General features: G+C 37.5%; 2 protein-coding genes across 4 annotated transcripts; one reads left to right on the forward strand and one right to left on the reverse strand.

The window, feature by feature from the left end:
• Window positions 1-45,157: 45,157 nt before the first annotated feature.
• On the reverse strand, window positions 45,158-56,569 carry steap2 (STEAP family member 2, metalloreductase). Of its 2 annotated transcripts, none has more exons than XM_048175176.1 (5): window positions 56,441-56,569; window positions 53,205-53,743; window positions 47,933-48,460; window positions 46,165-46,329; window positions 45,158-46,074 (listed from the first exon to the last, which is right to left on the reverse strand). In XM_048175176.1, exons 2-5 carry the CDS (start codon window positions 53,703-53,705, stop codon window positions 45,790-45,792), a joined length of 1,479 nt encoding a protein of 492 aa, XP_048031133.1. In that variant the 5' UTR covers window positions 53,706-53,743; window positions 56,441-56,569; the 3' UTR covers window positions 45,158-45,789. The 2 variants fall into 2 exon arrangements, with proteins under 2 accessions (XP_048031133.1, XP_048031132.1); XM_048175175.1 differs by lacking the exon at window positions 56,441-56,569 and adding an exon at window positions 54,447-54,753.
• Window positions 56,570-57,215: 646 nt separating this feature from the next.
• On the forward strand, window positions 57,216-59,667 carry LOC125258280. 2 transcript variants are annotated; one of them, XM_048175178.1, is made up of 5 exons: window positions 57,216-57,679; window positions 58,895-59,003; window positions 59,106-59,219; window positions 59,310-59,388; window positions 59,484-59,667. In XM_048175178.1, the coding sequence occupies exons 1-5, from the start codon at window positions 57,582-57,584 to the stop codon at window positions 59,573-59,575; spliced, it is 492 nt and encodes a 163-aa protein (XP_048031135.1). In that variant the 5' UTR covers window positions 57,216-57,581; the 3' UTR covers window positions 59,576-59,667. The 2 variants fall into 2 exon arrangements, with proteins under 2 accessions (XP_048031135.1, XP_048031134.1); XM_048175177.1 differs by having other exon boundaries at window positions 57,440-57,679; window positions 59,100-59,219.
• The last annotated feature ends 1,281 nt before the right edge of the window (window positions 59,668-60,948 follow it).

A 60,948-nucleotide genomic window follows, 5' to 3' on the forward strand; every position in this document is an offset into this window, starting at 1 on the left:
TATGTGTGAAGAAACCAGGCACTGCTCATCACCTGTACAATACAGTCCCAACAGTGAAGCATGGTGGTGGCAGCATCATGCTGTGGGGGTGTTTTTCAGCTGCAGGGACAGGACGACTGGTTGCAGTCGAGGGAAAGATGAATGCGGCCAAGTACAGGGATATCCTGGACGAAAACCTTCTCCAGAGTGCTCAGGACCTCAGACTGGGCCGAAGGTTTACCTTCCAACAAGACAATGACCCTAAGCACACAGCTAAAATAACGAAGGAGTGGCTTCACAACAACTCCGTGACTGTTCTTGAATGGCCCAGCCAGAGCCCTGACTTAAACCCAATTGAGCGTCTCTGGAGAGACCTAAAAATGGCTGTCCACCAACGTTTACCATCCAACCTGACAGAACTGGAGAGGATCTGCAAGGAGGAATGGCAGAGGATCCCCAAATCCAGGTGTAAAAAACTTGTTGCATCTTTCCCCAAAAAGACTCATGGCTGTATTAGATCACAAGGGTGCTTCTACTAAATACTGAGCAAAGGGTCTGAATACTTAGGACCATGTGATATTTCAGTTTTTCTTTTTTAATAAATCTGCAAAAATGTCAATAATTCTGTGTTTTTCTGTCAATATGGGGTGCTGTGTGTACATTAATGAGGAAAAAAATGAACTTAACTGATTTTAGCAAATGGCTGCAATATAACAAAGAGTGAAAAATTTAAGGGGGTCTGAATACTTTCCGTACCCACTGTATCTTGCAATTCTGCCTTTTTTTCTTCGCAATTGCAATTTTTTATCCCGCAATTCTGACTTTATAACTCGCAATTGCAAGTTTATATCTGCAATTCTGACTTCATTACTCGTAATTGCGAGATTATATCTCGCAATTCTGAGAAAAAATTCAGAGTTTTGAGATGTGAACACAATTGTTTAATTCCGTGACAGAAACAAGCTTCCACACACACTGCGGATACATAATTATGTTCAAAAACAATATAAAAGTGAATTTTGCATAACAGGTCCCCTTTAATTAGAATCACTTTATTCTGGCCCAAAAACAATGAGAGTTTTAAATGAACAGACAATCTCAATTAGGGTGACAGCAGCAATCTTGAATACACCCTAACTGAGCCAAAAACTGATCTACTAGAATGAATCAAAGCAATGACAAATAGGCGCACAAGGACCATTTAGAATTGAATCTTGTTTAGAACGAGACAGTGTTTGTTCATGTTACTCTGCTACTCATTTTTGGAAAAAGTAGGTTGTTTGCAGAAAAGTTAAAGTACTTTCAAGATTATTTACTCCCACACTACTGATAAATATAGAGAAGTTAGTAGAATTGCTACTTTTAGTTATTTCCCAACACTGTTTATAGATTATAAGAGACAGATTGCAATGAGGCGTCACTCCTGCATTCGCTGTCAGTTTGGTCAACAGAAGAAACAACCAGTGGAACAGAGAGAGAGAGAGAGTTATGAGCTCAGAGTTAAAGTCGAAATGCTCACGCAGTGCCTTCCATCTGGTCTGCTTGGTCAGTACCGGTTTGATGCCCAATGGAGGTGAGAAAACATAGTCTGTGTCTTTCCAAAGAGTCAGCAAACATGCATTCACGCACACAAACACACTTGCATCTGAGGCAAGATTCTCCAGGTAATACTTCAAACAAGATGTCTAAAACTCAAACCTAATACTGATTCCAGTGACCTTTGAAACGGAGCCTCTCTGGAGCATCTGACTTACAAATCCGGTTCATCAGCCTGAGGCCGCTAGGATGTGTAAGTGCCAAGCGGCGGTGAATAAAACCTCAGCTCAGACTCTTGGTTTGGCACTGCATGTCCTCTGTTTTGGATGTCACTTGGACCAAAAAATAAATAATAATAATAATTTTGTACAGATGAATAATCAGTGTTGGGCAGCAAATAACTATAGTAGTGATTCTACCAATTTACAAAACAGTGAATTTCTAAATTTTCTAACAGATGGCAGCATAGCATAACAAAATGCTACGTCATTGTCTTATATGTCACATTGAATTGCACAAACAACTTTATAGCCAAACAAATTAAATAATCAAATGCGCTCTCCTAAAATTCCCTCGATTCTCATATGTTGCATTGGGCCCAGTTCATTTTGCTGAATTAGTTTGTCCTATACTGACTTTTTTACATATCTACTGTTGGAATTCCATGTTTATTTTGTTGAATGAGCTTGTTCGGATGGTTAATGATTCACTGATTCATTTAGGTCTTTTTTTATACTACTGTACTACTGTTCACATACTACTGTAAACATACACTACAGTTAAAAAATTTGAGGTCGGTAAGTCAGGCTGAATTTATTTGATCAAAAATACAGTAAAAACTGTAATATTGTGAAATATTATGACTATTTAAAATAACTGTTTTCTATTTGAATATATTTTAAAATGTAATTTATTTCTGTGATGCAAAGCTCAGCATCATTACTCCAGTCTTCAGTGTCACATGATCCTTCAGTGTTGAAAATCAGTTGTGCTGCTTAATATTTTTGTGGCAACCCTAATGTATTTTTTAATATTGACATTATAACTAAAATACAAATGATACATAATAGAACAATTGTTTTTTATAATCCACAAGTATACTTATTTAAGACTTAAAACAGAACAGAACAAGCTACAGGCATGACTGGAGGCACAAATCTGGAGATGAAGCAGTTTGGGTTTTTAAAAATGTGTGTGAGAGAGCGGTTTGTATTTTCCATTGATTTTGCTTAAGACTCTACTGACCCATTTTATATCAAATTTAGCATCAAACTATATATGGAGTCTTACATAAGCGTATAATCTTAGAGGTAAAAAGGGTCTAACGGTGCTGTGGGACTGAGAGCAGCTTTAGAGACATTCCAGCAACCTTCTATTGTATTTATGTAGAGTGTGATAATACACAGGCACCGAGACCAAAGCTTTCATGGGCAGAAAATTAACAGAAAATGTATGCAAATCAACCTTTAATTCATTCTCAGCTGCTAAAAGGCCAGAGCTGGAGACATAAATCAAAACTGAAACCAACAAAACAGCCTTAAACACATGCATGGACACAAAAGCAGTAAATTACCCAGAATGCTCACTGGGAATGATGTAGTGCCCAGTGTGTCACTCGATCACTCATCTAGAATAATGCCAGACTCGCCTTCTAACCCAGCGCTCACTCTTTGTATCTGTCTCTGTCTTTCCCTGCAGTGCTCTTGTTTTGGCTGTACTGAAATCATTATAGCGTTACAGAAAAAAATACAAGAATTAATCTAGACACTTTAAATAAACTCCAAGGGATCAATTCATAAAACAGTGGTGTAACTTTTGCACTCGCTATGAGTGTAATTTGTAATGCTTGTGTGTGTGTGTGTGTGTTGTTTTGTAAGACTGCTAATAAAGGGATAAAGGATCAGAAAATATATCGGTAAAGAATAATCTAGTCATACTCAAGCAAGCACAGCATTCCTTCAACATCTCTCAGTGTTGTTTTTGTTGCAGCAGACATTTGTTTTAAAAATATTCTAAAAACCAGATAAAACAAACTGTATTTATGAACTTTTTTTTCTTAGTCTGAAGACTATTTTAATAAACTTTTTCCACTATAAAGAAGCTTTTATGCAATGGAAATGTTCCATAGATGTTGAAGGTTCTTCATGGAACCATCAATGCCAATCAAGAATCTTTATTTTTAAAGGGGACCTATTATGCCCCTTTTCACAAGATGTAATATAAGTCTCTGGTGTCCCCAGAATGTGTCTGTGAAGTTTCAGCTCAAAATACCCCACAGATCATTTATTATAACTTGTCAAATTTGCCCCTATTTGGGTGTGAGCAAAAACACGCCGTTTTTGTGTGTGTCCCTTTAAATGCAAAAGAGCTGCTGCTCCCGGACGCTTTCCAAAAGAGGGCGGAGCTTTAACAGCTTGCGCTTCGGTTGCTCAACAACAACAAAGCTGGAGAATCTCACACACCTGAAATGAGGATTGTCAGTAGTGGTGTTCAGCCTTACATTCTTCAAAACGCAGTCGGACACTGACGGAGAGACTCAGGAAGAAGTTACTGGACGTTTCTTAATGGTTAGCGGATAACTTTATGTAGTTGCTTTGGAGTACGAGACTGTAAAGAAGGCGCCGTTAGTGTTCTGTGCTGGTCAGTGCAGCCAACGAACAGTTAGCATGCTTTGCTCGAACTTTTGCCATGGTCTTGGAACTGGTACAGCGTTTTCGATTGCGAAAATAAAATGCCAGCACCGTGGGTGGAAACGTGCTGATTAAGGGGCGGTAATATTATAATAAGATCCCCTTCCTACGTCACAAGGGGAGCGAATTCTGAGCAGGTCGTTTTTTTCACATGCTTGCAGAGAAAGGCTTGCCAAAACAAAGTTGCTGGGTTGTCCTTTTTCACGTTTTCTGGTGCACCGGGAACCCGTTTATAGCACTTAAACATGGAAAAAGTCAGATTTTCATGATATGTCCCCTTTAAGAGAGTGGTATAGCTTCATATCTTTAGTAGAATGTAAGTAAGAAAACCCCTCTCTAGTCTTTAAAAAGGACTGTCACAATATCTGGAAAGGGACAGCTGTAAGAATATATAGTTTTTGACAGGAAAGCAATGACAGTAAAACCACTTCCTTATTCAGTTTTAATCAGCGAACAGAGGTCAGAGAAATAAGATTGCTGCAGATGAAAAATCATGTTGTCGCGTCTGCCTTTGCAAATATATAAGAAATCAGTTCTTGCACAGAGGCCTGTCTCACTCACGTACTGTCCAGACAAAGTGAGATTCTGTTGAAGTGCGTGTGCATGTCTGAGACGCAGAAAGAAAAAAGTTTGAGAGTCTGCGTGTGTATCTTTATCACCTGCACTTTGCAAATGAAGTTGGCTCGGTTGCATGGCTTCAGGCTTGAATCTAATTTATGAGCTCTGCAGCAACACTTGCATTAAGAATATCAGACTCACCATTTGCTGACACTCATCACAATGGCCACTGGGCAAAGGAGACAGTTGGAGAAGTGTGTCTGGGATGCTATTGACGTAGTTAAAAGTGTGTATATGGCTGTGTTCAGAATGTAATGTGCATACTGCTTACTGTGCAGTAAAAACTGTATAATGCCTACCATTTATGTGAAATAGTATGCAATATAAAATGATAAACAATTTTTTTAAAATTCAGATTGCAGTATGCAAAATTGTAGTATGCTTATTGAAATAATACAGTAAGTCCAGTTGTCATAATAAAAATAAATATGGTTATTTTACACTTTTTAATCCAGTTTGTGTAAAAGAAAATTGTCAAGCGCATTGTAATGTGGGATATAGTTCATATACATAATGGAATACTAACATACTGCTTACTATGCACTTTATACTGCTTACAACTGTATACTTAAATCAGGTAAAAATTTCTCTTTTAAAAACTGTGATATACTGACGGCAAAAAAAAAAAAATGTGTAAAAGTGTGTGTGTGTGTATAATATATAGAATAATATATAGAATATATTCTATATATATAATATAAATATATTCCAGAAGACGATCATCAAGACTCTCTACAATGAGGGTAAGCCACAGAGGGTCATTGCTGAAAGAGCTGTTCGCAGAGTGCTGTGCCAAAGCATATTCATGGAAAGTTGACTGGAAGGAAAAAGTGTGGTAGGAAAAGGTGTACAAGTGAAAGGAATGACCGCAGGCTTGAGAAGGTTGTCAGGCGAAGCCGATTTAAAAAACAATGTTGTGTGATTTTAGTATGCATTATTTCAAATAAATTTTAAAGATGCAGTAAGCAATTTCCCACTTGTAGCCAATCAGCAGTAGGGGGCGTGTCCACTCATGATGGGAGAGGAGAGAGAGTGAGCAAGAGGGAGATTTGAAGAAAGAATGTAGAAAGAGAGATGGCTGAAAGACATTACAACAGAAAAAAGTTCAGAGGAATATCACTGGAAAATGAAGGGTTATGATCAGGCAAGAGCTTTAGGACCCGCGTTAATATTAGAAAAGCTTTCCAGCACTGGAGAGACCTAAGTGGGAAAACCTGAAAACTGATGCCGAGGTTGCGTTGTTTCTGCTCCATACATTAGTAACTTTGGTTTACTTTGGTTTTCACTTGCGTTGGGTGTTTATGCGTTTTGGGGGCGGAGCAATGAAAGGAAGAGTGTGTTGGTTTGTGTTGGTTTCAAATATCAAAAGTGTTTCTCAGAAATTGCTTACTGCACCTTTAAATGCAAAATGTTATCAGTTATTTTACATTTTTAACTTAAGTTTGTGTAAAAAATGGCATACTGCTTACTTCCCAATATAAATGGTATACAGCCTCTAAGGGGACACCTTAGACTTATATTACATCTTGTAAAAAAACGTTCGATGGCACCTTTAAGTTGTATGATTTAATTCAGCAAGTGGAATCGAGTTTTTATTTGAAAGAAATAGGTTATTTTACTGTTTTAATCCAATGATGTGTAAAGCTTTACACAGTTTTTGGTTAGTTGATAGTCGACGTAAAAATTCTATTAACTATAAGTAACTTTGCAACTGCATGTCAGCTAACTCACATTAGAGTATTAGTAGACTGTTAGGTTAGGATTAGTAGAATAAGTTGACGTACTTGCAAAGTGATTTCTAGTCAGTAGAGTGTCTGTTGGGGAGCATCGAAATAAAGTGTTAGAAGATATTAAAATAATCGGACAATCTACTAATAAAGTGTACTGACTGTTAGTTGCCATGCAGTTGCAAAGTTACTTATAGTAAGTAGAATGTCTAAAGTAACCACAAACGAAAGCATTAACTTTGAGATGTCTCCATTTATGATATGGCGAATGCATTTGGTGAGATTTCAGTAACTGTTTTAGACAGTGTGCTTTGATAAACCTCTTTGAGGGGCGCCGCTTGCCTGATTTCCCAGATTAGGTGCTGATTGTGTGGCATGGAATAATCTCCCTCTCTGAGCTGTCAAAACAATGCTGTTGTCGACTGCTGATGAAAATGAGCCCACCATCTGTGAGAGGAATTATTCTTGCAAAAAATTCACTCCAGATTCTGGGAATAAGCATCTCCAGCCAGGCAGCACATTCTGGGCCAAGATAGTCCATCTAGCTTCTGCCTAACCTCCATTTAGTCCACAAAGGGCACGGCATGATTGCCTCTGAGAAATTGAATGTAAACAGTTGATAGGTGGCGGGAAACATGATCAAGGAGAAGCGAAATAGGTGAGAGATGGAAAAGAGAAGGATGAAAGAGAGGTGGCCAGTGGGACGGATGGTAAAGTAATGGCTCTCAGAATGTGATGTTCCATTAGCAAAAGCAGTAGTGACACTCTTAATATAGCTATCAGTCAAAAGCAACGCCACATTATGAGGTCAGAATCTCCTCTGCTTTTAGCATAACAGAGATGAACGGAGCAGCACATCATCGTTTGAGTCTCGACTGCTCTTATGGCACATCTCAAAAAACATAAAAAAGTCAAGTAGTGAAGACCAAAGAAAAAAATATGAAAATTCTGTCATTAATTACTAAAGACCTTCGTTCATCTTCAGAACACAAATTGAGATATTTTTGATGAAATCTGTTGGCTCAGTGAGACCTCCATTGATAGCAAGATAATAAACACTTTCAGATGCCCAAGAAGGTTACAGAAGAGGATTAGGGCCAAGCAATAATAAAAAAATAAAACCATCTCGAGATTAAAGTTGTTAAATTTTGAGAAAAAACTTGTTAAATTTTGAGAAAAAAGTCGAGATAAAATGTTGAGAATAAAGTCATTAAATTACGAGAAAAAAGTCGTTAAATTACGAGAACAAATTCGTTAAATTATGAGAAAAATGTCGTTAAATTTCGAGAAAAAAGTCGAGATAAAATGTTGAGAATAAAGTCATTAAATTAACGAATTTATTCTCGTAATTTAACAAATTTGTTCTCGTAATTTAACGACCTTTTTCTCGTAATTTAATGACTTTATTCTCGTAATTTACTGACTTTATTCTCAACATTTTATCTCGACTTTTTTCTCGAAATTTAATGAGTTTATTCTCAACATTTTATCTCAACTTTTTTCTTGAAATTTAATGATTTTTTTCTCATAATTTAATGAGTTTATTCTCAACAAGTCTAAATAAAATGTTGAGAATAAAGTCATTAAATTACGAGAAAAAAGTCGTTAAATTACGAGAATAAATTAGTTAAATTACGAGAATAAATTCTCGTAATTAATTTTTAGTTTATTATCAATATTTTATCTCAACTTTTTTCTCGAAATTTAACGACATTTTTCTCATAATTTAACGAATTTGTTCTCGTAATTTAATGACTTTTTTCTCGTAATTTAATGACTTTATTCTCAACATTTTATCTCAACTTTTTTCTCAAAATTTAATGAGTTTTTTCTCGAAATTTAACAACTTTAATCTCAAGATGGTTTTATTTTTTTATTATTGCTTTGCCCTAATCCTCTTTCGTAAAAGCTACTAAAGACATATTAAAACAGTTCATGTGACTACAGTGGTTCAACCTTAATGTAATGAAGTGACAAGAATACTTTTTGTGCGCCAAAAAAACAAAATAGTGACTTTATTCAACAATATCTAGTGATGGGCGATTTCAAAACACTGCTTCATGAAGCTTTGAAGCTTTACGAATCTTTTGTTTCGAATCAGTGGTTCGGAGCGTGTATCAAACTGCCAAAATCATGTGATTTCAGTAAACGAGGCTTCGATACGTCATAAGTGTTTCGAAACTTATGAAATTTTAATTTTTTGTTATTATATAATTATTATTCATTGGATTAGAACGTTCAGTGCAGTGCATCGCGTGATCAACTGCCAAATTCAAATGTGCGTGTACGCTTTGGCTGGCGCTAAACCAGAGATGGACACGCGCAGCACTTTTCATATCACAAATATGCAGTGTTTTCAACCACATAATGTTTATTTTAGGTTTCAGATGTTTAAATACATATAAGATGTTGTGAATCCAACAGAACCTGCGGCACAAACTAACATGACGACGCCCATAACGTGTATAGCCAAAGTCCCTTTAAGTGTTATTAGTCTTTGGTATAGCTCAACTAACGCAATCATTATAAAGTTGTTTAAACAGCAAAACACATCCACTTTCACATATTTGGCAATCGGAATATCAGATATTTCATGTTATAGTTAACAAATTAGTGAATATTTTGAATAAAAAAGGAAAACTGAAATAAAAGCAGATCATCAGTCATAGAGCGCTGCGGTGTGTGACATGACAAGCAATGACGCGTCACCATGGAAACCATAAAGTGATACGTTCTAAATAATGGTCGCCTTGAAAAACTCACGCTGGGGGGTCAGCCAGAATGTTTTAAACTTACGTGCGAAAGGGTTATTTTATTTCCCAACTAATGACTCATCCGGGCTTTCCAATAGGTTGCATGTGAGGGGAATAAAAGGGGCGGAGCGGGGCGGGGGCGTGGCATCACGATGGTGTCTCTCCATCGTGATGTCGGTCAGCCATCACGATGGACGATGATATCGTTCATCGGCACAACCCTAGTCTCAGGACCAATGATTGCATTCAGTCCAAATGTCTTACCTGCCTTTCATCCTGTATTTCCATACCACATCACACGTCATCAGCACATGAGACTCAGACTTGAAATTATGCATTTCTATGGCAACACTATCAACGCCGAAATTAATCTGCAGCAGTCAGGTGGTACAAGTCAGAGCTCTAAGCTGTTTATGTTCATTACTATTATAATGTTATGTGCTTTGAGAGATGAGGTAATTTAACGCCGACTCTCGTGACGCTTTGCAGACTCTGCTCTGGCTGTGGACATGTGTTTTGAAGGAGGCGTGTCTTTGGAAAGCGCTCTGAAGGGAGGGTCAGATCTTATATTTTCAAAGCTAGCTTGCTATTGCTAGCCACTCTGAAGTTGCCTACCGTACCTTTAATGAAGAGTACTGTTCCCCATGCTTCTTATTGGTTTGTTCAGTCATCATAAATAAGTCACTGGGCAGGAAATTTAAAGCATGGGGACTGATTCAACAGTGGAAACTGAAGAATTCCCATAATGTTTTGCTTGAATACCAACAGCCTTAGAGTCTGCCACCGTCTGTGCCATGCTCATGTTATTATCTTCATGTGCTGCGGGTTTTCAGGATTGAGTCTGGAAGATGTCACCAATTTGTAGCCACACTCTGAGTTGTTCATTTTGTTCATTTTCCATGGAATCTCCTTTAATGCATTCCTCCTTGTAGTCTCAGACTTTAGTAAAAGCAAAGGAAACATCTGCGCTTATTAGCTGGGGATCAGAGAAGCAGACCTGACATCAGGTCTGATAATCCGATGATCCAAGACATTGTGCATCTGTATCTGGATGAGGTCACTTCTGGGACCTGCTGTCAAGCATAAGCTAGGATGAAATATCATAATACCTGTGATTCTTTGTCCTGAAAAAAGCATGAACTAAGCCTTAAGGCATAACAAAGTGTGATCTGTCCATGCTATATCGTCAGCCGACTCTGACCTTTACTGCATCAATATTACTAAATATCAGCATGGCTATTGTTGCTACGGAGATGGCACAAGACTGACCCGCCTCCATCTGCCTTAATGAGGCACCGGAAATTTCACAGCTAGAATAAATCAGCCTGCCTCAATGACACGCATAACTAACACACAGCACAGATGAATCTCATGTCATGAGACCTGTCGAGAACATTTCCATGTCCCATTTCAGCCCAAAATCAAAAGAAAGAATGCCTGTCTTTTAAGACTTTTAATTTTTTTTTTGGGGGGGGGGGGGGGGGGGTTTGCATTTCCACATTATTTCTATGACAATGAATGTTATTTATTTTTTTTCATTGCTACATTATTTTGATGATATTTATTTATTTATTTATTTATTTTACTGCCTCTATGCCAATTTACACTAATAGTTTTTTTATAATATAAAATTTTTATAATAGTCGTTATTAGGGATGCACCGATAATGAAATACTGGTAAATACAGACCATTGGTATTTTTTCAGTATTGCTTCATTTAATTTCCATCCATCCATCCATCCATCCATCCGTATTAGTCACTATTAGGGATGCACCAATATTGTAATTCTGGCAAATACAGACAATTGGTATTTTTTTTCCTGTTATTGCTTCATTTCCATCCATCCATCCATCCATCCATTCATTCATCCATTCCATCCATCCATCCATTCATCCATTCCATATTAGTCACTATTAGGGATGCACCAATATTGAAATTCTGGCATATACAGACAATTGGTATTTTTTTCCCCGGTATTGCTTCATTTCCATCCACCCATCCACCCATCCATCCATCCATCCATCCATCCATCCATCCATCCATCCATCCATCCATCCATCCATCCATCCATTCCATCCATATTAGTCACTATTAGGGATGCACCAATATTGAAATTCTGGCATATACAGACAATTGGTATTTTTTTCCCCGGTATTGCTTCATTTCCATCCATCCATCCATCCATCCATCCATCCATCCATCCATCCATCCATTCCATCCATATTAGTCACTATTAGGGATGCACCAATATTGAAATTCTGGCATATACAGACAATTGGTATTTTTTTCCCCGGTATTGCTTCATTTCCATCCATCCATCCATCCACCCATCCATCCATCCATCCATCCATCCATCCATCCATCCATCCATCCATCCATCCATCCAGTCACTATTAGGGATGCACACCAATATTGAAATTCTGGCATATACAGACAATTGGTATTTTTTTCCCCGGTATTGCTTCATTTCCATCCATCCATCCATCCACCCATCCATCCATCCATCCATCCATCCATCCATCCATCCACCCATCCATCCAGGATGCACAATATTCTGGCCAATGCTGATAACCAATAAATGGCCAGTATTAAAATTGTATACTATTTTCTCTAAAATAGAAAATAAAATTATTTATTGTAATTTTTAAAATTAAGTGCTACAAGTAAATGTAACCATCTCAACATTATAATGCACAGAATGAAAATGAATATATATTTTGAGATTTTCTAAACATTTTCTAATCAGTGTTAAACTATTCTGAGTGTTAAATGACAGCAAAGGTTAAAAAAAAATAGGGGAAATGTAAAATATTGTAAATCCCTAATCATTGTATTACAGTAATTTTCACGTCTTTTCAGCAGGATATCGTTACCGTACCCATCGAGATCATTCATCTGTGGCCTTTTCCATAAACAGACATACTAGTTTACCAACAAATGTTCACATAGCTGAAATTTTCTTGCAATTGACCTTAATTTCCAAGCATAAATCCCCCAGCATGCACTAGATTTACATCTACGAGGCTCCTTTATCATATCTCCTGACAGAGATGGAAACAGTTCAATTTGTTTCTCAATGTCACTCACGCAATCAATCTCAATTGTCAATCAAACTGTAGAAAGCTGTGACAAATGTTTATGTTTTTATGCAGTAACAGAAATAGAGATGAGGTCAAATTGCTCAGCCAGTGATTGACAGCTTCCTCCCTCACCTCAGCACCTCTAACAGTGCCGCCTCCCATGTGTTAGAGCAACGGCAGCTGATTCATCTCACTGACACTGCACCTCAGAGCTGATGTGATCAGCGTTGCAGGGAACTGTGGTATGACTCATGGGGCTAAAGGTCTGTTATCCAGAATCCCCTGCTGATTGCCTGGAACCAAAGCCATCGCTAAATGACGCAAATCATCAAACATAAACACTGAGAAGGCAATAAGACTCAAATATCTGCATGCTTCATTCATTCTGCTCATCAGAAATAACAGCACTCAAATAAAATCCACCAGACGACCATGAGATAGTAAATCACCTCATGCAGAGAAACAGGAGTGGTACATTGCCATTAAAAATTCAAAATTAATTTTGGTTGAGTTAGTGATCATTAATCGACCTTTGAAGCAGAAATGGTGCCAGTGATATATTACATTAAATTAGGCAAGCTGATCAGATGAATAAATATTGAAAGTTAATGATGATAGATTTTTGACAGCTGTGTAAGATATTATAGTTTAATTTTCTTTCTAGCTCTTGCGCAAATTAACTCTGGCTTATTTTTGTCAGGCGCTGTGTAGGCTGTAGTAAGAACACAATCACAAAGGAAAACAAAAGGATCTTTAAAAGTAAATTCTTCTAGGAACATCAGCTTAGGAAATAACCACACTTAACATAAACAATACCAGACCATGAAAAAAAGGAAACCGAGGGCTTAAATACAAGGGAGAATAATCAACTGAACAGAAACAGGTGCATAGAACCAATTAACAACCAAGGAAACTAACTAGGGAACACAGGAAAACCAGAACAGGGAAAACAGAACCAAAACACAATTAAACTAAACCAAAACATACATGTTATAATTATATGGTCCTCTGGGATACTTGATTCTGATTGTTCAGTCATCTCCAACCATCTCCCCAAACTTGTAACGAGAAGTGCTTATAAACCTACTGTTGTTGACAAATGAGAAGCTTTTAGGACTCCCTGCCATTTTGTTTTCTGCCTAAATTAATGCATTATGGTTTAACGTTTGAAAGTGAAAAAAGTAAGATTGCATAGCAACACCAAACAACCACCTAGAACACCTCAGCAACAACATAGCAACACCCTGACAACCTCCTAGAATATCTTACCTCAGCAACCGCATAGCAACATCCTGACAACCAACCAAAACAACTTAGCAACTTCATAGCAACACCCTGACATCCACCTAGAACACCTGAGCAACCACATAGCAACACCCTGACAACCACCTAGAACACCTCAGCAGCCGCATAGCAACACCCCAACAACCACCTAGAACACCTCAGTAACTGTATAGCAACACTCTAACAACCACCTAGAACACCTCAGCAACCGCATAGCAATACCCTGACAACCAGCCAAATCAACTAAGCAACTTCATAGCAACACCCAGACAACCACCTATAGAACACTTTAGCAACCACATAGGCAAATTCATTGCCTAGTAACCTTAGTACGTGTATAGCAGCAACCTGACCATCACCTGCAACATCCTAACATAGTGGTAGTGGGTTTTGCACAGACAAGCTTTGCTTACTTTTTCTTGTAAAAATGTAGAGATAGCTGTTTGTGACAACGTATAGTAGACTCTGTTGCCCTTGTTCAGTATCTCCATTTTCCAGGTGAGCAACTGTTGAGATGTGAAACTAAGAGACAGAGGTAGAGAGTAGCAGGGAGTCAGGATTACGTAACACAAAGCCTTGTAAAGATGGCTTGCACATTGACCTTTTCCTTTTTTCACATGGTTATGAGTGAATGTGGGTAGGACCATGTAGAGAGAGGCATTTCTAAATGTGACTGTGCTCCACGATGTGGGGATGCCTCCCACACGATCATTGGGGAATACAGAAGGTTCCATCTCCACGCAAGTGGGTGGGTGTACTGTAGTTGGTAGGACAGAGGACCAGAGGATGCCTGTATCCAGGGACTGTACTATACCAATAGCCTGTAAAACACACACTGAGGAGACCGCCAATGCCTGTTTACACAGTCAAACAAACACATGCACCACGCACCTCTCAAATTAGCAGGGACAGAACAAAGTTAGCAGAGCAGATTTGGCAAAAAGACAGGAAAGGGCCACAGGTAACTTTCTTTCCTTTATTTTTTCTGCTCAGTTGAAGACTTTAGGGATGCTGCATTGTACATGCTTAGAAGTGTGATTTATTCATAAAGTAAACATTTAGAGGTTTAGAGAGACATACTGTAAACTAGTAACCTGTCTCACGGCTTACATAGGCAGCATCCTGACTGATTTGAAATGCTCTACATCAGGCAACAGTTGCACTCTGCTTAGGGAGACTGAATTCATATGTTGCCACTATAATGCGCTAATAAGCATACACACCAATATTAGGTGAAATAATAAATTTCTAACTACAATATTATTTTTTATATGAATATTTTCCAGTATTGAATGCAATGCAGTATTTATAATTTATAAAAGAATTTATAAAAAAATATACATTTTAATATAAATAACACCCTAACAACCACCTAAAACACCCCAGCAACTGCATAGCAACACCCTAACAACCTAGAACACTTTCGCAACTGCATAGCAATACCCTGACAACCACCCAGAACAACTTAGCAACTTTATAGCAACACCCTGACAACTACCTATAGAACACCTTAGCAACCACATAGCAACACCCTGACAACTGACCAGAACACCTTAATAAGCGCAAATCAACACCCTAACAATCACCCTCCTAGTAAGCTGTATGTTTTGACTTGGGCCAGTAAGCAACCACCCAGAATACTTTAGCAACCACAAAGCAACTCCCTGACATTCACCCAGAGCAACTTAGCAACTGCATAGCAGCAACCTAACATCCACCTAAAACATCTCAGCAACTGCATAGCAACCCCCTAACAACCACCTAGAACACTTCAGCAACCGCATAGACCTGACAACCACAGAGAACACCTTCACAACTGCATAGCAACACCCTGACAACAAGCCAGAATAGCTTAGCAACTTCATAGCAACACCCGGACAACCACCTATACAACACCTTAGCAACCACATAGCAACACCCTGACAACTGACCTGTTGTATGATGCGCTAATAAGCATACACACAAATATTGGGTAAAATAATCAATTTCTAACTACAATACTATTTTTTATATGAATATTTTCCAGTATTGAATGCAATACAATTTATCACTTAATTATTAATCATATATAGATGCAAATCAAATCATGTACAGTTAAATTATAAATTATGTTTCCTTCAATACTAAAAGGAATTTCTAAAAAAAAAAATACATTTTACATTTTAATATAAATCAATTATAATAAATACATTTAAATAAATGTAATTTTCCTACAATAAATATATATATATATATATATATATATATATATAGATTAGATTAAAGATTAGATTAAAACTATAAAAATACATTTCACATTATAAAATAAGATGGCATTACATGTCAGTCAAGCAATTTGTTGCCAGAATAAGCTGCAAACAGAACCAGACTTTCAGCCAATATAAAAAGCCAGACTATATGAGAGACATTCATGTTGCATCACTGTCTGGATTCTCTGCTCTCTGCACTTTCAAACCAGACTGAACTCACACCATTAAATTATCAATAATAGAGTACAACGGAAAAGGATTCTTGTCGTGATATATTCGGATATAAAGATAGTAAAGAGCAGAGTAGGAGAGAGTGATTTATCCTGAAATAAAGAGAGGGAGTGATGTATCCTGGAATAAAAAGGACTGAGGGAGTGAAATGTCTTAAAATAAAGAAAGAGAAGGAAGCAATATATCTCAAACTAAACAACCAAGTCATTTGCACTATAAAAATGTTGCTCATTAAGCTTTGCCAGGTAATTTGATGAGGATGGTTTTCTAAACTCAGCTTTTCTCTCAGACAGACAGAAAGCGAGGAAGGAGAAGATCAACTGCGAGCGATGGAAGTTGCCTGTGTGTCTGTTGTGATTGTGCTGTGTGAGTGTGTATAAAGGGAATTCTGTTGAACCGCTAATGGAGAGCATACTGAACTGGCCTGAGGATTGACAAGTTTTGTTTTCTAGTGTTTGTAAAAACACTAGATAAAAATAACACATTCATACATAAACTGGAGACTAGACATTTGGCTTGCAGGCTAGATTGTCTGGGTTGTACCTTACATCAAAGTCCAGCCAATTGTTTGTGTGTGTGCCCTTACAAAAAGAGATTTATTAGTATACTTCTTTTAAACTACAAAATAAGAAAGTATACTTTAGTTTCAGTCTACTTTTTATGTGCTTCTCAGAAATATACTTAAAATTACACTTAAGTATACTGGCAGAAAAGTCTAAGTATATTTGGCATATACATGTACTCAATCTTTTGATCAAGATATGCTTAAAGTAGTTATTTACTCTTTAGATTAGAGTGACCTTTAGAGTGGCCCACTGAGTAGCCTATTAAATATTTTTTCTGAGTATGTGAATTTTTGTGTAGTCCACTGGTGTACATAGGAATTTACTTCAAATCTACTTAAAGTATAGTTAAAGGTATAAAAATTAACACCTAAATAGGAACATAGTAGTATACTTAAAGTGCAAATATAATATATAAATAGAAAACTATAAGTATGGTGTTAAGTTCACTTAAAGGATTAGTCCACTTTCAAATAAAATTTTCCTGATAATTTACTCACCCCCATGTCATCCAAGATGTTCATGTCTTTCTCTCTTCAGTCGAAAAGAAATTAATGTTTTTGATGAAAACATTCCAGGATTATTCTCCTTATAGTGGACTTCAATGGCCTCCAAATGGTTGAAGGTCAAAATTACAGTTTCAGTGCAGCTTCAAAGGGCTTTAAATGATACCAGACGAGGAATAAGGGTTTTATCTAGTGAAATGATCGGTCATTTTCTAAAAACAATACAACTGTATATGCTTTATAAACACAAATGATTGCCTTGTACGTGCTTCCGGTTTCCGTATTCTTCAAAAAGCTTACGCCGTATGTCCTACGCCTTCCCTATTCAATTTACGGAACGAACGCAGCGCCAGTTTCATTTTTTTCTGTAAGTAGAAAAGGGATCACGTCTGGTATCATTTAAAGCCCTTTGAAGCTGCACTGAAACTGTAATTTTGACCTTCAACCATCTGAAGTCCATTGAAGTCCACTATATGGAGAAATCCTGGAATGTTTTCATCAAAAACCTTAATTTCTTTTCGAGTCAAGAAAGAAAGACATGAACATCTTGGATGACATGGGGTGAGTAAATTATCAGGAAATTTTTATTTGAAAGTGGACTAATCCTTTAAAGAAAACTTACAAGTATACTTGCAATAAAAAAACTACTTTAGTATAGAGTATACTTGTACTTATCAGTATAAGTTCACTTGTATTATAGTTTATGTACAAACGAAGAACGTATTGTGTACTGATGTTTACTACTGTTACACTTAACAGTAGGCCAACTGTGGGCCAATTTAGTCCCAAATAGTATTGAAATAGTACACTTACAAGTATACTACAGTACATTGATATTAGTATACTTACTGCATAAAGTATGCTTAAAAATATACTTAACTTTACTTAAGTATACTCAATAAAATGAACTTGAAGTATACTTATTTTTTGTAAGGGTGTGTGTATTTGTAAGCGTGTACTGGAATGAAATGTGTATATACACACACACTAAAAATATATCTAAAACGTAAAAGTTACTGTTTTACTTTGATTACACAGTCCAAAACCTCTTTCCCAAGCATCAACACAAACCCAATTGAGAATAAGAAATTCAGGCAGAGAACTGACAGGAAAGTACACTAGAAATCTTTATGATGTTATTTGTGCAGAATTGAGATACTCTTGCTTTGAAAACTGCCCTAAAATCATATCAAAATAATCACGTTTATGAGCACCATCATGATCACCTTCATAATATTGTAATATTCTTTGAGCCTCTACTAAAGTATGGTGGAAGCGTTATTGGTTAGACTAATTGTAGTTGATTGTACTTGAGTTTGTACACATGTGCTGTGCCCTAAAATACAACTCATTAAAGGTGCCCTAGAATTAAAAATTGAATTTATCTTGGCATAGTTAAATAACAAGAGTTCAGTACATGGAAATGACATACAGTGAGTCTCAAACTCCATTGTTTCCTCCTTCTTATGTAAATCTCATTTGTTTAAAAGACCTCCGAAGTTACGTAACAGTCAGGGTGTACGCCCCCAATATTTGCATATGCCAGCCCATGTTCAAGGCATTAGACAAGGGCAGCCAGTATTAACATCTGGATCTGTGCACAGCTGAATCATCAGACTAAGCAAGCAAGCAACGACAACAGCGAAAAATGGCAGATGGAGCAATAATAACTGATATGATCCATGATATCATGTTATTTTTAGTGATATTTGTAAATTGTCTTTCTAAATGTTTCGTTAGCATGTTGCTAATGTACTGTTAAATGTGGTTAAAGTTACCATTGTTTCTTACTGTATTCACGGAGACAAGAGAGCCGTCGCTATTTTCATTTTTAAACACTTGCAGTCTGTATAATTCATAAACACAACTTCATTCTTTATAAATCTCTCCAACAGTGTGTAATGTTAGCTTTAGCCACGGAGCACTATCAAACTCATTCAGAATCAAATGTAAACATCCAAATAAATACCATACTTGCGCGATTAGACATGTTGCATGACGAACACTTTGTAAAGATCCATTTTGAGGGTTATATTAGCTGTGTGAACTTTGTTTATGCTGTTTAAGGCAAGTGCGAGCTCTGTGGGCGGGGAGCGTGAGGAATTAAAGGGGCCGCAGCCTGAATCGGTGCATAGTTAATGATGCCCCAAAATAGGCAGTTAAAAAAATTAATTAAAAAAAAAAAAATCTATGGGGTATTTTGAGCTGAAACTTCACAGACACATTCAGGGGACACCTTAGACTTATATTACATCTTTTAAAAAAACGTTCGATGGCACCTTTAAGTTAGTTAATGTGGCAACACTATGATTTCTAACATGATTTCCCATCATGCACTGTGGTTTATGTAAAATTCCTTCTGTCTTTTTTGTGAATTGAATACGAATATGAAATTATGACCAAAATAATTTTGCATTTAATTTTATTTTCATTTTCAAATTGGAAGATTTTTCAGGAAACATTTTGACCGGTAAAGCTGTTGTAATTGCTAAGCATCATTGGTTGTTCGCTGTGTCTTTTGAACCTTCCTTTGCACAAGTCCATGCGGTCTCAATTCATCATCATTTCTGGCAGTTTGAGGACGCACTGATGTCTGAACATTTGGCCTTTCTTGTGCTGTTCAAAAGTATGTCATACAGAACTGTGAATGATTCACATTGAAAACACAGATGGTGCTTGCTGGGTCTTTTTTTTCTGCTTCCCAACAACATACAGTCCAAGTCTCCTTATATGACTGTGATATTTTTCGTCAGTGCCAGCAAAAGAACCAAACAACACATTTCTAGTGCCAGTTTTGACCGGTTTTGGGATGATGCGCCCAGTGTACGGGCCAGAAAGGAACTGCTATTTCAGAGCTGCACCGAATATATGAGAGGAAGCTGCAAGATAAATCAAGACAGAACTGCATCCTCTTTCCCAGTGAAAATCCCCTTTCTACTGCCAGAGATACATGTGTAAGAGATACATGGGTAACTAAAAAATATTAATTGTATTTCTTTAGTGTATATATGTATATATGTGTGTGTGTGTGTGTGTGTGTGTGCACTGTAATTCACTGCATTTTCTCCAAATGTTGACATGTATTTCTTCTGGTCTCATTTGAAGTTTACATTGTTCTGTGCTTTCACTCTTGTTCTTGGTTGAGCTGTGTTTAGATCTGCTGCTGGTCCTGCTGGGTCTTGTTTCAGTGTTCAATATTGCTGTATGTTTTGTGAATTAATTTGCCCTGATTCTGTGCTCTACTGAACTGTGTTGTGCTGCCATATGCTACAAACATGCATACGCATGAAAACACACTCACATTGCAGATCTCTTCCAAAGCCTAGTGAGCTGCCTTGCTGTCTACTACTGACATAGGCAGAAGATTCTGTCATTCAACAAAGTGAATGATCTGGAACGTTCTACAAACACAGCAACACAAATAGTTCTCCTCACGGAAGACTTGATTCACAGTTGATTCTTGTAATAAAAGGGACCTATAATGCCCCTTTTACAAGATGTAATATAAGTCTCTGGTGTCCCCAGAATGTGTCTGAGAAATTTCAGCTCAAAATACCCCACAGATCATTTATTACAGCTTGTCAAATTTGCCCCTATTTTGGTGTGAGCAAAAACACAGTTTTTGTCCCTTTAAATGCAAATGAGCTGCTGCTCCCAGATGCTTTCCAGAAGAGGGCGGAGCTTTAACAGCTCGTGCCTCGGTTGCTCAACAACAAAATTGTTTAAAACGGAGTCGGACACTGATGGCAAGACTCAGGAAGAAGTTACAACTTTTAAGGCCTTTGCACACTGAGTCCGAAATTTTCGCATGCATTTTTTCGTATTCACGATCCTAAAAATTTGTCACGCACAGAGACCTTGCACACTGAGTCCGATACGTATTAATGAATGCGTTGCAAAAAAAAAAAAAAAAAAAAAAAATCGCAAAACAATACAAAATGAAGTCTTCAAGCAGTGAGCACGATTTAGTTGTCCTCTCTCTTCTTAAAAAGGGAAAAAGAAAGTTCATCCAATCCCAAGATCTGTCTCTTTGTATTCCGCATGTTGTTTGTAATACAGTGCTACTGCTTTTTGCTGTAGACGACGTGGATCAACTTGTCAGATGGCATTCGGGATTTTGGCGTTCGCGTACGGTGGCTCTGAATTGTCAAAACGTCACGGATGTGAAAAAAACGCAGAAAATCAAACCTGATCTGAATTTTTTTATGACGGACGAAAGGTTCGGAGGCAGTGTGCAAACGTGATTGACGCATCGTGCGGCCGAATTTATTTTTTAACGTGCGAACATTTCTCATGTGAATTTTGGACTCGTTGTGCAAAGGCCTTTAGAATGCATCTGGACGTTTCTGAATGGTTAGTGGATAAATTTATGTAGTTACTGTGGAGTTGATTCAAATCATCGACTAGCATGTGGCGTCATGTTTATCTTTTGTGCAAATCCAGCATTGAATTGTACGGAAGAGGATTAGGGCCAAGCAATAATAAAAAAATAAAACCATCTCGAGATTAAAGTTGTTAAATTTCAAGAAAAAACTTGAAATAAAATGTTGAGAATAAACTCATAAAATTCTGAGATAAAACTTGTTAAATTTCAGGAAAAAAGTCGAGATAAAATGTTAAGAATAAACTCGTTAAATTATGAGAAAACACTCGTTAAATTTCAAGAAAAAAGTCGAGATAAAATGTTGAGAATAAACTCGTTAAATTATGAGAAAAAACTCGTTAAATTTCAAGAAAAAAGTCGAGATAAAATGTTGAGAATAAACTCGTTGTTACGTGTGTTGGTAGAGAGATGAGGCGGATACGGATTTCCACAGTAACGTAGTACACTTTAATCAACAAAGGCAGGGAACACCAAACATACACGTAAACACAACAGAGAACGGACAAGGAGTGAAGGGAGTGAGTGCCATATAAAGGGAGTGATGATGAGTCCAGGTGCAGGTGATGAGTGATGATGAGGAGCTGACGAGGGAAGTGAGTGCAGGTGACGAAACAGGAGGATCATGGGAAATAGAGTCCAGGGGAACAAGGGATCTGTAACAGTACCTCCCCCTCCCGGTAGGCGCGTCCTCGCGCCGTAGATGGAACAACCGGGAGGAGGGTGGGCGCCCTGGAGACCTCAAGCCGGTGCAGGGGGAGGAGCAGACTGGAGTGGAGGTCTCCAGGGCGGGTTCAAAAGCCATGGCGGGTCAGGGGCCGTGGGCGGCCGTGGCGGGTCAGGTGCAGCGGGCTGCCATGGAGGGTCAGGTGCAGCGGGCTGCCATGGAGGGTCAGGTGCAGCGGGCTGCCATGGAGGGTCCAGAGCCTTTAACAAGGCCTTGATGCCGTCGAGCCCAGGAGGCGCTGAAGGACCGGCGGGAGAGGGCAGAACCAGCGGCTCCGCCGACCGAAGCGCAGCCGGAGCTCCAGAAGGCCGCAGTTGAAGACAGACGACAGACAACAAAGTGAACACCGGGGGGAGTGAGGAGGCCAACTGGAACTGAGGGACGGAGGGACGGAGCGGAGACGGAGGAGTGCAGTCCAGAAGTGAGGGCAGGCTGACGAGGGACCAAGGTGTGAACGGGGGCAGGATGGAGACTGGTGAGACTGGTGGACTGATGGGCAACGGTGGAGCAGAGGGAGGTTGGAGCCAGGGTGAAGGTAATCGACCAGAGGGCCGAGGTGGAGATCTGGGTGAGGTGGCTTGAGGCGGAGGTGCAGTGCAGACACAAATGGGAGGAGGCGGGAGAGGGAGGCAGGGAGGGAAAACAGTCTTTGGGCTGGAGAATTCCATAACAAAGTTCGTAATAGGAGCTGGCTCGTGAGAGGCTGGAGCGGCTGGCTCGGCGGCGGCTGGAGCGGCTGGCTCGGCAGAGGAGCATGGAGCGGCTGGCTCGGCGGCGGCTGGAGCTGAGGGCTCGGCGGCGGCTGGAGCTGAGGGCTCGGCGGCGGCTGGAGCTGAGGGCTCGGCGGCGGCTGGAGCTGAGGGCTCGGCGGCGGCTGGAGCTGAGGGCTCGGCGGCGGCTGGAGCTGAGGGCTCGGCGGCGGCTGGAGCTGAGGGCTCGGCGGCGGCTGGAGCTGAGGGCTCGGCGGCGGCTGGAGCGGAGGGCTCGGCGGCGGCTGGAGCGGAGGGCTCGGCGGCGGCTGGAGCGGAGGGCTCGGCGGCGGCTGGAGCGGAGGGCTCGGCGGCGGCTGGAGCTGAGGGCTCGGCGGCGGCTGGAGAGCTTGGCTCGGCGGCGGCTGGAGAGCTTGGCTCGGCGGCGGCTGGAGAGCTTGGCTCGGCGGCGGCTGGAGCTGTTTGCTCGGCGGAGACTGGAGAACCTTGCTCGGCGGAGACTGGAGAGATTTGCTCGACGAGACTGGAGAACTGGGCTCGGCGGAGACTGGAAATACTGGCTCGGTCCAGAAGTCAATGAGCCAAATGGCATCATTTTGCGGCTCGTGTGAGGCTGAGACCTGCTCAGAGAGGGCTAGAGCGGCAGGTTTGTGACAGGCTGGGGCTTTTTTCTTCCTCCGCCTTCTGGACCCAGCCGAGGTGTGTGGGTTCAGCATAGTACAGGCAGGAAGTTCGCTGGAGGGGCATGCGGAGGAAGACGGTGGCTGACTGACTGGCCCGGCCAACCGTGTCTCTGGATGGACTAGAGACAAACACCCTTCCTGAACCCAATCAACAAGGAATTTGGAGTCATTTAACCACAAAATGGAATTGATAGTTTCGCTTAAGGAGAAGCGATAATCAGGTTCACCAAAACGGATAGTGTCGTTGTCTAGTCCATCCAGAAACAGGGAGATCAAACATGCTTCAGGCCAGTCAGACAAAAAAGCGAGCTCAACAAACTCCTCCACATACCTCTCCAGCGAACGACCAACCTGCAGGAGCCTGATGAGGCGATCGCCGGCTGACAGAAGAGTGAGAGGCGTTGGAGGAGCAGGAGCCAGGGAGCTGGGGAAAGTCTCCATAATTCTGTGGAAATCCAGCGTTAGTATGGTCCGTTCTTCTGTTACGGTATGCTGGTAGAGAGATGAGGCGAATACGGATTTCCACAGTAACGTAGTACACTTTAATCAACAAAGGCAGGGAACACCAAACATACACGTAAACACAACAGAGAACGGACAAGGAGTGAAGGGAGTGAGTGCCATATAAAGGGAGTGATGATGAGTCCAGGTGCAGGTGATGAGTGATGATGAGGAGCTGACGAGGGAAGTGAGTGCAGGTGACGAAACAGGAGGATCATGGGAAATAGAGTCCAGGGGAACAAGGGATCTGTAACACTCGTTAAATTACAAGAAAAAACATGTTAAATTTCAAGAAAAAAGTCGAGATAAAATGTTGAGAATAAACTCGTTAAATTACAAGAATAAACTCGTTAAATTCCGAGAAAAAAGTTGTTAAATTTCAAGAAAAAAGTCGAGATAAAATGTTGAGAATAAACTCGTTAAATTATGAGAAAAAACTCGAATTTCAAGAAAAAAGTCGAGATAAAATGTTGAGAATAAACTCGTTAAATTCCGAGAAAAAATTTGTTAAATTTCAAGAAAAAAGTCGAGATAAAATGTTGAGAATAAACTCGTTAAATTACGAGAAAAAACTCGTTAAATTTCAAGAAAAAAGTCGAGATAAAATGTTGAGAATAAACTCATTAAATTACAAGAAAAAACTTGTTAAATTTCAAGAAAAAAGTCGAGATAAAATGTTGAGAATAAACTCGTTAAATTACAAGAATAAACTTGTTAAATTCTGAGAAAAAAGTTGTTAAATTTCAAGAAAAATGTCGAGATAAAATGTTGAGAATAAACTCGTTAAATTATGAGAAAAAACTCTAATTTCAAGAAAAAAGTCGAGATAAAATGTTGAGAATAAACTCGTTAAATTCAGAGAAAAAAGTTGTTAAATTTCAAGAAAAAAGTCGAGATAAAATGTTGAGAATAAACTCGTTAAATTACAAGAAAAAACTCGTTAAATTTCAAGAAAAAAGTCGTTAAATTTCAAGAAAAAAGTCGAGATAAAATGTTGAGAAAAAACTCGTTAAATTACAAGAAAAAACTCGTTAAATTACAAGAAAAAACTCGTTAAATTTCAAGAAAAAAGTCGAGATAAAATGTTGAGAATAAACTCGTTAAATTACAAGAAAAAACTTGTTAAATTTCAAGAAAAAAGTCGTTAAATTTCAAGAAAAAAGTCGAGATAAAATGTTGAGAAAAAACTCGTTAAATTACAAGAAAAAACTCGTTAAATTACAAGAAAAAACTCGTTAAATTTCAAGAAAAAAGTCGAGATAAAATGTTGAGAATAAACTCGTTAAATTACAAGAAAAAACTCGTTAAATTTCAAGAAAAAAATCTAGATAAAATGTTGAGAATAAAGTCATTAAATTACGAGAAAAAACTCGTTAAATTATGAGAACAAATTCGTAATTTAACGAATTTGTTCTCGTAATTTAACATGTTTATTCTCAACATTTTATCGACTTTTTTCTCGCAATTTAACGAGTATTTTCTCGTAATTTAACGAGTTTATTCTCAACATTTTATTTCGACTTTTTTCTCGAAATTTAACGAGTTTTTTCTCGAAATTTAACAACTTTAATCTCGAGATGGTTTTATTTTTTATTATTGCTTGGCCCTAATCCTCTTCCATAGAATTGACCCTCGTTTGTGAAGCAGTACGGCGTAAAATGACGGCATGACAACAACACTCTAGGCTACTACAACAACTCTTCCTCTTCTCTAAAGCAGCCCAACATGACCTCACCCTTTTTATTGCGTGTTCTCTTAGTAATTTTAAGTCATTTCAAATCACATCACATTAGAATCGCCGAACTTCAAGTCATCTTTATTCAATGGCAGTTCATTTCACTGAAGTTTTTTAAATGTTCTTTGAAATGCCCATTTAAGGTACATTTTGTCTCGAGTTCTTTTAGTCCACCCTCCGCCCCAGTCTGTGTGTTTGCCACCTAAACTTTTAACAAAATCCATCAGGGTTATTGGCTGAGGCAGTGATTTTAAAAGCTTTGCTGTGTATAAAATCTTCTGCAAGTAATTCAGCATTTTACTCAACATTTGTCTGGACTGGAAAGGGCAGCTAAAAGTCTCTGTTTGCAGAGAAAATACAAATGTAACTGCTCTTTTACAAAACCTGCACATCCCTCTCTTCTGTCAGATACAATCCCCACTAAATGATAACCCATAATGCATTGCATTCTCAGCCCTGATTGGAGGGTCGATCGTAGATTTAAGCAGAGGTGAACAAAAGCAGCAGGAAACATGAATCAGCTAAGCCATGCAGCCCTACATCTCCCGCTGTCTGGCAGTGCGTGATGCTCAAATCTCGAATCGGACGCACCGCTGCTCTTTTGCTCAATAGAGCAACTGCTGAGACACCAGGCTGCTGGTGGAGATCGATGGTGGCTGCGCTCACACAAGAGTTTACGTGATCGAGGATGTGATCCAATCGGATCAGGTGGTACGTTTTATCAGAATCCACAAAGGGAGGATGATTCTTTTGCTCTGTCACTGAGAGAAAAACATTAGCTGGACTCTAATGTCTGCAGTCCACTCCAGAGAGACTCTCATAATCACATAAAACATTTAGCGATAATCAGCCTGTCTTATCAGTGTAATTCTGAGCAATGCTCTCAGCATAGGATGTTGTTATATGATATGAGAGACAAGGGGCACCACGTCAGATTTTCTTGTGTCACACCCTGACGTTATGACAGCTGAAATCAAAGATTTGACTTCACTTCATGGAAAGTATTGATTTCACTTTTCAGGACAGAAAAAAAAACATAAATTTGGAGTGAAATATTAGCGTACTTTATACAGAGCAGTATATACAGTATAGTGCTTATTATTTTATATATATATATATATATATATAATATGCAAAATAGTGTGGTAAATGTTTGCAAAAATTCTATGCTTTATTTTTTTCACATAACCTCACTACATTCAATTTAGCAAGTGGTGTCCAGTAATCATACTGAAAATAAGCTTAATTTGATTTTATTTTTTATTTGTAATAAACAATTACATTAAATGATGAGTTAAGAACTGCATTGTGGGATACAGTAGTAGGTGTTGTCAAAAGTACTGAAATTTTAAAAATGTGATGCTTTGAGTGCTGTTGAGCAGATTCGTAAACACCTCCGATTGGCCGCTCAAAATATATGTCTGTGATTGGCTACAATGATCAATGCACGGGAGCGTTTGAAAGCAGGCATCTTTGAGCGGACCAGTCCGCTGATATGGAAGGCCAAATGGTTCAAAATCATGTGAATTTTAACATGTTAACAATGCATAAAATGTTTTATATGTATTTAACATATACATATACGTTAACAAAGTGTTGATTTTCACACGCAAACAACACGTAAAATACGCATGAAATACGTGTATTTTACGCGTTGTTAATGTGTTAAAATTCATGTTTTTGAAACCCTTGACCATAGGGCTTTCAAACGCTTCTGTGTGTATCTGTGTAAGCGCTCAGTGAAAAGTGTCATTGATGTCTATGATAACTAGTGTTATTTTAATATTATTTATATGCTTATTTATAACTTTTTGAATTAGTATTTATTTTTATATTTTAAGTAAGATATTTTAATTTTAGTTTTAGTAATTGTGTTATGTGCTAATGTCATTTTTATTAGGTTTATTAGTAACACTTTACAATAAGGTTCATTTATTAATATTAGTTAACGTATTAACTAACATGAACTAACCATGAGCAATACATTTGTTACTGTATTTTTTAATCTTTGTTACCGTTAGTTAATAAAAATACAGCAGTTCTTTGTTTGTTCATGTTAGTTCACTATGAACTACTACTACTATTTAAGACAACTCTTGATTTTAAAGGTGCCGTAGAACGTCTTTTTAAAAGATGTAATAAGAGTCTAAGGTGTCCCCTGAATGTGTCTGTAAAGTTTCAGCTCAAAATACCCCATAGATTTTTTTTTATTAATTTTTTTAACTGCCTATTTTGGGGCATCATTAAATATGCGCCGATTCAGGCTGCGGCCCCTTTAAATGCTCACGCTCCCCGCCCACGGAGCTCACGCTTGCCTTTAACAGCATAAACAAAGTTCACACAGCTAATATAACCCTCAAAATGGATCTTTACAAAGTGTTCGTCATGCATGCTGCATGCATACATCGGATTATGTGAGTATAGTATTTATTTGGATGTTTACATTTGATTCTGAATGAGTTTGAGGCTATATGCTCCGTGGCTAACGGCTAATGCTAGACTGTTGGAGAGATTTATAAAGAATGAAGTTGTGTTTATGAATTATACAGACTGCAAGTGTTTAATAATGAAAATAACGACGGCTCTTGTCTCCGTGAATACAGTAAGAAACGATGGTAACTTTAACCACATTTAACAGTACATTAGCAACATGCTAACGAAACATTTAGAAAGACAGTTTACAAATATCACTAAAAATATCATGCTATCATGGATCATGTCAGTTATTATTGCTCCATCTGCCATTTTTCGCTATTGTCCTTGCTTGCTTACCTAGTCTGATGATTCAGCTGTGCACAGATCCAGACGTTAATACTGGCTGCCCTTGTCTAATGCCTTGAACATGAGCTGGCATATGCAAATATTGGGGGCGTACATATTAATGATCCCGACTGTTACGTAACAGTCTGTGTTATGTTGAGATTCGCCTGTTCTTCGGAGGTCTTTTAAACAAATGAGATTTATATAAGAAGGAGGAAACAATGGAGTTTGAGACTCACTGTATGTCATTTCCATGTACTGAACTCTTGTTATTTAACTATGCCAAGATAAATTCAATTTTTAATTCTAGGGCACCTTTAATAATGTATTAGTAAAGGTTGAAATTAACATTAACAAAGATTAATAAATGCTGTAGAAGTGCAGTTCATTATTAGTTCATGTTAACTAATGTATTTAACTAATGAACCTTATTGTAAATTTTTACCAGTTTATTTTAATATTTATATGTAGCTTGTAAATTTTAGTTTTAGTAATTTTAGTACTTCAACTTCAACTTCTTTAAGTTTATTGCCTTTGCTAACATTTCTAATTTGAAAAATAACTGAATTAAAAAGTATGTTTTTCATCTAATATTTATATTTTATTATATTTATATATTTTTAGTTCAGCTGTATTTCAATTAACAAAAAATATTTTTAATAGCTAAGTTACACTGATAACTGGATGCCACTTATCACCTTGGAATAATGCCTGCAGTTTCACTTACTATTTTTAAAGAACAGTTGGCAGTATGAAGTGTGTACTGCGCAGTATGCAGTAAATATTAAGCCAGGGCCATTACCACTCAAATGAGTAGGTCAATGAGCTGGACTTGAGTGTAAGGCAAAAGTCAAGGTTTTGCTTTTTGTGTGGGCCGACGCTGGCAAGATTTCAGCTGCTTGACTGTAAAATGACCTGGGGAAACAGTACATGAACAAACTAGACCATAAAGAAACGGAAGCTGGACAGAACACATCTTGCTGCGTGGGAAAAGAAATCACACTCTTCTCCAGGAGGAATGATATGAGTTAAACTGTTTGAAGTTAGGCAGAGATACAGCCGATTGGCTCTGTAAAAGGATTCTCTCCATCTGGTTCAGCGATGAAGCCAAAAGCAGCTCAGTCAGATGAAGAGATGAAAGCTTATTATTTTTGATAGATGGCTCCAGTTTAAAGCCTCCAGGATAACATGACCAGCCTGAAAGGGTCGTCAATGGGTCTTGTAAAGTACTAGTGGCCATTGTAGATCATCTATGAGACTGAAAGAGCTCATGAGTGCACTTTGTCGAGTGCGAGAGCAGCATCAGATAGGTTTTTTTGACTGGGCTGATCACATCTGCTGCAGTTTCCGCCCTGCACTTTCCGACAAATAAACCCAGCCAAGATTTGATGGAGCATTTCACCCCGAAACTACTAACGAGGGCCATTCAGAAGTTGAGAACCGGCTCCCTTTCAAGTCATAAATGTGAATTTGAATGCCCCAAAAGATGTTGAATTGGAATTTAAATTCAGGATATTACTGAACTAAAATTCAATTAAATATAATACAACAGTCATTCAACAGAGATAATTTTTCTTCTTTTTTCTTGGAGGTGACCAGGTCACTGTACTGTACTTTTTTTCTTTTTTTATAGTTTCTGTAAACCAGATCACAAATTATTTGTATATTGCTACAAAAAAAAATCTCATCACGGCACCTGTTAGTGGGCGGGATATATTAGGCAGCAAGTGAACATTTTGTCCTAAAAACTGATGTGTTAGAAGCAGGAAAAATGGGCAAGTGTAAGGATTTGAGCGAGTTTGACAAGGGCCAAATTGTGATGGCTAGACGACTGGGTCAGAGCATCTCCAAAACTGCAGCTCTTGTGGGGTGTTCCCGGTCTGCAGTGGGCAGTATCTATCAAAAGTGGCCCAAGGAAGGAACAGTGGTGAACTGGTGACAGGGTCATGGGTGGCCAAGGCTCACTGATGCATGTGGAGAGCGAAGGCTGGCCTGTGTGGTCCGATCCAACAGACGAGCTCCTGTAGCTCATATTGCACATGAAGTTAATGCTGGTTCTGATAGAAAGGTGTCAGAATACACAGTGCATCACAGTTTGTTGCGTATGGAGCTGCATAGCCGCAGACCAGTCAGGGTGCCCATGCTGACCCCTCTCCACCGCCGAAAGCGCCAACAGTGGGCACATCAGAACTGGACCACGGAGCAATGGAAGAAGGTGGAATTTAAATTCTCAATTCACTCAATTCTAAATGGCAGTCAGTCCTGCGAGCTATACAATATATTACATGTAACATTTCGTTTGCCGCAATATCTTATCTTGCTTTCTATAAAGACCCAAGTTGTATTTTCAATTTGCCAACAATCCCATTTTCCGGCCTCCATAAGTCAAATGAGAGTCAAGCTAGTCCTTCACCCAATGAAACACAACATGCCATTCTTATCTCCGTGGCAACATATCAACCAGACTCCAGGGTTGCAGGACTGTGTTTCTTTCAGCTTAGATCTCTGCCATTCTTATTAGGTTCAAGAACCTGTTTAGGAAATATCTCATTATTCCTCAAACAGAACACATTGGAAGATATTTTCAAAAAATAGAGGAAATTTTATTTAATTGCTTTTACAACATTTTAAATACATATATTGTTCTTTGGCTGTCCTGAATGTGCCTCTTTGGTTCAACAGAAGCTTCAGGCCGGGTCGTCAGGCAGAACAATCTGCTCATCTCAGAGAGCTGGATTCTGATTGGATGACGGAGTGGAAGGGCGTAACCACCCTTGCAGGTGATTGATTGGCCGGAGTGTCTAGATGAAACGCACTCTGCAGCAGCGTGATTTATGCAGAGATTATCTCTATCTGTCACAGCCTTATGTGGAAAACTAATCGCACATGTGGATATCGATCCCATCACCTTTCCGCTGGGACACTTGGAGGAAGGACAGGCGGTCTGTTGCCCTCATGTTGCGGTGAATTCATCAGTCTGTTCATGTTGATGTCCTTACAAAAATCGACCATGACTACCACAGTTTCTGATAAAATACCATAATTGCTATTTGGGATTATTTTAATAATTGATTAATCTCATGATTTTTTTTTTCTTCAATTATTGAAAGTTTAAAAAAATCCAAATGCAATTTTTTTTTTTTTCAAATGCAATTGTGTTTGTGTGTGTAGATATACGTATATACACGTGTATAAATATGTGTGTACACACATATTTATATATATATATATATATATATATATATATATAATAAGTAATAATATATACATACAATATATATATATATATAATATAAATAAATAATAAGTAATAATATATACACACCTATTATGTAAACAACTATTTTATGTTAAATATTCATGCTCTTGCTCATATTCTTTGTATGTGTATAGAGAATATTAAAGAGGGAAGTGTTTGCCCAAGACTGAATTGATATTGATCAAGAATGTATTTCCATTGTCTTTGATAAATACATGTAAATATCATTCTACATGTCACGTGCTTTGTTCAATTTTAGCATGCTAACCTTTCTTAACACACGTCCTTGCAGATGGACGTAAAAGAGAAAACAGAAACAGCCTGGACAGGAAGACAGAGAGGAGGAAGAGCAAATGAAGAACATTCTGTTTGCTTTCCGTGAAAGGGCACAATAATCTTAATCAAATCTTAATGAGGGAAGCTGGCAGTCCAGTCAGGCCCACTCATTCCCCGGCAGGCTGCACATCACAGCTGTCCCTCCCACACCATCGTGTCACTGGACGAGACCCAGATCTGGAAGCCAACAAGCCCCCTCTCTAAACATTCTGTCAGCTTTACAGTTTACATTTGATACCGCATAGCAGCTTTATTATTGACTAATCAATGCACTTCATTTGTATTCTGTTATGTTCTATTCCTCTGTTTTCTAATTGATTCTATTATATCTTATTCCATTATGCTAGGTTTGAATCTACATATCAACTCTCATTAAATTAATAGTAGATTGCCTGCTTAATATCTGCCAACACTTTATTTTGATGGTCCCCCAACAGACATTCTATTATAAGTAATTCTGAACCCTAACAAACCCAACCTAAAAGTCTACTAATACTCCAATGAAAGTTTGGCCCTGTTTACACCTGGTCTTAAGATGCATTTTGGTCGATCAGAATACAAGTGGACGACGCTAAATACAAGTGTAAATGGGGTGTAAAATGTTTTGAGCTTGTCCACTTTCGACAACTTCCAGAAGTAGTCAGAGGCCCTGTTTCCATCTGGTATTAAGATGTGTTTTGGTCGATCAGATCACATGTAGACAAGGAAGACACATATCCGTTTACACCTGGTGTTTTAATCTCTTTTGCCCACTTTCAATCACTTCTGTCCTGATTTCTTCGAGGGGAGGGTCTATGGGCAGGTAAATGTATGGGTTTTTTTTAGATCTTTTGATCTAATGGACAAAATAAGCTTGTGCAATTTCGTCAGAGATGACGGAAAAACATACCGAGAGCATCAGCTTTCGTTTCTGCTCTGACAGCCGCAAGACCACACCAAAATCAGGAATGGTGAGAGAACATTGTGCTTGGTACATTTTTCATTGTCAAACCAAACTTGGGTCTCCAGCTGACAAAGTTTAAATGCCTTCTGGCTACTGCGCTTCCCATAATGTTTAGGCGTTAGGTCAGTAGACGGAGAGTAGACGGTCTTTTGTGGCTATTTGAACGCATTCAACCACATTAGCATCTACACTATTAAAGCAATCCGGTCGAATGCTTTTTTTGGCCTTTTTCCACCTGGTATTAAGATGCGTTTTGGTCGATCAGATCACAAGTGGACGACGCTAAATACAGGTGTAAACAGGGTGTAAAACGTTTTGGAACTTGTCCACTTTCGACCATTTCCAGAGGTAGTTGAAATATATGTATGGGTTTTTTCAGATCTTTCGATCTTATGGACAAAATAAGCTTGTGCAATTTACATATGAATGCAACCAGAGATGATGGAAAAACAGAGAGCAACTGCTTTCGTTTCTGCTTTCATTTCTGCTCTGATTGACACAAGACCACGCCAAAAGCTGTGAGTGCATATTAGAAATCAGGAATGGTGAGAGAACATTGTGCTTGGTACATTTTTCGTCTTCAAACTTCTTGGGTCTTGTCTTGGGACCGACAAAGTTTAAATCTCGTCTGTCTAGCACGCTTTACAATGACTGCACATTAGGTCAGTAAAGGCTCCAGTATACTTCAAACGAACTTCTTTTTTGTTCTTCGTTTAGGGGTAAAACGAAGTTCAAAATGCGTGACCAGTGATATACTGTAAACGAACATCTGACGCCGCCCACACTACTGAGAGCGACGGTTAGATGAATATGTAAATATGTGCCGTGCACTTTCTTCTCAGTAACAAAATAAACACAACAAAAATGAGAAAACAGTAAGCATTTATTATAGAAAGCATAAGAAAAGTGTCTGATCATAACAACATGGGAATGTTAGCATGAGCTCTGCAAATTAGCACTCCAGTCACGTCACGTCTTCATATAGCACTTTATTCAATGGATTGCTTAAAATCAAGCAGCTTTACAGTATCAAACATGAAAAACTGTCAGTGCCTCATTTTTTTTACAAGCACAACTTCATTTTGTACTATAAAGCAGCTATCCAGTGTGTTCATGTTTTCACCCGCGGAGATCTTACCTCAACAAACTCTACAGATCAAATGAGTCAGAGACGCAAGGCCAAAAACGGATTTGACCGCATTGCTTTCGTAGTGTGGATGCTCATGTGGTTGAATGCGTTCGAATAGCCACAAAAGACCATCTACTCTCCGCCTACTGACGTAATGCCTAAACATTAAGGGAAGCGCCCTAGACAGACGGGATTTAAACTTTGTCGGCTGGAGACCCAATTTTGGTTTGATGATGAAAAACATACCAAGCACAATGTTCTCTCACCATTCCTGATTTCGGTGTGGTCTTGCGGCTGTCAGAGCAGAAACAAAAGCTGATGCTCTCCATATGTTTTTCCGTCATCTCTGACGGAATCGCACAAGCTTATTTTGTCCATTAGATCAAAAGATCTGAAAAAACCCAAACATTTACCTGCCCATAGAACCTTACCTCGAATAAATCAGGACAAAAGTGGTTGAAAGTGGACAAAAGAGACAGATTAAAACACCTGGTGTAAACAGGTATGGGTCTCCCTCGTCTACTTGTGATCCGATCGACCAAAACGCATCTTAATACCAGGTGTACACAGGGCCTTAGCTGACATGTAGAACTTGAAAAGTCTAAAGTGAACCATCAAAATAAAGTGTAACCGCCATATTCTGCCGCTCTATGCTATTCTATCTTCTTTTCTATTCTACTCCCATCTGTTGTAATCTATCCAGATGCTCCGTTCTGATTCTAATTTGTTTCATTTTATCCTGTCTGAGATGAATCCTAACCGTTTTCTAAATGTCGCCTTGCAATGTTCTTCTCTGATGAATCTCACAGGCTCTTTTCTCTCTCTCTCTCTCTTTCTCTGTGCTGTTTTGCAGCCTCAGGCCCTGGCTACGCTCTGATTGGTTTTATTGGCAGTGGTTCAAGACTTGGATGTCGGCTTCCTGGTGGCTTTCATAATGAAGATGGTTCTGCACATAAATGATAGTGGAGCAATTTCCTTTTCATTTAATCGGGAGGAAAGCAAAGTGCCTCTATAAGTGTATCATTCCCTGTCAGAATGACCAACACTTCTACATTCATCACGACATCCCCTTTTTGAGGTTAAAACAGAACAAGGCCTGTTTAATCTAGTGCAGAGCAGCTTAAAACACTCTCAAGAGTGTAATATATAACTCCAGAAAAAAAGAAAGATCAAATAAACAGGATGACAAAACCACACACAGATGTTAGATTCTTGCACAGTAGAAGAGAACAGTTAAAATGATAGTTCACCCAAAAATGAAAGTTCTGTCATCATTTGCTCATTTTCGTGTCATTCCAAACCTGTATGACTTTCTTTCTTCTGCTTTTTCGGCATTTTTAAAGCTTGATGGCATCTGTCAACACTTTCATTGTAGGGAAAGAGAAGACATTCTGCTCGACATCTCCATTTGTGTTCTACTGAAAAAGGAAAATCATAGGGTTTGGAATGACATGACGGGGAGTAAATCGTGACAGCCTTTTTATTTTTAGCTTTATATTCTTTTAAAGCAAGGTGCACCTTAATAAGACTTTTTCCTTGTCTTACCATCAGCAGAAGAGTAACAACTACCACAGGCAGCATGACAGGTCTTCACACATGCACTGTGGAAGCCATTTTCATATGTTAATATAGAGAAGATTATGCAATCAGTGAGAGGAGGACGAGTCGTTCAGGTCTTTTGGTGAGAGGAGTAGAAAAGGCAATCGATAGGAGAGAGAAAGAGAAGGATTGAAGGCAAAATGGAAAAAGTGAGAGATAGTTATTCAACACCCACAATTGAGAATCACAGAAACCAGCACTCTTCCCAAATCAAGAAAAACCCTAATCACATTGGATAGAGCAGAGAACTGAGGAAATTGGTTACTACATTGGTTCTAGGTGCAAAAGCTGCTTATAGTTCACCCAAAAATGAACATTTGTCATCATTTAATCACCCTCATGTCATTTCGAACTTGTTTGGCTTTCTTTATTCTGTGAAACACAAAAGGAGATGTTTTTAAGAATGTTCATGCTGCTCTTTTTCATATGAAGTACCATAAAAAGTAGCATTAAAGGCACTATATGTAATTTTTGCCGCTAGGGGTCACTTACTTAAAACAAAGCCGTAGCTTGATGATGCTGTGAATGAGCACGGATTCATGGGAGTTGTCGTCTTCACCTTCACAGCCGATGGAAAGGAATTCCAACGGACTCGGGCAGAAATCGTTCTTGGATGAGCAAATGTATTGAAGTTTTATTAACGTTACTGTAGTACGAAGCAGGGCGGGCCGAGAGCCGTGGGAGCGGAACGAGGCTGATGGAGCAAATGCTAATGATAGACACCTGCGCGAAATGTACACTTGACCTCGAATACAGTGGGGCTTTTATTATGCTTATGCTTCCGCTTTTTTCGTTGTGTATGTGGGATGACGCAGTGCTGTTTTACATGGTTAAACCAATCATACTGAATATATTTGAGCGTTTTGAAAGTTGTGTTAACGTTACTCTGTGCTTTCGCTCGGTGGCTGGAGTAATCTAGATCCATATTAAAATATATTAATAAAAGCTGGATGACTTGTGTTGCTAAGTGACATGCAATGATTATGCAATGTTAACCACTTGACAAAATAGTGTTGTATCTGAGGCATGGGAAAAAAATTGTACTTATGGTAAATCAAGAAAACAAGCGATTCAAACACACCACAGATATCAGATCAAACAGTGTCCATCGTTTGATATCTGTGGTTTAACAGAGAATTCTGCGATGAATGTGAACGCTTCTCGCAAGATTTCACAGCGAAGTTATTAATTCTGTGGTGAATTCAAGCGGTTTCTTGACAGTGCACGTGTAATCTGGAAACCATGGGAAACATTGTGACACTAACAGAAATAACTTGTGGCAGAAATGGTCTAATGTTTTCGAGTGCTTTTAAATGCTTTACACAACTTTTCCAGCCCTTCAAAGCTTTAAATGTTGCCCAGTTTGAATGTTATTTTTAATATGATGTCCAAAACATTATTTGTTCATACTTAATAGTTTGTCCCCATATGTAAAACTAGTTTCATGATATAGGAAAGCACTTATTTAGAAATAAAAAAGAATAAATTACCACTGTAGTAGATGCTGCAGAGGAGCACTTATTGGCTTATTAGCCATTTCCACACCCTAGTATATATTTTTAATATTTATTAATAATAATAAAAAAAAGTTAATATTATCTGCATCTCAACTCAAGCTCAGTGCTTTTCTGTCAGTCCTCACAGCACTGCCAAATCAGGGGCTGGTGCCACCTTAGAACTTAAAGGGTTAGTTCACCCAAAAATGAAATTTCTGTCATTTATTACTCACCCTCATGTAGTTCCACACCCGTAAGAGAGCCGTGAAGGAACGGCGCAAGGCCGGTGACGCGAGTGTTAACGATCTTCACCTGCGAGTTCGCCTCGAGTCTCTCACGGAGGAGCTCCGGAAGCATAAAAGGTGGAGCGACGACAGTGAATGACGAGAGAGGACCAGGCCTGGATATTATTTTATGTTTTATTATGTTGGTGTGGCCGGCAGAAGTACTTTCGTTTTGTTCTTTGTTTATTTTATTAAAGATTATTGTTTTAACGTTCGCCGGTTCCCGCCTCCTTCTTCCCATATATAAGAACTGTGTTACAATATATTTAAAACAGTTCATGTGACTACAGTGGTTCAACCTCAATGTTATGAAGCGATGAGAATACTTTTTGTGCACCAAAATAACGACTTTATTCAACAATATCTAGTGATGGGCAATTTCAAAACACTGCTTCATGAAGCTTCGCAGCTTTCCGAATCTTTTGTTTCAAATCAATGGTTCAGAGCATGCATCAAACTGCCAAAGTCACGTGATTTCAGTAAATGAGGCTTCGTTACGTCATAAGTGTTTCGAAATGTTTCAAAATTTTAATGTTTCACTGGGGGTGATGATCTCTGGGAAAACATGCTGTAAATATTGCCGCAATTTTGAGAAAAGCTGCCGCAAATTCAGTCATTTTAGGCAGCAAAAATCAGAAAAAAAGTTATGCAAAATCCCGGAAGGACTGACTAGTGCACTGTTTTCCAAGGCATTTAAAGCCAAATAATAGCAGACCTTCAAGTCATGCTAGGTCATTCTGAATTCAAACATCACATATAATTTTAATAATAACAATAATATGAAAATTATAAATAATATTATTATTGTAGGCTATATAATACCAATAATATATTTTTCGTGCAGTATTCCTATACAGTTAGGGTCTCTAAATTTTTTTGTATTTTTGAAATAAATCTCTTATGCTCACCAAGGCATTTTATGAAATATTATTACGATTTAAAATAAGTTTTTTATGAATATATTTTAAAATGTAATTTATTCCTGTGATCAAAGCTGAATTTTCAGCATCATTACTCCAGTCTTCAGTGTCACATGATCCTTCAGGAATCGTTCTAATGTGATGATTTGCTTCTCAAGAAACATTTCTTATTATTCATGTTGAAAACAGTTGTGCTGCTTAATATTTTTTGGAAACCTCGATACCACAGAAATCGTTGCGTTTGTTATGCAATGAGAGTGTGATATTCCACTTGAGAACCACTGAGGAACCCATCATAAAAGTATTAAGAAGCAAATGAGGCTGAGTGTTTTATTTATGAGCTCACGCTGGCCACACACTCTCAAACTGCAATTTTTTTACTCTCCCCTGCAATTAACGCAGCTATTTTGATGAACGACATCAGCATAAATTAGATGTAAGTTTGTGGGGCTATTACGGTTCGGGGGTGATAACCTGTACCCGAGTATAACAGGCAGACAATTTCTCCTTGTTTGTTGATCATTAGTGGTAATTAAGACTAATCTCTCTCCGTCTTTCAAACTTAGCAGGAAGCACATTTGTAACCATGGCGACTGTTAGGATCTCGGCACGCTGTGAGAAATGTCTCTGTCTTGCATTTGCAGTGATTTGTTGGAAGTTTCCTAGTAAACGCTTGGCATTGACACTTACAGAAGCCCGAGCAAAACTGTCTCGTGACATTTCATCGAAACATTGTAAAACATTCCGCACAGGCCAACACTTCAGCTCCCTTCAGTGATAATGGTTTAATAAAAGATTTAACAGCGTGCACTAAGGCCTCAGGACGTCACGTGATTAGAGAGACTCTCTCATCACCCTGATTGATATTATGTGTCCAGATCTTCAGGAGATCCTTAAGGGTTCAGATACACCTGTTGAGATCTAAATTGAACATTTTGATTATGAAGAGATTATATTTTTATCTCTTACTCTATATTAATGGCAAACTGGTGGGTGATCTTGCACCACTAAACACCCCCACTATGGTGAGTTTACCCATAATGCTCTGTTTGAGAAGGAGACGTGTGCCATCTGCTGGTGAATGTGTTTATTGATGTGTAGGAGTGAAAATTGTAGAGGAGGTGAAAAGGTGGAATGATTTTAGGAGCCCACAACAATTCCAGCAGGATTGATGTGGGATGATACCATAATTCAAAGCCTTTTATGCCAAAATATGTCATAAAACATTATTTCACTCTATTTTTTTCTGTTGTTTAGGTTTTTCAGTGTATCTGAACTGTATCTTAAACTGAGTGAACATGAAGACCAGTTACTTCTGCCTCATATTCCGAGGGAAGAGTTGACAATGCAAATTTATGTATTATATACAGTCAAAATAAAATAATTATTATTTGTGCAACATTTTGGTTTTTGTTTGTTTTAAAGGATTAGTCCACTTTCAAATAAAAAAATCCTGATAATTTACTCACCCCTATGTCATCCAAGATGTTCATGTCTTTTGTTCTTCAGTTGAAAAGAAATTAAGGTTTTTGATGAAAACATTCCAGGATTTTTCTCCATATAGTGGACTTCAATGGACTCCAAATGTTTGAAGGTCAAAATTACAGTTTCAGTGCAGCTTCAAAGCGATTTAAACGATACCAGATGAGGAATAAGGGTCTTATCTAGCGAAATGATCAGTCACTTTCTTAAAAAAAAGAAAATGTATATGCTTTATAGACACAAATGATCGCATCACAAGTGCTTCCACCAGAAAGCAATTCCGTATTCTTCAAAAAGCTTACGCTAAATGTCCTACACCTTCCCTATTCAACTTACGGAAAAAACAGAACTGGCGCCGCGTTCGTTTCCGTAAGTTGAATCGTTTCTCTAGATAAGACCCTTATTCCTTGTCTGGTATCGTTTAAAGGCCTTTGAAGCTGCACTGAAACTGTAATTTTGACCTTCAACCGTTTGGAGTCCATTGAAGACCACTATAAGGAGAATAATCCTGGAATGTTTTCATCAAAAACCTTAATTTATTTTCGACTGAAGAAAGAAGGACATGGACATCTTGGATGACATGGGGGTGAGTAAATTATCAGTAAATTTTTATTTGAATCTGAACTAATACTTTAATATTCAAAAATTTTTGTGTACTAAAAAAAGTTACTACAATGTCTTTTTTGGACATGTTACCACGACAATCTCGTTGTTGATCAATCATGTCACATGGTATTACCATGGTATTTTTAAAAGTACACTAATACTTTTATTTAGCAAGTCTGCAGTGAATTTATCAAAAGTGACAGTAAAGAGTCAAGACTTTTACAAAATAAAATATATTTCAAATACATGCTTTTCTTTAGAATCATGAAAAAAGTATTGGTTTGTTTCCACAAAAATATTAAAGCGTTAGTTCTCCCAAAAATGAAAATTATGTCATTTATTACTCACCCTCATGTCGTTCCAAATTAAGATATTTTTGTTGAAATCCGATGGCTCAGTGAGGCCTGCATAGCCAGCAATGACATTTCCTCTCTCAAGATCCATTAATGTACTAAAAACATATTTAAATCAGTTCATGTGAGTACAGTGGTTCAATATTAATATTATAAAGCGACGAGAATATTTTTGGTGCGCCAAAAAAAACATAATAACGACTTATTTAGTGATGGCCGATTTCAAAACACTGCTTCAGGAAGCTTCGGATCGTTATGAATCGTTTGTGTCGAATCATGATTCGAATCACGTGTCAAACCGCCAAACACCTGAAATCACGCGACTTTGACGCTCCAAACCGCTGATTCGACACACTGATTCATTATGCTCCGATGATTCATGAAGCATTGTTTTGAAATCGGCCATCACTATATAAGTCGTTATTTTGTTTTGTTTGGCGCACCAAAAATATTCTCGTCACTTTATAATATTAATATTGAACCACTGTACTCACATGAACTGATTTAAATATGTTTCTAGTACATTAATGGATCTTGAGAGAGGAAATGTCATTGCTCCCTATGGAGGACTCACTGAGCCATCGGATTTCAACTAAAATATCTTAATTTGTGTTCTGAAGATGAACGAAGGTCTTACTGGTGTGAAACGGCATGAGGGTGAGTAATAAATGATATTATTTTCATTTTTGGGTGAAAAAAAAATCTTACCAGCCCCAAACATTTGAATGCTAGTGTACACTGAAGTACTACAATATTATGATCCGATACCATAGGCTACTATAGTTTGTGAATGTAAGGTCAGGTAAAAATCAACTAAAATAATTGTATGCATATCAAAAAAAGAATTAAGAACGTATTGGAGAAATACTGTACAGTTGTGTTTATTGGTACTCCAAGCATCAGGCACAGGAGTTTGAGTGTTCACACTCTTATCAAACAGCACACTGTAGGCAGATAGCATTGTGCAACAAGACAAGTGACACAAAACAGTTTCCAGTACAGGTCACAAAAAACAGTGTAGAAAAGAGCTGTCTTTTAACATGAGATGTTTATAAGTGTCTGTGCAGGTCATTTACAGTGGTTTAGCTTTTCATGGTACTGCTTTGCCTGTTAAATTCATGGTAAAACACTAACATGACATGTTGGTCTATCATATGAACCTGCAAATGTCATGAATCTAATGTGTTGTGAATGTAATTAATCCAATGTTAAGAAATGCTCAAATTATACTAAAGTCAACATGAAATGACATTCACAGCTTATTTAACTTCTGTAATGTGACATATTTCACAGTGAAAATTCCCATTGAGAATTGATTGGATAGAGAAAAGAGGGTGTTTCCGTACCAGAATGGAGCGTTCAGAAAATCTTGATCACAAAGGTAATTTTCTTTTCCCGAACTATTATGTGGTATTTTTGCTGAAAAGAATGTATGTATTTGCTGTAAAACTGTACATTAATGTTATTTGGCAATTCAATTAAAGGTGCAGTAAGCAATTTCTGAGAAATGCTGTTGAAAGTGGATCGGACCAATCAGGAGTAGGGAAAGACTGTAGAAAGGGAAATGGCTGAGAGACATTACAAAAGAGAAAAGGAGGAGGGATATCACTGGAAAATGAAGGGTTATGTTCAGGCAAGAGCTTTAGGACCCGCGTTAATATTAGAAAATCTTTCCAGTGCTGGGGAGACCTATGCGGGAAAGGCTAAAAACAGACGGTTGTTTCTGCTCAGTAACATTGGCTTTGCTATGTTTCACAGAATCAAGATATGTTGTTGCTGTAATGTTGTAGTAACATGTGTCTGGAGCTGCTGTGCTGTTTGTGACTAACAAACTGATGCTTGTATACACTTTTGAATTTTTGTTCATTTGTCATCTTCATTTTATTTTGCTTTGCTTCAGCTATAATAAGGAGTCAAGAGAAATCTAGTGTTGCGAGAGCAATGAAAGGAAGAGTGTGTTTGTTTGGGTTGATTTCTAATATCAACTGTGTTTCTCAGAAATTGCTTACTGCACCTTTAAAATGTTAACTTTGGCGAGATTTTACAATACGTAAATAGCTATTTGGATGTTGGTTAACATTGGTGGCTCAGGTGACGTCTGCCGAAAATGAAAGTTTTTCAAAAGTCACTACATTTTGATGAAAGATTACAAAAACAATTTTGTCTTTAAATTATTTATAGTTATATACAGTGGGTACGGAAAGTATTCAGACCTCCTTAAATTTTTCACTCTTTGTTATATTGCAGCCATTTGCTAAAATCATTTAAGTTCATTTTTTTTCCTCATTAATGTACACACAGCACCGCATATTGACAGAAAAACACAAAATTCTTGACATTTTTGCAGGTTTATTAAAAATGAAAAACTGAAATATCACATGGCCCTAAGTATTCAGACCCTTTGCTGTGACACTCATATATTTAACTCAGGTGCTGTCCATTTCTTCTGATCATCCTTGAGATGGTTCTACACCTTCATTTGAGTCCAGCTGTGTTTGATTATACTGATTGGACTTGATTAGGAAAGCCACACACCTGTCTATATAAGACCTTACAGCTCACAGTGCATGTCAGAGCAAATGAGAATCATGAGGTCAAAGGAACTGCCTGAAGAGCTCAGAGACAGAATTGTGGCAAGGCACAGATCTGGCCAAGGTTACGAAAAAATTTCTGCTGCACTTAAGGTTCCTAAGAGAACAGTGGCCTCCATAATCCTTAAATGGAAGACGTTTGGGACGACCAGAACCCTTCCTAGAGCTGGCCGTCCGGCCAAACTGAGCTATCGGGGGAGAAGAGCCTTGGTGAGAGAGGTAAAGAAGAACCCAAAGATCACTGTGGCTGAGCTCCAGAGATGCTATCGGGGGAGAAGAGCCTTGGTGAGAGAGGTATAGAAGAACCCAAAGATCACTGTGGCTGAGCTCCAGAGATGCAGTCGGGAAATGGGAGAAAGTTGTAGAAAGTCAACCATCACTGCAGCCCTCCACCAGTCAGGGCTTTATGGCAGAGTGGCCCGACGGAAGCCTCTCCTCAGTACAAGACACATGAAAGCCCGCATGGAGTTTGCTAAAAAACACCTGAAGGACTCCAAGATGGTGAGAAATAAAATTCTCTGGTCTGATGAGACCAAGATAGAACTTTTTGGCCTTAATTCTAAGCGGTATGTGTGGAGAAAACCAGGCACTGCTCATCACCTGTCCAATACAGTCCCAACAGTGAAGCATGGTGGTGGCAGCATCATGCTGTGGGGGTGTTTTTCAGCTGCAGGGACAGGACGACTGGTTGCAATCAAGGGAAAGATGAATGCGGCCAAGTACAGGGATATCCTGGACGAAAACCTTCTCCAGAGTGCTCAGGACCTCAGACTGGGCTGAAGGTTTACCTTCCAACAAGACAATGACCCTAAGCACACAGATAAAATAATGAAGGAGTGGCTTCACAACAACTCCGTGACTGTTCTTGAATGGCCCAGCCAGAGCCCTGACTTAAACCCAATTGAGCATCTCTAGAGAGACCTAAAAATGGCTGTCCACCAACGTTTACCATCCAACCTGACAGAACTGGAGAGGATCTGCAAGGAGGAATGGCAGAGGATCCCCAAATCCAGGTGTGAAAAACTTGTTGCATCTTTCCCAAAAAGACTCATGGCTGTATTAGATCAAAAGGGTGCTTCTACTAAATACTGAGCAAAGGGTCTGAATACTTCGGACCATGTAATATTTCAGTTTTTCTTTTTTAATAAATCTGCAAAAAGGGGGTCTGAAAACTTTCTGTACCCACTGTAAATTATATTTTTTTAAAAAACACTGATTAATTGTGCAAAATAAGATCAAGAACATTTATTAAGAAGGTAAGTTTTGACTTTGTTGACTTTAAAACACATCAGAGGTTTAATGAAACTGCATGTTATATACTGTTCAAAAGTTTGGGGTAACAGAAAAACTTTATTCAAAAAGGATGACTTAAATTGGTCAAAAGTGACAGTCAAGACATTTATAATATTTTTATGAAAGAAAAAAGTCACATTTCCACAAAAATATTCAGCAGCACAACTGTTTCCAACATTAATAATAATAATAATAATAATAATTTCTTGAGCACCAAATCAGCATAGTACAATGATTTCTGAAGGATCATGTGACACTGAAGACTGGAGTAATAGCTGCTGAAAATTTGCCATCACACGAATAATTTACATTTTAAAATATATTAAAGCAGAAAACAGTTATTTTAAAATTCTAATAATATTTCACAATATTACTATTTTACTGAACTTTAATCAAATAAGTCCAGCCTTGGTAAGTATAAGAGACATTTTACCAACCCCAAATTTTTGAATGGTAGTGTGTGCGTAAATAACATTGTTTCTAATAAAGTTTGGGATACGATAAAGCTCTTAATCAGGTCATCCAATCACATGACATTCTCCTTCAAGAGGTTAATGAGGTCACATGACCAGTGCAGTTCTAACTGAACTCCTATTCATCATCTGTAACAGAATACTAACTACAAACAGACCTTTTAGTCCAGGATCTTTATCCAATAAAGCAGCTGAAATGTCAATTTATAGATGTGCTGTATGCTGGCCAGGTGTTATGAGTGTGATTAGCACAACTAAAAACAAAAGACTGAGAGTTTACCGTAAGTGTGACATTAAAAACTGCGGTGGAGTTACATGATGGTGACTCTTTCAGGTGAAACGTGGGCAGCTGGTCTCTCGTGGTTGGTGCGGCTCTGATTGGGGTCTAATCCACGCCTGATCTGTTTTAGCTTCCGGCTCACACAGGGAAGCAGCAACAGCACTTTTCCGATTATCACCGTGACAGGTAGAACCAAGGCCAGGACAAAATTGGGTGGCATGTAGAAACGATAAGACTCTTCCACAAACGCTCGCTGCCAGCCGAAGAGCAGAGCGTGGAACGTGGAAATGAGCAGGGCGATGTAACCTAGAGTAGACTGACAGGATATACACCAATATTGACATCATATTTGTCTGAAAATGCAACATGGGGAGGGTGCATGCCCTGCCTGTGTCTGATGTCTTACCTGGATAAAGCTGAACTCTCGCCAGTTGAGTGCATTATGGATGGATGGGATGGAAGTGACAGCTAATAGAGAGAGGAGACCCAGAGCCATGATGCCAAAGGAAACGTACATCTCCACTCTCCAAACTTCCTCTTCGTTCCATGAGTTCTCGATATTGGCATGGACCTACAGAGAAAGAAAAAAGAATATTTATATGAGTTCTATTAAATGTATTTTAATATAACAACAGGTTTTTAATATAAGTATATTTTATATATTCTATATATTGCCATAGTCCTGTTATTTTATTGTATTTTTTTAATGTATAATAAAGATGTACAATATATATTAAAGATTTATTTTACATGCACAGACTTATTTTAAATTTACATTTATTTATGACATTTTAATTATAGGGTTTGGTGCATAACAAATATAATATAAAAACCAGGAAAGCATTATCATTATTATTATTATTATTATTATTATTATTATGGGTGCTCGACTGACATGACTGATGCTGATATCTAGAGAGCAGGCTGATATAATGCTCATATAAACAAAATGCATACAAAATTCATTAATTAAAAATGCTGAAATTAATAAATTATAATTGCTAAATCAAACACAATATTTACTCAAAATTCATTAAAAAATAACATTATTAATTATCCATTGAAATGGCTTCTGTTAATTGTTTGGGTGGGTTATTGACTGATGCAGATCATTTCAATGACAGTTATCAGCCTGGTCAATATTTAATGTCGCCTACTGCTTATTAATATTACTATTATTATTAATATTGGTGGTGTTGCATCTGTATGTATGTATGTATGTATATATGCATATTTATTTACTTATATATTTGAGATGATTGTAATTAATATTAATAATAATAATGAGCAGCAGCATCATAAATAATAAATACATACAGATAAAATAATAATTGTATTAATATTGTGTGTGTGTATATATATATATATATATATATATATATATATATATATATATATATATATATATTATGTTCTATTTACTTATTATTATTATCATTATTATTATTATTAATAACAATATTAATAATGAGCATCATTGTCATCATAAATAATAAATAGATAAAATAATAATAATTGTATTAATACTGTATCTGTATATATATATTTATTTATGTATTATTTTGTATTTTCTTATTATTGTCATTATTATTAATATTAATAACAATAAAAATAATATCGTTTTTATTACTATTATTGTATCTGTATATATTTATTTATGTATTTATTTTATATTTACTTATAAATATTTACTTTATATTATTAATATTAATATTGGTGGTTTTGTTGCATCTGTATGTATGTATGTATATGCATATTTATTTACTTATTTATTTTTAATGTTTATTAATAATAATAATGAGCAGCAGCATCATAAAAAATACATACAGATAAAATAATAATAATTGTATTAATATTGTATCTGTATATATTTATGTATTATTTTTGTATTAACTTATTGTCATTATTATTATTAATATTAATAACAGTAATATTAATAATGAGCATCATTGTCATCATAAATAATAAATACATAGATATAATAATAATAATATCATTTTTTTATTACTATTATTGTATGTATGTATATATATATATATATATATATATATGTACTTGTTTTGTATTTACTTAATATTATTACTATTATATTGGCTTTAAACAGTGCAGGATGTTCAGGATATGTCTCAGTGGAATTGCTGGATCTCAAAGATGTAAAACACATACACACACACCTGCTGATAGGCCATGTTGAGCATCAGGTATCTCTCTGAGCGTCTCATGGGCAGGCAGAGGCTGTACAGCACATGTATGCAGCCAAAGAAAAAGCTCAACAAACCCAGCTGTTTGCGGCTCTCCAGCCAGCCCTCCAACCAGGGCGGGAAACGGCGGTACTTCGTCCCGTAGATGAGCTGGTACACGGCAGCAAGCTGTCCTGCTAAATACACCAGCGCTAGCAGAACTATGGCCACTACAGGCAGCGTCCTGTTCACTATTTCCAGAGGAATCTTGTAGAAAAAACTCTGTCTGGTCTTCATATAAGGATGGATAATGTCCCGCACAAAGGAGTAAGCGAAAAAGAAGATGGACAATGCGACGGCGGTCAAAACAGGTCCTTTCCAGGCTGTGAAGAGATGCAGGGGCATATTCTCGATCTCTCTGGCAGAGGAGAGGGCACCCATGTCCACAGGGATGAAACTCAGCTGACGGGCCATTTCAATGAGCTGCTGTCGAGCGTCCACTGAATTACTGCAAATATAGACCTATAATACAAAGAAATTGCAAGCAATTAATAATCATTCCTTTTAAAACGTTCATTCATTCACAACAGCAATTAGGCTGATATATCGGTGACCAAATCAGTGTTGTCCAACTTCAGGTTTAGATTGTGAATGCCAGATTTTCAATATGGTCTCAGACTTATGGATCCTGAGCCATTAGAGATGCACAGTACATGTCGGTATAATATTGTTTTTTCTTTTTTCATATCAGTTATTGGTTTTTAATATATTTTAAATTAACATGATAATTTCCCTTATTATGGCATTTTGATTTTTACCTTTGCCATCATCTAACACTTACTTAAAGTTATTTAAAAGATTGATAAAATAATAAGACTGTTTATTACTATTACTAATATTACTATTATAATCTTGTGATGCCTTAATTCACTCGTAACATTTAAAACAATTCTTTTTTTTTTCATTTAGAAGAAAATGTTATATAATAACATAAAATAATTATCAATAAATAATTATCGGTACAGTATATTATGGAAGCTTGTTTCCGTCACTGAATAAAAAATAAAAAAGATAATTGCGACTTTTAATCTCACAATTGTGAGTTTACATCCACACCTACAAACTGTTAACACAACTGCGAGGGGGAAAAAAATCAGAATTCTGAGATAAAAAGTTATCTTTATAAGTTATAAGCAATTATCTTTTAAAATGTTTATTCTGTGGCGGAAACAAAATATCAAGTAGATAGAAATACATTGCATGAAAAACAACAGAAAAAATCATTTCCAATGAACTAGTGTGAATGCTTTTATACTGTAAGAAAAATTCCCTAGAACCCATAACTAAAGTGGAATTAATTCAATGAGTTTATAAGCGTTTAAAATCAGACTGTGAGATAGGAGCAGGTTTATGGCATGGCTTTAATGGAACTTTCATTGTGTTAATAAAATCTATTCCTCTTTCAGTTCACAGAGTTTCCACAGAGGGCTGCTCATCTGTTCATCATTCTAATCAGCTCTTCACAGAAAGACATTGACTTTCACTGCTGGCTGGAAGAGGTCTCTGCTAATACCAGAAGACATAACCCTCATCTTCTTCCTCCTCCTCATCATCATTCCTTGGATACTAAGTCCTTCAGGAATGTCATTAGCATACAGAGAGCTGTTTTGTTTTAAGCCACAGCATTTAGCAAACTGTTGAACACAGCAGGGCCTAAAATATGTTTTATTTTATTTTATTTTGCATATACTGCAATTATAGAGCTGTAAAAACAGTATAGATCAGTGTTATCATTAACTAAATCTATTAAAAATATTTTATTTGTTAATTGAAATAAAGCTAAAATAAAATATTAATATTAGATTAAAAACTAAAACTTAAAAGACTTAAAAGGTACAATATGTAAGATTTTTGCAGTAAAATATCCAAAAACCACTAGGCCAGTGTTATATGTTTTGTTCACTTGAGTACTTAAAGGGGCTCTATGTAGGAATGACACCCAGTGTTCAAAATAGGTACTGCAGTCCAAATTCTAAATATATTCTTTGGCCCGCCCCCTCTTTCAAAGACGCGGGTTGCCAGCTTTTACAGCATATGGTTGCAGCAACAATAGGGAGTGCAATTGACAATGAAAGCTGAGGAGACTTAAACACTGTAAGCTGTTGAGTTGATTTATCTGTTTTGATATGCTGTTGTTCATATATTTAGATGGATTCAGAGTCTTTTTAGTAGAGATGCACCGACTGCAATTTAAAGTAGCCCCCTTTAAAGTATCCCAAATGTTTGCAACTATTTGTAAATCGTAAGAAAATTTCAATTTAAACCAAGGCTCCGGGATGTGTGAGGAGTCGCCTATCAATTGCATCATGCCCGCGTTACCGTTTATTTTGTAGAAACATAAAGAGATGCTTTAATATATTACATGTTTTAATAGACAAGGGAACAACTGTTTTGATATATTTATAGACAGAAAACTAATTGTTGTTATATATCTCAACACATTTAGTCTTATTGTTTAAATCTAATGTAATGCTATAACATTTTCAACACACTCAAATGTATCTAATATGATAAACAGAGCTGCGTTACCTCATACTCATGACCGGATAAGCGGAAGCGACACTGGCGACTGTGTCATAATAAAAGCTCCGCTGCTCGTGAGGCGTGTGTTGCGCAATCGCTCCAGCGGCCTCGTTCAGCTCCCAAAACACTCGGTCCTGCTCTGCTTCATACTACAGTAACGTTAATAATCGTATCCATGAACATGATTTCTTCCCGACTCCAATCCCTATTCTTTTGCACCACCCGTTGAGGTGAAGACCACATGTCCCAAGATTCCACGCTCAAACTTGGCGTCATCAAGCTACGCCTTTGTTTTGAATAGGCCTCTAGCGACCTCTAGCGGACAGAATTCTTACATATTGCACCTTTAAATGAAAATTAAAAAATGTTACCTTGTCAACGTACTGAAATAAAATAAGTTTAAGTACTAAAATGACTAAAAATAAAACTGAAATGAAAATAAAGCAAAGATGAACAGAAATGACAATGACAAAATCATAAAACAAAAATGACAAAAGCTCATTCAAAATACTATAATAAAAATAACACAAAAATAACACTAGTACTGTATGGAGTGAGAGTTGCTGGATCAACATCTTTTTTGATTCTGGAACAATATTCCAATCAACCAATCAGATCTGAGGGACAGGTTTACAGTTTACATCAAGTTTAGGCTTACAACTAGGGTTAAGTGCTTCTACATCATTGTTATTCTCCTCTTTTCCCTCTGTTTTTAGAGATAACTTATTGGTTTCTTGAGGCCCCCTAGTGGCTTAAAATTCTTTAAAATAATAAAAAAAAAACAAGTATTAATATAAGCTAAAATATAAGGAATCATGAGTACTGAGGCTGAGTCCAGGTTGAGACACTAGTGGCCACATACACCCTGTAAAGTTTCAGGAATGACAACCACATTTAAATGCAGGAGTGAGTCTCCTACATTATCGTTCCATGTGTGTACGGAACAAGTCTCACTCCAGAAACGGTGATGACTAACACTGTGGTAACCAGCAACGTTCTGGCATATCATGTGTTTGGTATCCGCTATTCTGACCAAAGAAAGAAATATTACAGCGACAAAAGATTTATGTTCAGCAATTTTAAAGGTGCCATCGAACGTTTTTTTACAAGATGTAATATAAATCTAAGGTGTCCCCTGAATGTGTCTGTGAAGTTTCAGCTTAAAATACCCCATAGATTTTTTTTAATTAATTTTTTTAACTGCCTATTTTGGGGCATCATTAAATATGCGCCGATTCATGCTGCGGCCCCTTTAAATCTCGCGCTCCCCCGCCCACGGAGCTCGCGCTTGCCTTTAACAGCATAAACAAAGTTCACACAGCTAATATAACCCTCAAAATGGATCTTTACAAAGTGTTCGTCATGCATACTGCATGCATACATCGGATTATGTGAGTATTGTATTTATTTGGATGTTTACATTTGATTCTGAATGAGTTTGAGGCTATGCTCCGTGGCTAACGGCTAATGCTACACTGTTGGAGAGATTTATAAAGAATGAAGTTGTGTTTATGAATTATACAGACTGCAAGTGTTTAATAATGAAAATAACGACGGCTCTTGTCTCCGTGAATACAGTAAGAAACAATGGTAACTTTAACCACATTTAACAGTACATTAGCAACATGCTAACGAAACATTTAGAAAGACAATTTACAAATATCACTAAAAATATCATGTTATCATGGATCATGTTATGTTGAGATTCGCCTGTTTTCCGGAAGTCTTTTAAACAAATGGGATTTATATAAGAAGGAGGAAACAATGGAGTTTGAGACTCACTGTATGTCATTTCCATGTACTGAACTCTTATTATTTAACTATGCCAAGATAAATTCAATTTTTAATTCTAGGGCACCTTTAACTAAAGCAGAGTCAACAGAGGCGTCGTGTTTTTTATGCTTAGAAAGGCTGCTTCCACACTGCGTAGAATTTTTGTAAATGCAGTTGTGCATTTTTCGGGAGTGAATTCGGTTGTAGAATGCGGTTGTCACTCCCATAAATAACTGAACTGCGAGTGAACCGTAACCTTATTAGGACTCAAATACTGGACTAATAACCGTATTCCATTGCTGTGTGAACACGTGTACAGAACAGGATTAAAGGTGCAGTGTGTAAATTTTAGCGTCATCTAGTGGTGAGGTTGCAAATTGCAACCAACGGTTCAGTCCACCGCTCACCCCTCCCTTTCGAAGTACATAGAGAAGCTACGGTGGCCGACACAGGACAAAAATGACGTCTGAGACAGCAGAGAGTAGCCAGTCAAACAAACGCGCTCTGTAGAGCAGCTTGTCCATTTAGGGCTACTGTAGAAACATGGCAAGGCAAGGGGACCCGCGGTGTATGAGATAGAAATGGCTCCTTCTAAGGTAATAAAAACATAACGGTTCATTGTCTTTATACACCACTGAAAACATAGTTATGTATATTATTTTGCATTTCTGTCAATAGATCCTCCTAAATTTTGACCTTTATGGACTAAAAGGTGAACTGACCAAACCAAATTTAGTTGCAGTGTGTACGTGACTCTGTCTGTGATACACATTGTACAGACTGTTCTGAAGCTCTGCCAAAAAATGTGAACATTTTGAGCGGTGTGTTTTAATTTTTAAGATCTTTGGCTCAGTGTGTTCTTTCCTGAGTGTTGTGGCTATCAAAGTACACTGAATTTTGCACAACATACCTGTCGACTGGAGTCTCTGGGGCCTGACTGCATGGCCCAGGACGAGATCACATTGAAGCCTTTGACCACAATGGATTCTGGGAATAGGGAGGCCAGGTATTCTGCGTTTGATTCTGGATACTGGTTCACCCGTCTGTTGTTACTCACATCCACCAGTATTTTTCCTGCCAGCAGGTGCTTGATGTCCCAGAGGGAGGAATAGTGCTCTCTGCGAATGGCCAGGAACACGATGTTGGCTTTCCCCACGGCATCCTCGTGATGGGTCACGTCTACCACATGTGGGAATGACTCGGCCGCTCTCTTGGGCTGTCGGCTCCCCACCACCACATGAAACCCACTGCGGAGCAGCCGGAGGGTCAGGCTTTTGGAGAAGTCCCCAGAACCGATGATGCCGACTGTGGGCTTGCCAGATCCCTCCTTGGAACAGTTCTTCAGCCCGTTGGGTAGGAAGCAAACTTTGGTGCTGGCCGGGCTGCTGCCCAGCAGGGAAATAGAGTCCATTTTCAGGCCCAAAGCACCTCGTACTGGATCTTAAGACACTAATGGAATAATAATTTGTTAAATTCACATGCAAAAAAAAAAAGAAAAAAAAAAAAAAAAAAAGGATTTGTTCTACTGTCTTTTATACTGTCTAGACAGGATGATTTTCATTACTGTATTAAAGTAATAAGAATCTAATTGAGAATATTGAGAATAAGGACAATTATAAACAAATTTGCAAGCAAAACATCTGGACGCATTATTGTAGTGAGAACTGAATGGGAAATGTGCATAATTGCCATGAAAATAACCATGCAAATGATGCTAATAATAATAATAATAAAGTCAATTATATCTAATAATAACTGAACATAATTACTCAAAGACTGCATAGCTTCATTATTAAGTAAATGTTGTTGAAAAATAATATTAAGATCCACAGGTTGGATGCATAACGTAGGGTTTCCTGTTTAAAACGTTAAAATGTATTCCAATAAAATAAAAATAGAACATAGAATATGGAATCAATACTATGACTTTGAAATCTCAGACAGGCTGTTTGACCTGTTAAGAGTGCCGAAGGTGATTGTCTGCTCATAAAAGCACATAAATCATTGTTTATTCATAAAAAGAATAACAGACACAATATCTATACATCTATATAATTGCAGTAGCAGGTAAATCACGCATTATGAGCGTAGAATAGAGCATGACGCACCCGATTATATGTATGCGAAAAACATCTCAAGGTTATAACGTTACCTGTAATGGACTGCAGTGACACCATCGAGCAAACGGACAAGATGTATATGTCCCTCACCGGTGACTGTTTCCCCGCCCTCTGTCCGTTTGATTTGTAATGACCCACCGCTATATTCGCATACAGAACTGGCGTCTCTTTCATTGGGCGGCAGCTACAAGCCAATAACTGATATTTCCTGCAGGGGGCGCCAGGAGGCTCAACAAGCCGAATTCTCCATCGAGTCAAATTCAAATTTCAGAACGCTTTTCATTTAACTGGAAAATCTGTGCGCGTAATAGTATAATCATTTTAATCTGTTCATTTTATTATATTTTAACCTGTCACAAAAAATAAAAATCCCTCCCAGGAATCTATATTAAATAACTGTGTGATACCCCAATCAATTAATAACAAACGAGCGTGATTGGTCCATCTTTATCGGCGCTGAGAAAAACAACAGTTAGCACGTGAAAATTTCCTCACGACGCTGCTTCAGCACGTATCCGAATAATAATGTTTTCCTAAAAAAATAAACGGAGAAACTTGTAACAGCCATTATTTTAAACATACACCGCTAAGAAATAAAATAAAAATAAAAATAAAATAAAAATAAAACTTCCGGTTTCATGAAAACTTGTCGTTCTTCTTTATTCAATTTCTATGCTCTTATATGTTGGAGTGCTGCAGCATGTCTCAGATGTGCTGGGTGAAGACAGTCCTCTGCAGTAGCAGAAAACACCTCTGGGTTGATCTCGGCTGGTCACTCAATATAGTAGGTTCAAGCCAAACAATGATGAACCACCATTATTATATCTTTTCAAGGATGTTTACATATTTTTACTAGAAAACCAGGAGCTAAAAAAACAAAAGTGCTGATTTAGGAAATGCAGTTCAGGTAATTAGGCTAAAATTGTTCCTTTATTTTCATCAAAATGAAACTCTGCCATATCAGAATACACATAAAACAGGCCTAGCCTTCAGCAGCTTAAACCTTTTAAATATGCAAATTATGCAATGTCATATGAAATATGCACAAGTGAAAGAGACCCCACAGAAAAAGAAACCTATTTTTGTTATAATGTGATCAACAATTCATCCTTTTCTCATAAAGATTGTTTATTTAACAATATTTAATATGGAATTATGGAAATAAACAAGCTTTGTGTCCTTAAAATAAAATGCCAAAGGAAAAAAAAGAACTATGGACAATTACAAGCAATATAAAATAACATAACCTGATATTGCTGAGTTCAACATGTTCCTGGGTCAACATTTTTGTTGATCCTGGAACAACATTCAAATCAACCAATCAGATTTGAGGGATAAGTTTACAGATTATGTCAAGTTTAGGCTTAAAATCATGAATTGGTGCTTCTACATCAGTGTTATTCATCTATCATTTCCTTCTGATTTTTGGGATAACTTATGGGTGGGGTTAGGTTTAGGGGTAGGAATAGGGTTAAGACTAAATTTTCAGACTAGAATGTTATTCCAGGATCAACAAAATATGTTGACCCAAGAATGCATCTAACTCAGCAATATCAGGATGTGCTGGACGACAACCACATTAAAAAAACCTTCTTTGTCTGTGCCGTAATATTCTGTTCACTTCACTAGGACTAAGGTTCAAATGAGCTTGTTTTCTGTTTTTAACACAATGCAAAGCTTGTAATCTAGCCATGAATTGCACATCACAGGTGAACAATGAAAGAGCAATGCACTGTGACAAAACCCTTTGTGCCAAACGTCAAGAAGCCAATGACATTTTCACGTGAGAGGGATTGAAACAATTCATTAAAATTAAAATCCCTGCTATGGGCTGCACATCATATTACTGGGAAAACGGCAAATGATGACACATCCCAGTGTCTCTCACTCAGCCTGCACAGAAAGGCCAAAAACAGAGGATAGATAGCTACACACATACATGCATATAAATAGACTATATAAATTGGTGACAATGCAAGTAGACTGTGACATTTACTGCTTGACTTTGTGTCAAAATCTGTGATACCTTAAGGTCCTTTGGCAAGAGTGTGGACCGAGAGAGAGCCTGCAGCAAGAGCATGCTGACGACAACGTGTCAATTTCTCCGAAAATAGCATCTTCGCTCTTTCCTCCAGTCCTCCGATGAGTTCACGCTGCTGTTTACCCATCTTCTTCTTCTTCAACTTCTTTGCAACGTCAGGACAGCAGCTTCAGGCCTGCAAAAACAACAAGCATGTTGTTCCTGAGCAGTAAGAGTCACTTACTGTGAGACATGTAATGCTGCAGAACTTCCTTGAGGGGTGTGTGCATGGAGGTCAGAGGAATATGATATGACTTGCTGAAGAGGATATTAGTGTGTCAGTTTGTGCATTGTGTTGGAAGAATTCAAAAACTTGGTTTGAGGCCTTTTTTTGTGTTGGTTGCTATAAAGCAACATTGTAAAAATGCTCTAAAATGTGCGTGCTCACGTTTTCTTCCAAAAATGAAAATATCTGTAGATGTGAAAGAGTTCAAACAAAATAGTTACACACAAAAGAAGATATTTGACATTGGACCCCATTGACTTTCTTTAAAAAAAAAAAAAAAAAAAAAAATTAAATAGTAGGGTCCAAGTTTTTTTTTTTAAACATCTTTGTTTGTTTGTGTGTGTGTGTGTGTGTGTGTGTTCCATGGAAGAAAGAAAGTAATAAAAGTTTGGAACAACATTAGGGTGAGTAAATTATGGCAGAATTTTCCTATTTGGAAGAACTTTACGAGTTTCTTCCTATTCTTGTCCAAACTGTCCAACAGTTTTTTTGTTTTTACCGAATCCCTAATGTTTGTTCCAGTTTCCAATCCTCCATTTAAATAGGTTTAATGTCTATTAAGAATATGAATATTTTTTTGTCCTCAAGAGAAATGGACATCAGGGAAAGAGTGCCTTTAATTCTATGTCTGCAAACTCACTTTAAAAATGTAATCGTCCTCACTTCTCTGACTAGAGACTTCACACACCCTGTAGGCCTGTTTCTTTTTTGAGAGCTCATTGATGGTCTAATTAAATTTGTCAATTTCCCTTGCAGCCTCACTCATGACCATCCTATGATTCTGTTTCTGTCCTGTAAAGACCTCTCGAAAACATTCAGCATTGACTGAACTAGTTGCGGCTACGACACTGCAGAATCATCATGCATTTCTCTAACTTGCTCTTTATTGGTATTGTGACATTAGGAACATCTGAATTCTGCTCCGCAGGACCTCTACACGCACAGTGCAAAGTCGAGTGGTAAAGTATCATCTGTGACTTTTTTATTTTTAAAAAATCTGGATTAAAGAATACGTAATCTTTAGCGCTAGATTTGCATATAAAGAGTTAGTTATATAGTTGAAAAGACACTTAAATAATGCAGGTAAATGTATTTTTTTATATTATAATTATGTAATGTTTATATTTGTATAAGTAAACAATTATAAAGTTTTGAATAACTTTTTTTAAAAAGTTATCATATATATATAAAAAAAAAAAATTGAATCTTGAATTTTTATCAGTTTTGTTTGTTTCCAATTGCTTAGATCAAGTTTAACTTTATATTAACATGTTTTATAGAAGTCATTTTTAAGTCAGTTTTTTTATCTATTCTATATATTTTATAACGTTTATACATTGTTTAATGTATTTAAAAGGTTTCCATGATTATGATTTCACTTTATTAACTTTAATTAGTGTGTAATGTTGCTGTTTGAGATAAAACATTTGCACAAAAGATTAGCATGCTAGTCGATGAGTTGAATCAACTCCACAGCAACTAAGTTACATAAATTTATCCACTAACCATTCAGAAACGTCCAGTTTCATTCTAAAAGTTGTAACTTCTTCCTGAGTCTCTCCTTCAGTGTCCAACGCCGGTTTGAACAATGTAAGGCTGAACACCGTTACTGACAATCGTCATTTTGGCTGCGTGAGATTCTCCAGCTTTGTTGTTGTTGTTGAGCAACCGAAGCACGAGCTGTTAAAGCTCCGCCCTCTTCTGGAAAGCAGAACAGCAGCTCATTTGCATTTAAAGGGACACACACAAAAGGCGTGTTTTTGTTCACACCCAAATAGGGGCAAATTTCACAAGCTATAATAAATGATCTGTGGGGTATTTTGAGCTGAAACTTCACAGACACATTCTGGGGACACCAGAAACTTATATTACATCTTGAAAAAGAGGCATTATAGGTCCCCTTTAATATCTAATTATTCTTATTATGAATGATATCTAAATTACATTTTATTTCGGGGTAAAGTACAATTTTATAGTTATATATAAATTTTTTTTCAAATTAGATGTGGAGTTGGGAAGAAAAGCAATTTGAGTGTTTAATGTTTGTGTACTATTCATGTAATTTTAGTGGGCAATGTAATAGCTTCGGTTTCCACTAGGTGGAAGCATTTGTATAGAGTTTTAGCTATAAAGCAGATGCAATTGTTTGAGAATGTGTGTTTGGCTCTTCCCAGGTATTTCAGCCTTCCTTGCAGGAGTGTGTATAAAGCTCTGGTCACACAGATTAAAAAATGGAGGACAACCTCGACCTGTGCCATGGGAGGAGAGAAGTGTCTCTACAAGGTGTGTGTTTTGATGTAAAGAGTTTCAGTGTCTATGTAGCTGTATAAATAACATGAATATTTTGCTTCTTCTCTAAATATTTTGCTTCTTATTAAGTTGCAGTCTGCATCTGTGCACTTCATATCAGCCAAACACACAACGCCAGTCAAAAGATATGTTGATGACATCAACTTCAGACTCGTCTCCTATGGATTCTTTACACATTGCCATGTATCTGTAAGTGTTTATACAGACATGGAACTAAATTTGACTTGTAGGAATATCATGTTTGACCAACCAAATAACCTGTTTTAACTTGTTCTCCAGGCCATGTCAGTGTCAGAGACCTGGTATGCTGTCACAGATCACGGCACCAACTATTGTAACCTCTACAACTTAATGGAAGGTAGGTTAAAATGCAATATATATAACGCTTCACTTAATTAAACAGCATTAATGTATAGACAAAAGCAGCTTTTGAGGTTTATTGTCTGTGTGCAGGCAGTGGTCTTACTGAAGCTCCAGGATATAAAGAGATCACCAGTGACTTCCTGTGCACTCAACGCTCATCTGCTAACTGTACCGTCTACTAGCACTGAAACATGTTCATACTTTTTTATATCGAAATTGGATTTTGTGGCTTTTACACTCTAAGAAATAAAGGTTCAATGGTTTCTATACAGAACACTGGGGTTCTTGACTCAATTTTTGCCAAAAAGGAGAAATTAAAACAAAATTCATTAAAACTAAATCCATAAAATTATCCCATTATGGGAACCCCTAAAGATTATATATGAAGCGCTGACAGAACCCTTTAAGGTTCCGAACCGTTCATGTCTTCTAAAGCCGGGCACACATTTAACGACTAGCTAAAACATTCTAAGACTGTGCTCAACACACAGCGATTGTTTCCTGCGACTGAAGCAGATTTAAATACTTACACATGGAATTTGAACACCGACTGAAATCGCAGACTGAACGCAACTGGCTCTGACTGGACGCGATCAGTCATAAGTATCAATTTACATTCATAATCGGCCTTACAATCGTTAAGTATGTGCGCGGCTTAAGAGTGTGGTCATGATTTTTAGATTTGAGGCCATCTGTAATCTCCCTTAAATTTACAAAATAAACTTTTAACCAACATATTTAAAAATTACAGTCTCTTCATGGGAATATGGACTAAAATTATGGCTTTTGGCAAGGGTGTACCAATCAATTGTTTGGGGTCAGTAAGATTTTTTTTTTTTTTTTTTAAAGAAATTAATACTTATTTAATTTAATTTAGCAAGGATGCATTAAATTGATCAAAAGTTAAAGTAAAGTTACAAGAAAACAATTTGATATTAGAATATTACATAATATCATATATTTCTAGAATGATTTATGAAGGATCATGTGACACTGAAGACTTGAGTAATGATGCTGAAAATTCAGCCTTGCGTGCGTCACAGGAATAAAGTAGTCTACATTTTAATATATATTAAAGCTGCTGTCCGTAACTTTTTTGTCTTCAAAATTTACAAAAATTATATAATGAGCGAGTACAATCATGAATCCATTTTGCAAACTGTGTTTTTGTCTTATCTCGAATCACCACGGTACACCTATAATAAATGATTATATTCGGACTATTTTAGACTGGTTCGGGTCGTACCACTGCGGAGTACCACAGTACCTAAGTAACTCGTCATAGACATAAACAGAGAGAAGTAGATCCGGCTACAATGTTCTTCCGCAAGACGCGCGCAGTTCTGTTTATCAACCGCTAGAGCGCCAAAAGTTACGGACAGCAGCGTTAAATTGCATAAAATTTCACTGTTTTCATTGAATTTTCATCAAATAAATGCAGCTTTGGTGAGCAGAAGAGACTTCTTAAACATTTAAAAAACAACAACAACAAAAAACGTATTCCCAAACATTGTCCAATCAAATGCTCTGTAGAAGGAGAATGTCTCATCTTCTA

Source organism: Megalobrama amblycephala, linkage group LG22 (genome assembly GCF_018812025.1).
Source record: "Megalobrama amblycephala isolate DHTTF-2021 linkage group LG22, ASM1881202v1, whole genome shotgun sequence".
NCBI classification, from domain to species: domain Eukaryota; kingdom Metazoa; phylum Chordata; class Actinopteri; order Cypriniformes; family Xenocyprididae; genus Megalobrama; species Megalobrama amblycephala.

Bases quoted from the DNA above. Each gene is read 5' to 3' on its own strand.
- steap2 (XM_048175176.1), bottom strand. From the start codon at position 53,705: ATGGACTCTATTTCCCTGCTGGGCAGCAGCCCGGCCAGCACCAAAGTT. The intron at 48,461-53,204 runs GTATGTTGTGCA...TTTGTATTATAG, and splicing joins CCAGAGACTCCAGTCGACAG to GTCTATATTTGCAGTAATTC. The intron at 46,330-47,932 runs GTGTGTGTGTAT...CTTTCTCTGTAG, and splicing joins TCAACATGGCCTATCAGCAG to GTCCATGCCAATATCGAGAA.
- LOC125258280 (XM_048175177.1), top strand. From the start codon at position 57,582: ATGCATTTCTCTAACTTGCTCTTTATTGGTATTGTGACATTAGGAACA. The intron at 57,680-58,894 runs GTAAAGTATCAT...GGCTCTTCCCAG, and splicing joins GCACAGTGCAAAGTCGAGTG to GTATTTCAGCCTTCCTTGCA. The intron at 59,004-59,099 runs GTGTGTGTTTTG...CTTCTTATTAAG, and splicing joins GAGAGAAGTGTCTCTACAAG to TTGCAGTCTGCATCTGTGCA.